The 72,089-nt window shown below is 32.1% G+C and overlaps 1 long non-coding RNA gene across 1 annotated transcript; it reads left to right on the forward strand.

The window, feature by feature from the left end:
- The first annotated feature begins 33,909 nt into the window (after positions 1-33,909).
- LOC123663479 lies at positions 33,910-52,783 on the forward strand. Its single transcript, XR_006744668.1, has 3 exons — positions 33,910-33,993; positions 52,190-52,193; positions 52,772-52,783. It is a non-coding gene; the product is annotated as an uncharacterized LOC123663479 (long non-coding RNA).
- The last annotated feature ends 19,306 nt before the right edge of the window (positions 52,784-72,089 follow it).

A 72,089-nucleotide genomic window follows, 5' to 3' on the forward strand; every position in this document is an offset into this window, starting at 1 on the left:
TCAATCATTTCGATTTTGAATATTAAGATAAATATTTACATATGTAAATAAACGAGTAAATTAAATAAATTGATCTGATTGAAATGAAACAAGCTTGTCGTATAAATTGTGTAATGGTGTTATATGATGGTAATATACATTTTAAGGAAAAAGTATATTTTATTCTTTCTTAATGCTATGCTGTGCTTAGTACTTTTTAGTTTCTGTTATTTGAGATTCAAAAAGTGATACAATCATACATCGACTACAACTGACATTGAGAAGTATCCAGAAAACAATACAACCACATATTCCAAAGAACAACTAGACAGTATCAAATAGTCTTCATCGGCAGAAATTCTATATAAATGATAATGAGTAAGCTATCATAACTTTTTCAATTATTTCACAACACTTACAAACTACAATTCTAGGACTACGATCTACTGTAGTATATATTTAAACCGAGGTAGGGCACGGCAGGAAATTTCCTGTTCAAAATATGGAGCAACCCAAATGGGGGAGTACATTGACCTTGACATTGACATAAAAAAAACCTTACAGAAGATCACAGCTAAATAATATGGTTTTCAGGCAGTGTTGTGTTCCTGTTGTTGAGTAAGGTGACCAGAGCTCCGGGAGGAATTGGGGGTAGGGTCGGTATTGTTCCGACCGATAATGATTATGTGCATAAAATGATCAAGTTTTGGTTATTACATATCCTACATTTTGTATAAGTTCTATTTAAACGTTATGATTGTTTGAGCTGTAATTGACAAAATAATTTGAATTAATTTTGAGTCAAGTTATTATAAATAATGTGTTTATTTCCCTTTAATTGAATTAATATGTCTTGTCTATCTCAATGATTGGTATTTCAGATCGAATGATAATATTAAGTAGATTTTTAAGAAGAAATAATGAAAATCTCAATTTTAGTTTTTCAATGACATATAAACGTGTATTTTAAAATTAAATGGTAGTATTTGTACATTAATAGTTTCTGTGAGGACTCTACTTACTATCTTTAGGCGTAAATAAAAAAAAAAAGTTTGTGGTAAAAAAAATACACAACATCGAACTATTTAGGAAATATCACTCTTAAGAGGATGTAATAGAATATAAAAAAAGTTATGATGTCTATTCAGATTTCGAAGATTCATGTATAAAAGTATATTTTTAGCCTTTTGATTAAAAGCGATTGAGGTAGGGTACAACGGGAAATTTGCCCTATCGGGAAAGTACCTTTAAAAAAGATTACAACTTGATAATACCACTTTCAAGTAGTATTGTGTTCCTGTGCTGAGTAAGGTAGCAAGTGCATGAGCTGGCGAATGCTAGCGCAATCCCATCTCGCCTAACCCAGGCGGATGACTGGTCACACGTGGTGTTTTAATAAAAGTCTGACATAATCTTTCTGTTGCCCCTGCGCTGGAGGGGTATCCATGAATCCTCATGTGAGGAAGGGGTATCTATGAATCCTCAATCCTTACGTGGGGAATATCTATTCCATCTATGACGATTTTCCCCACGTAAAAAAAGTTGCGTTTGCGATGTTTTTAGTGTTGCAAGCGTCTATAAGCTACGGTAATCACTTACCATCAGGAGAGTCGTAAGTTTGTTTGCTGGCCTAGTTGATAAAAAAAATATTCATTATAATGATGGATCAAAGACGTTTGCTATAAAACTTCGTACTCATTAAGTACTTACAAACTTTATTCCAGTCTGACCGAAACGAATGATGGAAGCTATGAGTGGATTGTCTGTTATATAAATTGTTCGTTTATCGCCACAGTCGAGTAAAAAAGTTTTAAAAGGAATTGTTGTAATTTCTCACTCGATCCCATCAGTCAGAGGGATTGTCTTTGACGCGTGAACGATGGTTTCGAAGAAAACTAGACGACTAGATAATACTGTCTTAAAACGACTTTTGGTTCTTGCAGAACTCGAATGATTTATCACTTAGGCGTTTCTTTCTATTTCATAGAATGAGTTTAAATTATATAATTTACTTAACAACTTTTACAGTTGCAACCACTGAGCTGTAATGATTTGTGACATTTTCTTCAAAGATTATTGAAAAACAAATTTGAGAAGATTCCTTATTTTTTTTTGTGCCGTAATAAGTTAATTTTGCGTCGTAATTAAATTAGGGCTGAAGTGATAAATTAAAAACGTTTGTTTATATTTGCTTATGTTCCAGTTATAGGCAATAACGAGATTAGACCTTGAGGCTTAAATTATTTAATACTATTTTAGCAATGTATTTATATTTTTTGAGAACAATTAAATCCGATTTAACTGCTGATTTAAATGTTGTGATTTATATGAAAAAACAAATTAAGTATTAATGTAGTTGCATGTAGTTGCCGATACTATTAATATATTCCAATATTTTTTAACGTCTTCTTTATATTCGGAAGTCGTACTTTACATATTTTTTTTGGTATGTTATTCGTATTTAGATAAAAACATAAAGATAAACGCCTCATTTTTAACAACATACTAAGGTTTTTCATTGGGGTTGCGTATGAAAAATATTTTTCATCAATTACAACTCTCAGAATAATTATGTAGATAAGACCGCGGGAGACCGGATTTAAATATTTACTTAGTCCTCGATCATTAGCATATTTGTCACATTCAAAATAATATATCTACCCGCACTCAGATATTGTTCATTTTCATTATTACATCGGTGAATAGAATGTATTTTTATATGCAAAAATGTGGGATTTGTAAAATATGGAAGCCAACAATTTATAAAAGCGGATTGAGTGTTTTTGTATCGTTTGCATTTTGAATGAGTATTTGTGTTGTGGTCAACATGGAACACAAAGTAAAAACATTGGAAAAAACCCACGACCAATGTAAACAATGATTGCGTTGTGTTTGAAAAAGAACTAAGAAAGCTTTGAAAGAAATGACCGAATTACATTTAATTAGATCGTTTCTTTATGATCTTAGGTTATTTGGTAAATTTTTTACAGTAAAACAAAAAAAAATTGAATGAAGTCTAGAATGTTTTAAAATAGTGTCTTGAGTTGCGGTTTTAATGTACCTATAAAATAATAATAACAATATATTATGTAAAGGTCAATAATCAGCATCGCGAATATGATAAGCAAACTTTTGTTAATAATTTATGTTAATATCACGTAATTGTGATTGCATAAAAAAAAATAGACTTGAAGTAACAACGATAATACAATGTAGGTAGTCAAAAAAATAGTCAATCAAATAGACATTATTATGAAGTAACTTCTGTCCGCGACTTCGTCCGCGTGGACTCCGCTTTTATTGGTTTTAGCGTAATGATAACTAGCCTTCCTCAATAAGTAGGTTATCTAACACTGAAAGAATTTTTCAAATCAGAGCATTAGTTCTTGAGATTAACGCGTTCAAGCAAGCAAACAAATAAACAAACTCTTCAGCTTTATAATACTAATATAGATAATAGAGAGGCTGAAGTGAAGTGAAGTGATAGATAATTTAAAACGCGCCAGGGCTCGATCCTGTTTAAATGGGGCCATGCTGCTAGCGCTAACTTTCAATTAAAATAAGAATCATCAAAATCGGTACACGCCGTAAAAATGTATGGGTAGCACATATAAAAAAAAGTTCAATTGAGTAACCCTCTCGTTTTTTTAAGCCGTTTAAAAATATGTGATTATGAATGAAAAATATGTGGTTCTTCTTTAATCTTAAAACCAGAAATTATAAATGAATTTTAATAATTTTTATCATGAAATAACAATTCTTTAAATTGATTTAGCTGAAATTATTACCAGATCCACCTTATTTCCTTTATATATTTTACATGATAATAAATTAATAACTTCCTAACCTCGCATAACTATATTTTCTTTTTATAATGGAGGACAATCCTCCCGTGACCATGGTCGCTGTAACGTCGGGCAAAAAACTTAATAAGCCGCGATAAAATCCGAAAAATTTGTTTCTTTATAATGATTGAAATTCGCGTAAATATTAGAAAATCAAAATATTTTCTTTTGTTCGTTATTGTGCACGGTATACTATAATTATTTGTTATATATGTTTAGATATGTTTTGTAAATGTTTTAACAAAACACATGTATTTATTTAAATTATAAAATCAAAACTTTTCGTTACAAACGACATTATTCTGGGAAACTCATGTTTCAACGTAAAATATTTACACAGGCCTTTTGGCCAATTACCTTGCCTATTAAATACGGCGCTTGTTTAACAAGGTTAAATTGCTATGATATTGAACATTATTGTTGTATACTGTTAACATTAATTTACAGACCATGTAAAGGCTATATGAGACCAGAATAATTTAAACAGTTTAAGGCTTAAGAACTTTAGTTCAAGAGGGCGTTGAAGCCAAGATGTGAGCAGAGCTCATTTTAAATAACAAGAAAATATTCTCTTAATGTTAATGGTAGACCTAGAAGCTAGCAGCTAAAACGGTTAATGACATAATTTAGTCAAACGCAGTTAATGTAATCACTGTTTTGAGATATTTACCAGGCATATTATGCACGCTTATCGAATTCGAGCTGTGACTATATTCAAAGTATAAAATGAACATAAATGACTATTCGAATGTATATGTGTTTTTAAATGAGGAACTTAAATCCATAGAGTATGGTGGTGGTGAAATATAGTTTAAATTTTAATGATCTAATTCTAATATTTTATGAATATTGTAATTATATGGATCACAAAGCGATTTTTTTAATTTTACCGTCACTTGATCAGTGCATTCTAATAAAAAGGGTTTGATGCGTAATAATGACGCAGGAAAAGATAAACACGTGTCTCAATTTCAAGCGAACTGCAGAAAGTAAATCGAGCGAACAAATTCATAACTCATAAATACTCAGTTGTCGTTACATAAAATTGAGCGTTAAATATGTGTCAATTTTACTGGTAACCCATTTTATTTAGTATAAATTGATTCAATTCTTTTTGTGGAATGTAATTACCAAAAGCCGACATCGCTCGAACCAAAATACGGTCAAGTGTTCTTCGTCAATATTCACTACCATTAATTAAATTTTGGTATTTTATTTACCTTTGGTAAAACATTTCGAAGGTAAATTATACACTTGAGATCTATTGATTTCTCATCTTTGTTGAGAATATTTGTCAAATGGGTTGACGTAAATGCTTCTATTATTTGTAGCGTGATGATGATTTCCAATAGACAGGTAACCGAGCCACAAATATTTTATTTTTCAAATCGAAAAGGTTGTTTATTAAGCGATAAGTGGTAATGAAACAACCTTATTTATCTATTTTTTGACTAGCCCGTTTGCGCAGTTTACAGTGGCCCTTCTTTCTGCTCCGTGGATTGTAGTATCACCTAAGTCTGGATGTAATATATATATTTATTTATATGTATATTAATTAGCAGAAGATATAGTCATGTCAGTCTTTTTTTTGCTGGGAAACGCACCCCGCCGACGAGGCCGACGAGGTAAATAATAAAACATTTGCATAAGTGAAGAAAGATTGCACTGGCTTCAAATTAAAATTTTGTTAGGACTGCACTACACACAGTGGCATTCTGCGTATTTCATGAACGGGTCTATCCAATCGATGGTTTTCTATTATGCTGAATTTTTATGCTTCTTTAATACACTAAGTATTTATACACGGCCCTAGTAAATTCCATAAAATATCTTATGGCATATTAACATTTATAAAAAATTACACTGCACTCGGTCCATCCTTGATCATGGTGCTTGCAATGGTATCAAAATATCGACCGCAAAACAAACATGGTTTAGTCAAAACAATACTGTAAGAGAATAGAAGTAATAGTTCTAGAAGGTTTTTTACTATTTTCGGCACGTTCTGCTTCCTAAATAGCTCGCGAGAAATGAGGTTAGATTTATCTTAATTAATGTCACATACACAAGATATAGTCTTTAGTTGAGAGATTTTCTTACTTAGCAATTGTGTGTATATGTAAAAAAAATCGGCCTCTTACCTATACATAATGTGATACATGACCTAACCAATCATTTAATTAAGAGCTGTCAACGTGATTGCGAGTTCGACTCCAGCCCGAGAAAACATTTGTATTTGTACAAATATTTAATTATAGACATTACTACTTATAATGAAACGAATTTTTGGGATTTTATTAGTTTAGTAAGTTTTTTAGATGACCGACGTTTCGGATACTTTACAGCAACCATGGTCACGCGAGTTCCTCGTGAAAAAGTTGTTTCATTATTATGAGTGAAATTCGCGTAAACATTAGAAAACAATCGAGACTTTACTAGTTTTTTTTTTTTTTTTTTTTTTTATTAAGGTAGGATGCAGCAGGAAAATTTCGCTTAAAATTTGGAGATATAGTTTTTTAGCGCGACTGAGAAAGTATAGCAACCTTGTCAGAAGACCACGGCTAAGACACTGGTTTCAAGTAGTATTGTGTTCATGTGGTGAGTAGGTCGCCAGAGCTCCGGGAGCAGGTCAGGGATAGGGCCAGTAACGCGCTTGTAATGCTCCTGGTGATGCAGGCATTTATAACCTATGTTATCTATCTACCATTTGGCGGACCGTACGTTTGTTTGCTACCATCTATATCATACCTTTCACCGTTGCCAGTAACATTTTGACGTTTTTAAAGACATGTGGACCCATGACCCTGCCAGCCCATACAGTGAACCAAACAGTAATTTTCTTTGGATTTTATTGTTTCGATGAAAGCTTGAAATACACAGGCCGAAGACGGGAAGCAAGACAAAGTCAGGCCTGCTGTTACCAACCCACCTGCCCAGCGTGGTGACTAAGGGCAAACGCCATAGGAGTTCACGCCATTTTTGGCGCAAGTTTGGGGTGGCGTATGTCCAGCAGTGGACTGCGATAGTGAGATATATTACAAAAAAAAATGTAAGCCGATACGAAGTCCAATGGGTCAACCTGTAAATTATTATAGATTATAAACTGTACTTTCGTTAAAGTAGAGGTATAATAAAGATATATACGTTAGACACTGATAATGAGTGTTTACGTATAAGTGATGAAATATGTTCTCGCAAGAACACTTTTAGGACAAAACGTCTTACGTTCCACTCTCGCCATTTGTCACGTGAAGTAGAACATGTATTATTATTCGAGTCGAAAAACGTTTTGAACTGAGCTCGGTGACATGTTTTATATCAAAAAAGTTTTTAACTGTTTTATACTGGAAAAAGTTTTTATAGGAAAACAATATACATAGCCCATATGTAAGACTTAATAGTCTTTTTTGGCTTCCATATTAGAATGTCTATTGAGTCAGGTTATAGCTATTAAATAATTTATGAACAGTATTGTGCTTAGTACTGGGGTCAGTACGTCATGACGTGTGTTTATTTATTGTTATTATAGAACTATAGCGAAACCTTAATAGAAATTACAAACATTGAATCTTTTTGAAAATGAATACTGTAATTAAGAGTTCTTGTTTAATTCAATTACTTGCACCTACAGTCTCACTTTGCTTAAGCATGTGTGCCAATTAAGCATAAATTTTTCAAAGTTAAAAACAATTACCATTCTAGTATTTTTACTGTTTTAATTATGAATTGAAAATAAGATAGTAAATGAATTCTATTAATATAGTCTGGCTAACGAAAATGGATACTCGATTTTTTTTGCATACTTTATAAATGACAACACTGTAGGGTCTGTAGGGTTCCCACCAACGGGTATATATATTACCTCTTTAATCAGGGAATATCTAGCCGTAACCTACTAAGATTCAAATACAAATAATATTAAAACTAATGCAAATCCTTAATTAATCCAATAACTACGTCTGAAAACACAATTAGAATTTAGGACAATATAAATACTCGGTAACATAAATCTTGATATAAACATTGACAAATTTTGGCGATTTTAAGAGATTGGAAAGAATCGTAATCAGAGTATGGCAATACTTTAAAGAAAACAAATAAACAAGATGGCGCGTCTTTGAAGTTGCCAGAATGTGTTTTTTTTTTAATAATACCGCGTTTTTTCAGTATCTATTTTCATTAGCCAGACAGTAACTAAGACAAGTGTCTCTACTAAGGCATATTCAAGGCAATTAGGGTCCATATGTAAGGCTATCACAAATCACTTTCGACCTCACATCAAAAAACCTTATCCTTTTATATTAAAAGAGTATAACAAAAAGTGACATTAAGCGCTTAAATCTTAAAGGTAGAACAGATAAGCGTAGTGATTGATGTTGTATTGTGTCAGGACAATATCGATGCTGTGTTGTCGAATTTAACACATGTTTGGTGCAATGCGTTAAAGCGATTGAAGCTTAAAAGATTATCCCCTTTCGGATGATTCTGTGATGTGTGACAATGAGACAATGTTATTAGTATTTTAATGAGTTAACTTATAATTGAAATTGATGGGGCTTACGATTTATTTTATCTTCTTTTTTAATTATTTAAGCTTTAATTGATAATATATTTGTTTAATTGAGTGGGAAATATATTTTGTGGAGAAAATATACATAAAACTGGAGTGTGTTTACATAGAGAGTCGTAGTTTATATAGGATTACTTTCTTGTTAAAAAATTCATCAATCACTAAATATTTTAAATAATTTATTTTATATGAGAGCATCATAGCTAGTAGTATATAAAATAATTACCTTATCAGACAATTACAACATCAAATAGAACGAATATGTTTACGTGCTCCCTGGGTCACACTAAGATGACACATAAGATCAAATATGGAGTAAAAGGCTAAATACTTCACTTAAAGTAGCTGGCTTGAGGTAGAATAGAACCGGTAAAAATCAGTTTCCATTTTAATTTTACACAAAAACATGAGAAACTAATTTACTTTCATAAAAATTTTAAGTAATGGAAGTATCGGCGTGTCCAATATTAAGCGTTAAATATTCAAAAGGATTTTTATTCGAAAACTTATTAACATTTCATTTAAATGCATGAAGAGCATGTTTCTCAAATACCGTACGAGGTATAAAGACGACTTGGCGATTACGGTGAACAAATTACACCATACGTTTAATTAAAACCCATTTATGAATTCAACACGAAAATTACGCTCAACGTACGTTCAAATTATATTAACAAAATTATGACATTACTTTTATAATAAAATTAGTTATAAAATAGAATGAAAATGATGATATAGTTAGGTAATAGAAATTAAATTTCAAGCACGCGTTTATCTACACTATTATCATAAAGAGAAAAAATTTGTAAGTTTTTTAATTTTTGAATGTTTATAATGGATAAATTATTTATTTTCATTTTACCATTAAATTACTATTATTATGAATAGATTATATATGGAGACGAGAGTAACAACAATTTTAGAAAAATGGCCTGTAGTAGCTACTATTTTGTGCGATAAGTTAAGGGGATGATATCGAATCATTTGCTAAGGCGGTACAGTAAACTACTTTTTTTATCACCAACTTCATAGAAACATGACAAGTGAAATATATAAAATCTATCTAGGTCCAATAAAAAATATCGGGAGCGTGTCACAGCTAAATTTCAACGATGATGTATGTTACTCAAACTATAGCTCGTTCATCATTCCCTACTAAATTGACATCTTCGCATTTAAGGCTTACCGCTCACTGCTCTACCGTAAATATAATTCTTAATTTTATTATACTTTTTGTTAAAAACAACATTCTCAAAGCAATTATGTTTGCAGTTATAGTGTCTATTACAAAAACAATTGTTGCTGTTTCTTCTTTTTCTATCTTATAGTTGAGTTTTACCTCAATTAACTATCGGCATTTACAAATTAAAATTAATTTTATTTCGATTTTTAATTATCGTAACGTAAAGTTATGTTATTTCGGAATTTAATTTTTGTAGAAACGACTATAGCGCTCTTTTAAGCTTAAAACCTAACTGTATATAAAGTAGTCGTCGTAGTAGTAGTAGTTAAGTAATAGTTAGTACAGACAATTGTAGTCCACTGCAGGACATACGCCTCCCTAAATACGCTTTTTTCGAAATGCGTAATTAAATATAAATAAATAAATACAACATTCACACACGGTTGTCCGTTGTTAATGTCACAGATAGCAGTTGGGTGATATAGCTACATAAATATTACACCCAGAATCAGGGGAGGGGGGTCCGAATCTACAAACCCCGGAGTAGAAAGCAAACTGCGCCAACTGTAATAATAATTAACTATAATTATTCTAATATCAAATATACAAGAATATTTTAAATGTAAAATACACGTAACCGGCTCTAACTGTTCTTACCTATGCCTTATAAGGTTAAAGATCTTTATTTTCTTATTTAATACCAAACAGTCATTTGCATGAGAAATAACAACACTATATGACAGATTTAGTTACAGTCATATAGGCGGCAGACCTTTTTTTTTTTTTACCCAGAGGAAATCCCTAGCGGATGCCTACAGCCCGGGGGAGCTGGAGGGTATGTCCGAGTCGCACGGACTAAAACCTCTGGGGTGTTCCTTCGACACGCCTGGACGGAATCACAGGGACACAGTTGCACTTCCGCGATACCGCTAACGGTTGCCTTTCAAGCTCGACGCGATTCGTAACTCCTGAGAGGCTCCCTCGAACACTAAGGTCGCCTCCCTCCTCAGGACCGTGCAATGAGGACGATATATACCCCGATCTATCGCCCACTGGTCCGGCGTTACGGCGGCAAATTGGCCAAGTAGGCCCGGCGTCGCCGACCGCGCCTTCCGCGACGAATCAGGAGCGAGTTTGGATCTTGTTCTCGCTCCCGTTCTGCCGCTTCCTTCTGCAGCATAATGGAATTGCAGAAGGAGGAAACTGCTATCCATTTTTCCTCACTGTCGACCATAGCCATAGGCGGCAGACCTGTCTGTCTGTGATTTTTGTGAAATCGTACAACTAACGCGTGAATATATTTTAAAAGGAGAAAAGAGAAAAAAAATTACACAAAACGATGATAAAAGAAATTCGTAGTCAAACCATATCATTTTGTGATGTATTGTTTAAGTCTCCGTTTGAATCTCCGTTTTTTCCAGATTTTAATGTAAAACATATTATGCAATAGTATAGTAAATCTTCCTTCAGTACACAGTTGAGTTAAAATCTCTAATAAACGACATAACATTTGGAAAACCGTGGCTGCTTGTGACATATATTTCATACGACTGACGAATTGTACTTCGTTCTTGTAATTGTAAATTTATACGCCAACTAACTTTACAAATCTTACATGGAAATTTATCTTCTCATAATAATCTCACATAAATATGTATTTCTGAATAGATCAAGAGATCGGTGTTAAAAACATAAAAATAATTAGTTTAACTTACACACAAGATCGTCTGTTCACAAGGTTGGAAGTTTAATGCCTGTGTTATAGGTAATAACTAGCGGAAACATGTAGATTAAAATGTTCTTAAACTATAAATATATCAACAAACTTATAAAGCTGGTAAGAAAGAGAGATAAAAACTCCCCTAGAAAGAATGTAGCGTGGTGTAACAATAAATAAAAAATTGTTACTTAATGGAAAAAAAATCTGGAGAAATCTTGGGATCTTGATCTTGGGTACGTTGCAAACCGATAGCAAAGAATATTATTAACGATTCATAAACCTTGAAATCCTGAGCTTGTTTTTATTACTATGTTAAAAATGGCTCTAAAACCAATTTTTAGGCTTGTCTTCGATAAGATAAATGAAAGTACAAATCATTAATTTCGTGTAACGATTTTCAATGGTACTAAAGCACAGATGATTTCACCAATTTCACGTTGTATGGATTACACATAAAGGAGATTGATTAGTGCAGTCAGGCTTATAATTTTCATTACATTTTGTTGAACTACTTTTAAAGATAAGCTATAACCTAAAGTAACATAAATAATTACTTGGTAGATCAATTATTAATGCTTAATTACAATATGAAAAGTTTACTGCTTGTTTAATGCTATTAAAATATTGTAAAATTTGCGTCTTTTATTATGGCGTATCCCAAAATAAGATAATTTTCATTCAAAACTTAAATTTTCTGGGGTTTTAAAAGATATGACTGCGTAATTTTTGATGTAGACAAATTAATGAATTGTCATAATGCTATTTACTATATGACACAATGTTGAAATATTAGCACCGGCAGATTATCAACCATATTTGTCATCACCATATATGTACCCCATAAAATCATACGATAAAACTACGGATGTGTGAAATAATTACAAGTTGCTCAAGAATGTGTGCGTGCACTGATCCGTGTAATATGCTTGCTCGTTCTCGCCCTTGCTTCGTCGTTTGTTTTTGTTGTTATAAATGTGTGAACAAAGTGTTTGTTTTCAAATAATTCTATAAAAGATTTTATTAGAACTAGTGGTAGCTCAGTGGCCGAAATTCGACACTAATTAATTTAAATTATAAGTTTGAACATAAAACAAAAGAGTATATATGCGTGTGTGTGTGTGTGTGTCAAATACATGATATTGGTATTTAATGTTTTTTTATTGATTTAAATGTATTTTTTATGCAGACGGAGATGCAGGTTCGATCCGCGCTAGAACATTCGAATTTTGATATGATATTTAAAAAAAAATAAAATTTCCTAATGTCTCGGGTAACACAAAAATAAAATCGTACAAATTAATAATAGTGTTATCAGTAATCTGACAATCATATTTAATTTTTTTATGAATTATGCTTCATTAGCGATTACAGAGTCAGGCTTTTGTCCTCTTTATTTTTAGATTTTTACTCCATACCGCTTAATTAGTTTAATATTTTTAAAAACAGATATGCTCTCTGTGTTAATTTGCTTAGTTTGACAAACTTTTCATATGATCTAAACATATTTTCGAACTACCCCTCTTTCCCGTGGGTGACGTAACAGGCGACTAAGGGATAACAAAGTTCCACTACTGCCTTGGAACTTAAAAAACCGACTAGTGGCGGGATAACCATCCAAATAATATTTGTACTGACATAAATATCTGCTCCGAATTGGAATGGAACATGTGAACGTCGGTGTTAGGTGTAACTTTCCTATAGCTAAGCTTCAACTGTTATCATCATACATATAAAAGGATGATATTAAAAGAAAGAGAGGGATAATCTCAAATATATCACGTGTCAAACGATCGAAATTGCGTAATGGGATGAAAGGGGCTGAAAAGGGAAACCACGTCGATTCCCCTTTGTGTACCGACTTATATAATATTATAAGACATCATTTTTCGTTTCGAATGTTGATCATATGCTCTTTTTATATATGTTACATTCTTTATGTTATTTTAATGCAAATGAGTTAGAACATTAAGTTTTAATTCCGCTTTTGTGTATATATATATATATTTGTAATATTTTCTAAAGTTCACTGTACACATTCACACATAATATTATTTAACCTACCAGTTAGAAAGACTACGACATGTTAAATAGTGGGAATTAAAATCGTATCAAGTAAAAATATTATATACTATAGTATAGCACATTGTATTTGACCACAGTGTTCGCATTGAACGTTGTTATCTAAGGATTTTTTTTAAATAGATGATATTTTAATGAGCTGACATAACGTAGTAGTTAGGAAGATGATTCCTACAAAAGCGTTTCTCGTTGATATCTCGACCGCATCTCTGTTGTTAAATCGTATCAGAATAGTAGAAATCTATAATATATATAAAAGCGAAAGGTCACTCACTCATCACAAAATCTCCGAAACTATAACACCCACAAACTTAAAATTTCACAGGAAGGCTCCTTATAGGATGTAGACATCCGCTAAGAACGGATTTTACGAAACTCGACCCCTAAGGGGGTAAAACGGGGGGTGCAATTTTGTACGAAAGTCTTATGTTTTTGAAGTAAGAGACTTGAAATTTAAAATGTATGCTCTATAGATGATGAAAAGGTGTCCAAATAATGTATATTTAGAAATAAACTACCTTTTGGGGTTAAAACGGGGGATGGTAGGTTGACTCACTCATCACAAAATCTCCGAAAGTAGAACACCTACAAACTTGAAATTTGACAGGAAGGCTTCTTATAGGGTGTAGACATTTGTTAAGAACGGATTTTACGAAATTCAACCCTTAAGGGGGTAAAACGGGGGTTGAAAGTTTGTATGAAAAGCCTATGTTTTTGAAGTAAGAGACTTGAAATTTAAAATGTTCGCTCTTTAGATGGTGAGAAGGTGTCCAAATAATGTATCTTTAGAAAGCAACTCCCTTTTGTTGTTAAAACGGGGGATGGTAGATTGATTCACCCATCACGAAATCTCCGGAACTATAACAGCTACAAACTTGAAATTTAACAGGTAGGTTCCTTATAGGGCGTAGACATCTGTTAAGAACGAATTTTATGAAACTCGATTCTTAAAGGGGTAAAACGGGCGTTGGAAGTTTGTATGAAAGTCCTATGTTTTTGAAGTAAGAGACTTGAAATTTAAAATGTATGCTCTATAGATAAGGTAAAAGTGTCCAAATAATGTACCTTTAGAAATCAACTCTCTTTTGGGGTTAAAATGGGGGATGGTAGGTTGACTCATTCATCACGAAATCTCCGAAACTATAACAGCTACAAACTTGAAATTTTGCAGGTAGGTTCCTTATAGGACGTAGACATCTGCTAAGAACTGATTATACGAAACTCGACCCCTAAGGGGATAAAACGGAGGTTGGAAGTTTGTATGAAAGCCCTATGTTTTTGAAGTAAGAGACTTGAAATTTAAAATGTTCACTCTTTAGATGATGAGAAGGTGTCCAAATAATGTATCTTTAGAAATCAACTCTCTTTTGGAGTTAAAACGGGGGATGGTAGGTTGACTCACTCATCGCGAAACCTCCGAAACTATAACAGCTACAAAGTTGAAATTTAGTAGGTAGGTTTCTTATAAAGCGTAGACATCCGCTAAGAACTGATTTTACGAAAATCGACCCCTAAGGGGATACAAGGGGGATCGGAAGTTTGTATGAAAGTCTTTTGTTTTTGAAGTAAGAGACTTGAAATTTAAAATATACGCTCTATAGATGGCGAGGAGGTGTCCAAATAATGCATCGTAATCTATATGTATAAAAGAGATAGGTCAGTAACTCACTCATCACGAGAACTCAAAACCGCTGGATGGTCTATCCATCCAGGTTGGACAAAGATAAAATTTGGTAGGGAGGTAGATTATAGTTAGCAGACGTTCGCTAAGAACGGATTTTACGATATTCCACCGCTAAGGGGGTTTATTTGGTGTTGATAGTTTGTATGAAACATATACAGCCTGAAAATGAAACTAAAAATGTGGTGTCTAGAAAGGTTTTATAAAAATAACTATTAATTATACTAAATTGTGCCTTTTAAAAAGTTACTCAGTTTGATAAGCATTTCAAGTGACTGAAATAAAAAAATAATTTGCGTTAAACATCTTAATAGTAATGCATATCTTCATAACCACGTGGACTTAGTCGCGGGCAATAGTTAGTGTATTATAAAATAAAGTCCCCAAAAGTGTATGTGATCGATTCCTTCAAAATCTACTGAACGGATTTTCATGCGGTTTCACCATACGAGAGAGGGCTCCACCATTAGCAAGAGGAAAGTTTATGGAACGGCTAAGCCGATTTTGATGAGAGTTTCACTGGAAGTTTGCCGGAAAAACTTTGTGACACACTAATTTCAACGCGGGCGAAGCCGCGGGCACAGCTAGTAGTTATATATATTACATTGTATTTGACCAAAAACTTCATAATATTTATTATGATAGCTTTTTTAAATTATTTTTTATAAGATTAAAAGAATTGAATTATAATGAAATACCTTAACATTGACAATTAGTAGATAGTAGATAGAATAGTATTTTACAGAGAAATACATAACGGCTCTAATAATAGTTTTTATTTTATTTTTACTTTATTTATTTTTATTTTTACTTGTTAATTTTTTAATTTTGTATTGTTGCCTAACTCAATATGGACTTAAAATTAGTCTGAAATAAAGTATTATTATTATTAGTATTTAATATAGTTTATATAAATTCAATCGGTTATCCTAAACGCATTATAATTGTGCCATAATACCGTGATACAAATGACCTACAGTGAACTACCAGTCGTACAAAACAAAACAAGATTGGCATAGTAAAAAGGTGAAAACCAATGAGTAACCTAAACGGTTGAAACGTTTACTCATACTCGATCAATAAGAAGCGAAGTCATACCCTTGTTTAGCTGGATTTCTAATGTCAAATTGGTGTCATTTTATTGAAATATCTCATTTCATCTATATAAAAGAAAATCTCATGCTCCTGCAGTACTATTGACGTAAAAAAAATATAAAACTTGTAAACCTGAATGTATCTGAAATTATATGAGAATGTGTCAATCCGCATTACAACGTAACCACAGAACAGCGTAACCAGTCATCCTGTAATACTTTTCCTTAATAGAAGAAGACAATCTACAAGTCAGCTAATAGACAGATCTAGTGATTTTACGAAACCAGTCAGTAGCTCAATCGTCCCAATGGATTTTGTCATATATATTTGAGATGTTATTTGACTTTATCATATATTTAATTATGTAAACGGTGTGCTAGCGTGCCCGCAGTGTGCGAGGACTTTTACACAAAAAATTGGCTACATAAGCCACACGCGAGCACACCAAAGACAAAACCGGAGTTGAATGCAGTCGCCGTGGCCGTAATCGGCCGGGAGTAGTATATATATATACTCCATACACATACAGACATACCAGGAAATATGAATATTTGTCGTGATTACATTAATATAATATTGTGTGATTCATGTTTTGTAGTTCTAATATGTTACGTATTAGGACGTGTTATTTGTAATTATTTTATTGGCTAGAAGTAGCGAGAGGTGACAAATCTCACTCAGCTCCGTAGTATTCGCGTTTAGAAAAGTTAATCCATCTCTTATTCATTTTCTTAATTTGAATAATAATTAATTAACATAATTAATTATAATAAATACTAGTCTAAATAATAAGTTAGGTATAAAATTTTGTTTATTTATAATAGTTATTTTTTAACTGTGTTAGTACATTCTGCTCAATATCCAGAGCCCGACTGGCGTACTACCTCGACCTTACAGAAGATAACAGCTGAATAATACTGCTCTCCAGGGGTATTGTATTCCTGTGGTGAGTAAGGTGATCACAACTCCTGGAAGGATTGGGGGTAAAACTCGGCAACGCACTTGCAACGCTTCTGGTGTTGCAGTTCTCTATAAGCTACGGTGTATTATCGCTTACTATCAGGTGAGCGGTACCCTTGGATGCCGAGTGGAGCCGGAGTATATGACTACATCATGGTAGTTAAATTCACATTTTTAAATTACTTTAAAATGTTAGGAATGATGTTAAATTGCTAATAACATTGCAAATTTTCAAGGACTTAAAAATTTCTGATTTTATTACTTATTAATTTATTAAAGTATGAAACTTAAGTTACTTTTCAAATATTTGTTTTAGTTGATACAAAATGACAATGGTACCTGAGGTTTCACAAAGTAATATGATGTTAAAAATAGGTGGATATTTAAAAATGTAAGGAAAGACCGCACTCTGCATATATTATGAGCTACGAGAAGCTTAAGCAAGCTGCTCGAGTTCCGGTTTTATGCAAAAACTAGCTGTAAAGCGCTATAGAGATATATCTTTAAATATTATGATATTTCGACCTTTTAATATCAAATGGAACATAATTTTATTTTTTACCTAAATTGTTGTTTTACATATTTTATTTTATTCATGTTTGAAATAGTACAAAACAGCGTTATAGTGCTATTTACGGGTATATTACAACCTTTAACTTTCCTTAATAAAAAGATTTAAATAAATCAATTAATGTAACTCAACAGACACAGGCAGATACTTTTAGACGCCATAGTTTGAGTTTGGATGCTATGATTAGTTCAAACTGGTACAAAATTGAAAAAAAAAATTGACTTATGACAAAAATAATACAGGCAATATAATACCTAAAAATCACAGTTTGAAGACAAAAATTATATAGTTTTATACAATACCTATTGATTAAGAGGTGACCCTGAAACCTGAAAGGTTCAGAGCGAGCCTACAATACCTTCTGTTAGTGATATATGAAGCTGAGATAAATGGGGCCAGAGGGATAAACCAGCTTGATTGTAGTGCGAACGCTTCCAAGGTATCTTATACCCTAGCTTTTGTGTGATTTCTGCTCCTTTATATTACGTAAACGTATTTTAAATAACGACTAAACAATACGATACTAATACTCTTTATTGTATGCATGAAAATAAAATTTTACATTACATTTGGATTTCAAGTATCTGTTTAACAACAGATAATAAATGTGTAGCATTTTTTAGTTACTAAAGAATTAGAAAATAAAAAGAACAAAAAAGTAGAGACATTAAAAACATACACAATAAAAATTAGCCTTGTTACGCATCTGTGTAGTCATTAGCTAAAGTTTAAAATATTAAATAAAGTTTTAAACTAATTTTATGACACATACTATCTATATAACATAAAATATGTATATAACATGAAACTGTATATTTATAAATTGATCGTAACATTCTGATCTAAGATATTACCTGGTAGATTAAAAACACATGTAATATGATTAAGATTTGAAACAAATACTCAGCCTTTTTTTCTTTTAGAATTGTCTTCGCTGTCCAAAGTGAGTTAATATTACCGCTTTATATAATTGGCGCAGCCTGTAACATCCTATTTCTGGGCATAGACCACTTTCTGAATGTAGGAGAAAGGTTGGGGCTTAATCCACCACGCTGCTCCACTATGGGTTGACCACTAGATATATAAATTGCCATTGATTGTCTCCATGTAGATCAAAAAAGGATTACATTAATTTGATAACGCAATCTTTTGGGTCTACAGATAGGCGTCTATCATATCGGACCCTGTCTCTGTCAACACACCGATTTTCATTTAAAATGAAATTCGGTATGTTGTTGGTGGTGGGTAACGGCATTTTTGAAATTACGGCATCAGTACAGTTACGATAATAAAATACCGTAATTATCAACTTTAATAGCTAATCTAGTATCGCTATATTATTATAGAATTAAAAATTTCCTAAAAAAATCCTATAAAATGTTATTGAAAATAATGCAGTTACGTTAAATAAAATATATAAAAATAAAAATATAAGGTTGTTTTAGATGATTTTAATATATGCAAAAATCATTAAAAATCGTATAAAAATGGTTTTATTTATTTAATAGTTATATAAAAAATAACGCGATTAAGTTACAATAATAATATCCTGCCTTACTAATAAAATCACTTTTTATAAAACCGATATACAAGCTGCCAGTCTTAAATTAATAACTGTTTGCTTTTACTTGACTGAAGAATAATCAGTATTCTAAGCACGATGTCATTCACTGCGTATCTGACGAATTTGTAAATTCAAATGAGACATTCTACTCTAATATCTTGGTCTACATTTGATTAGAATCAGTCAGGACAATGTGAATATTCACATAGTTCTAAATTCCTGTAACAATTACGCTAAACGCTATTTGAGAAAAGTATTATGCTGTAATCTCCTGTTAAGATACTTCCTCGGCTGATCTGTCACAGTGAATAGGATATTTCCTACTATATCCTACCTCAATGAAACTCTCTATATTTCGGTAACGTTGTAGTCGTCATGGCCATGGGCGAATCAGTCAGCGTGATGATAGGCTTAAAGCTATATACAGCCTTATCTTCGTACTTACGTTAGGAGTACACGAAAGGCTCGACAAGCTCGTGCATAAAAATCTGATTAATCATTTTTGTAAGATATTTTAAAAATATGCTTACCGATAAACAATAAAAGTTATAAGTAAAGCGTTATAACGAATCTTTAATGAATCCGGCTTTCAATCTACAGAGCATCGATTCATGCCTTCCCTAGACTGCGTCATTAAGCATCTTATCTACTTGAATCGTAGTATCATCACATAACATTAGTATAATAAAGTGGTTAAGTACTTTTGATGCCGTATTCTGAAGTGATTCGTATTAAAACTTTATAACATTATCATTTCTCTGAAACACAAATCAAGTTTAGGGGCGCTAAATTATACTTATGTTCCACAATTATAAAAATGAGTTAATATATTCAGGTAAAGGGTCCTTAGGGATTGTTTTTCACAAATTAAATTAATTAACGTCTCACACTCAACGGCCCTCAGTAGGATTTTCTTCTGTGTCGGGGGTCCGAAAACACGTACAATACACAAGCACAAACGCCCAGACCACGGTTAACGTCTATGTGGCCAATACAAGCGTTGGCACTGTGCCGGGATCGAACCCGCAACCGCCAGCGCAACAAGCACAAACCAGTAATTTGACCATTGCGGTAACGCGTCATCATATAATATTATTAATATATACTACTGTACTATATGCATATTAGTACTATTAGTAGCAGCGATTCCATGTTTTAATTTAAAAATTCAATTGTGTCGAATGTTTTATTACAAAATGTTGCAAGAACTTGTAAACACACAAAACACCTAAATTCTATTACGTAGGCTACAAAGTACGTACGTAGTAGTATAAGTACTCTCATACATAATTATTTTCGGCGCCAGTAATTTAAGATGTTTCAATTTCTTTTACATTTCATTGAATTGAATTAAACTGAGGTAGGACACAGCAGGAAATTTCCTGCTCAAAATATGGAGCAACCCGACTGTTGTAGTACCTCGATCTGACAGAAGATCACAGTTAAATGGCACTGTTTTCAAGCAGTGTTGTGTTCCTGTTGGTGAGTAAGGTGACCAGAGTTCCTGGGGGAAACTGGGGATGGGGACGGCAACGCACTTGCGATACTTCTGGTTTTGCAGATGTCTATAAGGTACGGTAATCGTTTACCATCAGGTGAGCTTGTTAGTCGATCAAGTTACATAAAAAAGGAGTACTACAGAAAAAGAAAAAAAGAAAATTAATTTTATGTTGCCTCAAATAGATCATTCTATTACCGTCGTAAAGTCGTCGTATGTCTATTGCTTGTGGTACTGTTTTAATATTTGGATTTGTTAATTATTTTTAGTACATACAATGAAGTATGTTTAATTCATTCATTTAAGTTAAATTCTACAAACTTACATAAGAATCAAGATGTAAAAACCCTAATTTATATTTATGGAAATGGGTATTTGAATGTTGATTCCATTCTATTTTTAATAATTTAACCACAAGAAAAATGATATGTCAAAGGAACAATTTTTTTATTAGTATATTTTTATATCAAGAATCTAAATATAGACAATGAAAGCTGTTTATGAGTCCTATATATAGTAATAAAAAATTCTCAAAATATCCAAATTTATTTTTTCAACAAACAGGACAGCCGTGGGTGGAAGTTTGTTTGTATTTGCACTTGTTTGTATTTATGACTACGTAATTTTACGCACCTGTTGATGATAAGTACGTGTAACATTATTTTGAGAGTCTACTAATTAACTTAGTTCTAAATTAGTTGATTACTTGATGGATTCAGCTTGTAGCATCCCAATGCTGGGTATAGGCCTCTCTCTAATAATTATTATACAAAAGTTTCTATAGTTTTTAAAATGTAATATGGCTATTAAATACTGAGTATTATTTTAAATCACTTTTTTCTATATAAAATAAGTTAGTTCAATAAGTTTCTAAAAAAAATCCAGAAACGAAATCGGTCGACAGTCTAAATGTTATATCCCTATCATAACCAGAAACGAATCTCATATTTCCAGCATAGCTCGTCTCCTCATTAGAGTCGGAAACAAGAAATCAGAACGGGAGTTATTACATATTGACCGGGTTAATTCGCTTAAATATGTAACAAATATTTTACATAAAATATAAAATTACATTAAATTTATACCTCCAATTATCATTATGGTTTTTATTTTGAGACTTATTGCAAAGTCATACTATTGCAATTGTTGATCATCATCACATGTCACACAGTTATGAAACTCATACAGTTTGTATTGTAGTTAGTAATTGTGTTTTTTAATTTTAATAATAGATATTTATTGCGTAGTAAATTTTTATTAATTTATTTTACGAGTTACTAATATTCGTAGCATTTATTTAAATTTCAAATGTCTAATATTTGCCGCTTGACGTATGCCCCTAAAATAAAATTTACATGATATGAATATTAATAATCTGAAAACTAGATATGATAGTTTAATTTTTGTATACGTAGCATAGAGCCTTATTAAAAGTGTGTCAAGAGGCTACAGGCGGCTGTCTGGCGTGTGTATAAATTGATACGTCCTTTCATTGGGAACTTAAGAACGTATAGTCAGGTAGAAAACATTTGTACGATAGTAGCTATAATAATTTTGAAGTTACTTTCACATTTAACGTTTATTATAATTATTTAGCATTTTTCCGGAACAACCAAGTTGTTATAATTTTCATTTTTTGTGGACCATGACGTGAAAATGCAAAGTTTTGGATATGATAAGCAATCTGTATTAGTTCGGTTTTGATACGCAATCGTATTTATTCTGAAATGTTAATCTTTAAAATAAAATATGGTCCAATTTAAAAGGTAGAACAATTCTCTTTATTATTTTTAAGAATTTGTACTTAATTTTAATTAAAAACTAGTAATTAAGTAGCGTATATTTTACTCTATACAAATTGACGATAAGCCATTACAAATTAATTTAAGTCTTTTAATGGGTCGCGATCAACAATGCTAATTAAAGTAATATTTGTTATATAAGAATATTATCTTTCGTCAAGCGCTTTAAATGCTCTTTAGGAGGATGCTTGTTATGTTTTGTGATAATTTTGGATCTTTACATCAATGCAACTTCATTTTGTTGAATATTTTACTCGTTGTTTGTGAAAGTATTTTAATAAAACTTGCTTGGTGACACGTGTTCATAATTATTCATTTTGAATTCGAAATAGTGTGCTTTTCCTTGCCAAATATTTTGAGCATGTCGTTTCTCATTTATTCATAACGAAATATGGTGGTATCCATATAATTCAACTAACCTGTAAAATTTATCTCTTTATTTAACCCAGTAGACTCTGTCAGACGAAACATCGTATTCACATGAATACAATTTCATAACTGTACGTCAAGCCGCTCAGAGCAGAGTGATAGATTCAACTGCGACATACCTTCCGTATATACGTAGAGGCCATCTAGAAAGACACACACACATATACACGCGCACGCACGTACGCACATGCACCCACAGACACACACGCATACACACACACACACACACACACACACAGAGAGAGAGAGAGAGAGAGAGAGAGAGAGAGAGAGAGAGAAGGAGGCGGAGAGAAAATGAGTAATTTCATGAATCCAGTCAATATTTGGTACTACTTAAATGAAAATGTTAAGAGAAAGTAAAAAAAAATAAAATATGGAAAAAAGAAAAAAAGCATTATTGTAAATATTGTATTACAGGTAATTAAAATTAATAATTATTAGTACAATATAGAATAATCTATTTTTGAGAAGCTGAAGTCGAAGTAAAACATATTATCTATAAAGCGCGTTGCTGAGTTGGACGGATAAAAGGCTTAGCCATTGAGGCTTTTATCTCGACTACACTACTGGGCTGGTACAGAATGCGGTAACTTGTGTTCAAGTTTAAGAAACGTGTATTATTTTTTAGTATTATAATAGATCTTATTCTAGAAATTAAACTAGTCATTTAAAGTAATTAACTTAATTAAATTTGTTGATTATGCTTTGCACTCGTGCAGTTGTAAGAAGTTGGTAAGAGAGTTCTGTGGTTTGATACGTTAAAAAATTCGAAGATCTTTTTTGCATAAATTTTTACTTTAATATGTCGACCGTAACGTGCTCTATCTGCTTAATACCTGAGACCCTTCTACACAAATGTAGCATAGGTACATTACACTACAATACATATACATATACAAGCAAGCTAAGGTAAAAATTGGTGTAGTTATGTACCGTTGTGAAACTTATTTTAATTTTGTTTTAGTTTTAAAGTGCTCAGAATATACAAAATATTAGCTTGAAACTTGTGAACACATACAAGTTTTTTATTTACAAAATGAGTGTCTACCACTAATAAAAAAGATGCATGACATTTTGCGATAAGCTTTTATATAATTTAAATTGTGTAATGAAGTTATATGGTGAAAAGAATAACTGCGGAGTTTCTTGCAGATTCTTCTCTACAGAATCTACATTTCAAATCGGTGGCAGCTTTATCTTTGCAAAAATAAGAATTTATTTTTAAAGTTTTAATTTGTAAAATGACGATTCGAAAGTGCTATTTGAAAGGCCTATTTGAATAAATATTTTGATGGTAAAAGTTTTAAAGGAAAATTTTATTTGATTATTTTTAGCCAATTTAAAATTAAAGCTTGTTTTTTACAAAAGTTTTTTTTACTGTAGTTTATTTTATCGTCAAAAACGCTTTATAGAACTAATATATAAAAGCCAATTTAAATGATATTCTTGAAATATAACTATGGATAAAACCGTTAGTGGCGTCTATTCACAAATAACATAAAGAGTAATCAAACAAACATAAAAACTTCTTTTTATATAACAAAAGTATCTGTTAAATAAAAATAAACTTTTTACAAAATGTGGTTTCATGTAATTAGACAAAAAGCTTGGGTCAGGCTTTAGACAGCGGTTTCCCAATGAGTAGCTGATTTAACAGACTGGAGCTTCCAGTTTATCTAGGATTTAGGGTAGCCACTGATACTTGCAAGTAATTAACTTTCATACTTTTAGCTTCCAAACCTTATGTAATTATTATTTTGCAAAACAAATAAGTGAAGTAGCTATTTCTCATACAGTATAAATTTGCCCGGGAATTTATCTTCTAATCTTCTATATCAAGCCAATAGCATTTTAGAAGTGCTGTATTTTTGATACAAAATTTGGTGGAATTATTATATATAGAGCATGTATTTAGGAACTAAATATTAATATTAACGATATTATATTTAGTTTACATTTCAGTCTTTTTTAAGGTTGTTGTGTCATTTTCTGAACATCTCTGTTTCAGAACTGCGAATATTATATTCTTATCAAATAACAGCCGAGCAAAGTAATTTCTGTCTTTTGTGAAACTTTTAAATATTAACGTAATCTCATTGACAAATTATGCTACTTCCAGAGAACCACTTCGTTATCGTGGATTGAAATCCTTACTGTCAGGCTTAAAATGATCAAAGTGAAAATAGATTAACCAAGAAAATTATTCATTGATAGGATTGGTGTGAAGTCTTGCCTAAAAAATCAGACTACTTACTATAATCATTTCACCTATGTCAATATATTTACTTACAGCCTCACTATGGTAAGTTATAGTGTAATTTAATATATACTATTATTAAAAAAAAATACTCTGGATATAACACTCGTTACAGACCACTAAGAAAAGAAAAATAATTGTAACAATATAATAAAAAAAAGGTGTAAACAATCGATCTTAACGCTAGAAGAACGATCGATTCCAAACAACCTTTGAACTTAAGACACGTCGTAGCAGAACCGGAACAGAAAGTGTACAAAGAGTTGACACCAGTATGATAAACTACTAAACATTCTCAATAGGCAGGCATTCTCGTAAATATATATATATATATATATATATATATATATATATATATATATATATATATATATATATACTAGCGGCCCGGTACGTGCTTCGCTACGTATAAAGTGAAATAATAATAAAAAATTTTTTACATCAAATTCATTTATTAATAATACAAAAAAATATTTTATTAATTGCTGGCTATTTTAGAACTTAATCCAAAACATTTGGATAAACAATATTTTCTGTTTTTTCATTTTGAGTATGACTAAACAAACGGCTGGGGGTACCAACTCTGGAACAGGCAACATAAAGTTGGCCATGTGAAAAACATGATTCCTATAATATAATATTATTAATATAATTATAATATTATTAATATAACTATAATATAATTCCTATAGTATAATATCTATTTGTACTGTAAAAACGTAAAGGATTAAATAGTAATAAATTGAAAAATTACTTCAAAGAAATAAGGAAATATGCTACATTTATTATTAAAATTGTGTTTTCCCGTCTTAAGAATACACTGAATGCTACTGAAATTGTAAACGGGATAACATCAAAATGTCTATCCAAATAATGTCAAAGTCAATAGCTAGTCATGAGATAAATGTTCTTTGAACATGGTTATTTATAATGTGACATATTTCAAAATAACCCTACGACATAATAAGTTTATCTAAATACGTAACATAAACCCTATCAATGACATGAGTGGGATAGCTGACGAGGGACGAAGGACGCCTGTAATATCTTCAGAAATATTTTGATAAAGTAACTTCATTAATTTTGATAATTTAATATGGAGAAGTTAATAAGTTAGCTACATAACTTATATGCAATATAAAGGAAACGGTGTTATTTTTGTCATTGTGATATAAAAGGTACAAATATTTTATGCGGTTATAAAATTTGGGGTAAGATAAAAAACGTCAGGATAGAATTATTATCTGAGATACCTATACAGTAAGGTATTAAATAAGTACACACGTATTATTCTGACATAATCTGGTCTATATATATATATATATATATATATATATATATATATATATATATGTCTTAAATTCTTGTAAATTTAAGACACATATCTATTATAGATAGAAAGCTCTTCGACTTATGTTTATTTATTTTTAACATACACACACGAACCTCTGTTCCTAAGGTAAGCAACTTAATGCTTGTGTTATAGGTAACAGCTGATATAACTAAATATACACTTTTTAATATACATAGAAATAATACATGTATAAATATAGAAATACAAATATTACACCCAGACTCAGGCGGGAATCGAAGCCGCAACCCGCGGAACAGAAAGCAAAATGCGCCAACGGGCTAGTCAATTTATTATTTTAAAACATACAACCTATCAAGAAATATGGAATCAAAAATTGTTATCGAAAAAATTAAATTAAAATTACAAAAATATTCTTTGGACACTAAGCACTAACTTTTATTCTTCTTGATTAAAAATTATTTCAATTTTTTATTGCCAAGGTCTGACTTTCAACTCACATTCCTCATTCATTTATCCTACATCACTCGAGGTTAGAACATTGGCTCTTACTCGTATATCCCGCTTCACGACTAGCCATCGCATTATTGGACGTCGTGAAGTTCTAGTTTCGAGGATAGAATGTCATGGCACTTTCTTGCAGCGTAGTTGGAATGGAGAATGGAGCACGACATAGTCTTACCACTTCAGACGCCGCTCTTTTTAAGGGCGAGCAAGGAGTTTAAGTTTTTGTCTGATAAGAAAGTCTAAGCTGTTGTAACTAGCATTGCGTATTTTTTTTGTATCATTTTAGGTTCAACATTATAAAAAATCAACATTATATAAAGTGGGATAAATTTTTATTTATATCGAATTAAACGAAAAAAATATATATGGCGTAAGCGATAAATTTGGAATTTTTATTATCATCATAAAAATGTTATTCTCCAGAATAGTCATACGTTTTTAATGTTGTCACATCTTAGTATAAAACTTTGAAATTGTATATTATGTTACGTGTATGAATACAAGCAATTCCTTTCTTTTTGTGTTTTGTGGATAGCCTAATTTTTGTAGCAGTTTTTTTTAAAACGTAACTTTTAATTATAACTAAACTTGAATTAATTCAGTTTTACTAAAAAATTTAAGAAATCTGATTGTGTACGTCGAAATTTGTCATCAGAGCACCACCGGCCCAAAAATTTCAATTTTTTCAATTTTTTTCAAACAAAAAAAAATACACAATAGTTGACCAACAATTCCACAAATTTACTTTTATATACATTCTATAAATATTTCCGTATTAGAATTCAATAAAAAAACTTTGTTAAGATCTCTATATCTGTACCTTTGTCTGTCATCTAATATCCTTAAAAAAAACAAGAATAATGTGTGGTGTGTAACTATTGTCCTGTATTCAGTCTTGAATAGGATAAAGGGGTACTATCTATTATGTTTAAGAACATAAGACGACTTTAAGCTAGCATGTTGTACAAGTACCACGATGAAAGATTATACATACACATAATTTTGTCACTTAGAAACATGTTGGCTCACTGACCCGTAAGTCTTTGCCAAGATACAATATCCATACTGTTGATGACATGTCATAATGTTCTCCATTTCAATATATTATTGTATTTTATAACAGCCTTTATTATATGCTGAAGATAGGTCTCTTACATACGATAAAAAGGAATAAAAAAAATCATTCATGTTTTTTTTAATTAGACTAAAAAAATCTTTCCTGGACCATATTTAAGCTAAGGACAATTTTGTTTGTGACAGTTCGATAATTCTGTGCCTGCCCAGTAAAACAAGTTCGACCGAGACCGACCGACTCCGACCGAGTCCTAACTTGGTCGGAGGTTGAAGGTTTGTACAAAAATCGGTCCATATGCTTTTCTAAGTCGTAAGTCATATGTTTTTGAAAACAGTGTAACTACTAAGTTCTGTAAGTTTTACAAACCTTCTGATACATATCTAAAACTTAAAACAAATAAATAATGTTATATCTAATATACATAAAATCATCTCAACTTCTGTGAATATATCAAATTCCGTGAAGTAATTTACATAAAGTAAAGTTATTTTCAGGATCGTTTTGGTATACTTTATAAACAGAATATTATTTCAGATACATATCGGATAACTTGCAGGATAACTTTGATATCGAGTTCTATAACTAGATGGATTCTAATGTTAGGCACTTTTGATATTTCTACAAACCCATTTCGTCTTTGAATAGTGAAATATTTTATTAATTTTATCTAATATATAAAATTCTCGTGTCGCGGTGTTTGTAGTTAAACTCCTCCGAAACGGCTTGACCGATTCTCATGAAATTTTGTGTGCATATTGGGTAGGTCTGAGAATCGAACAACATCTATTTTTCATCCCCCTACATTTTAAGGGTAGTCCACCCCAAATATTTTTTTTAATTTTTAGATAAATTATTTATTAATATGAACGATTTTATTTTTGTGTTACCCACACATTAGGAATTCTAAACATTTTTGATATGATATTCAAAAATGTTTCGTGTCGGAGACGCGGGTTCGAACCCCGCTGGAGCGGTCTATTTTTGATATGATATTTAAAAATGTTTAGAAATTATTTATTTTTTATTTTATTATGATTTGGCGTTGAAAAATACATACAACCCTAAATTTTCATACTTCTACCACCAACCCCTATTTTTAAATAGCATTTAGCGGCAAGACAATGTTTGCCGAGTCAGCTAGTATCTTTACAAATTTTTATAAAACGCATTACTGTTCTGGTTTAACATAAAATATTTATATCGACGCTCTTTATATATATTTTAAAAAAAAACGATATTTATGTCTTTTCTCATTTTTCCATATTAAAAAAAGTTATCATACCCCTTTACAACCGAAGAAAATAATTTACTCAGCTTTTTTTGAAATGCACAGGACTATTTCATGGGCGTCTAAGTATTATGTAAAAAATATAAAAAAAAATCCTGAAGTCTCTGGTTTCCTGAAAACTTACCCTCACGAGCGTGGGGCTTAGGAGATAGCTCGAGATGTGAGTTTTATCTAGTTTGTTTTATATTTTAATATTATCTAAATGAAAATTAAATTAATTAAACAGTCTTTATAATCATTTATTGACGATATTAATAATGAGTAATTTTTATACATTGGGTATAATGTTTTTGACAAAACAATCAACAATCTTATTAGAAAACTAAAATATTTCTTCCTTACTTAGGTTATTAATCTTTTTTGGTATAAAACTTATAAAAACTGGTTGTTAAAAAAAATCAACAATACTGGCCTTGTTGTTGTTCTAATCTAAGGCTACTTGTTATGTGGTTCAATTTAAATTTAATCAAGATCTGATTACTACTTTTTGAGTAATCTTTGATAATGCGTATTTGCTTGACAATTTTTTCATGTACCTACGTTGTATTAGTTGTCGATGTAATTGAAGTCTGTTTTTTTTTCGTCTGCGAGCAAACACAATAATTCATTATATCCTTTGTAAATCAAAAAGGAACCACTAAAAAGTTTTTTTTTTTTTTTGGTTCTGATATCAGGATAAAAAGCTTTGAACTAACTAAATTAAAGTTCAAGCAGTAGTACATTAATATTCTTCGAGCATAGGCTGAACATCTGTCATTCGTCTGATTACCCTAATTTCCAACCCTGTTGAAGTTTCAACGAGTTTTATAACAATATTAAGTTTTAATTACAAAATGAATATTTTATGATGGAAAATAGTCTTCCCTTTTGAATGTTTTTATTCAAATAAAAAAAATATATAATGTAACAGTACGTTTCATCTGGTCGTAGTTTTACGATCTGAGTGTAAAATTGATACCAGAAACGTTACAAATCGTAAGTACTAGAGATTCATAGTATTTTTAACGTCGTACTTCATACATTATTAAAATTTAGTGTATCCTACGAATGACAGTAAATGAAATTAAGACGGTTGATTATTTTAGATTGATTATTCCTGTTTCGTGAAGTACAGTTTTCATCGAGCGTTCGTCAAATAATTTAAAAAAAAATAACCATAAACTCTTATAAGGGAATTATTGATGTTGCATGTCTATTTAGGAATTCCTAATTTATACAAATGTGAATCAAAACTTCTCAGTTATAAGAGACTTTTTAGAGTTTTGAATGTATTATTTTCTTTTCAGTATGTACTTTACTTATTCTCGAACGGTCGTCACGTCCATTTACGTATGTACATGTAGAGACGTAATGAAAGTATGACGAAGAATGCTAATAGTTTAGGGTGCTCGGCTTGATATTTTACTGGTCAATTCAGTTGCTTGTATGCGAATTTATTTTTATCAGGTTCAAAGAAAATTGAAATAGTAAGAAATAAACGTTTAAATATTTTTCAGAATGGATTGAAAAAATTAACTTTTTTTTTAATAATAGAGAATTTAAATTAGAGGTAAGAAAATGTTGAAATTTATTAAATTTCAAAGTTTAAATGTTAAGTAAACTTTTGAGGTCATGGAATTGCTTGTTTACTTTTGTCTTAATAGCAGAATTTCCAAAGATTTTTAGCATATTAAACTGAAGCGTGCCTTTGCTTACTTTTGCATATAAAACAAAAATGAAATTAGACCAAATGGCCATGAATATTTGTCTTGTGGCTTAAAAATAAAATTTATAATATATATATATATATACGGTTCAGCCTGTAATATCCCACTACTAGGCATATGCCTCTTTCCCCATATAGGAGAAGGATCAGAGCTTATTCCACCACGCTGCTCCAATGCGGGTTGGCGGATATATTCCCTACTATGAGTAACGATCGCTATCAGGTGTACATGATAACAACCGGGACCGACGGCTTAATGTGCTCTCCGAGGCACGGTGGGGAGACCCACAAGGACTGCACAAACAGCCAGACCACGGCAAACACCTGTATGGCCAATACAAATGTTTGTCATGTGCGGGGATCGAACCCGCAACCGCCAGCGCAACCGACACAATCCATGGCTGTAACCGTTGCGCCAACGCGGCGCCAACGCGTCGGATATATATCGACGGGTCCTACGCATAAGGTCGTAATGCATAAAAACGTTTTTTACAGGAGAGCCATTTTTATTACCGTCACTGCTAAAGTTCGTTTGAGATACATCTTTGATCGGTGTTTCTAGTTTATATGATCAATAATTCGCTTAAAAATATAATGCCAAACTGTAAATGAAATAAAAAATAATATTTACACAAAAATAACTCATTTTAGTTACTTACGACTTTATACTTATTGCAGAAACGTCGTATCTTGTTGTTACGACCTTATGCTTTCGATCAGGTTGTTATTTACTTTGTGAATAAAGTCGTATGTTTGAGTTACGGCGTTATGCTCCGTGTAATCTCTTATAATATCTCTAAAAAATGGGTCGTAAGAAGCTACTTGGTGAACAAAAAACACAAATTTCAGCTAAAATCAACTTTTTGAAATAATTATTATCAGATTTACTTAATTCCCTAACGTTTTTTATATAAGAAATAAACAAAATCAAAACTGATCTATAAAAATATGGAGGATAATCATTAGTTTGATAATTAAATATAATTTATTATTAATAAATTTTTAAACTAGAATCAGTCTTTAGCTGCACTAACAATAAAAATAAGAGTGAATCAAATAAATCTATATTTTGTTATGATACTCCGAAATATCATCTTATTATACAACAGCTAATAATTATATTTGGAGTGGCGAGCATTAAAGGAGGCCTACGTCAAGCAGTTAACTTGTAAGGGCTGATGGATGGATAGAATGCTTATAATCAACTTAAAGAAACTTTAATAACGAAATAAGCAATAACCTCTGGTCAAAATAAATATAAGTAGTAAAAACATCTTACAATCAAATATATTTATTTATTTATGAGTAAACGAAAACTAATCAGATGAATGGCTACTGTTCTGTTCTGCACCAATGCAGTGTGATAACTGTTGATAAAAACTATGAAATTCTTGAAGTATTGTACGTCCTTGATAAAGACTGAATAAATCATTAAATTTTGCAAATATAAGGATAATAGATAATAGATCAGCGTAACATGGAACTAAAACTTATGTATTTAAAATAATTTCATTTTTTCTTCTCGATGATTCTCATATTATTTTCATCTTTAAAGTGATAGCGATAGTTCAAAATATAGGGTTCACTCGACACTATTTGAACTTCTCTAGTTTTACTCCAAGCTATTTTTTGGTTTATTGTATTTTTAGCCGAATTTCTACACATAATTTCAATTACATTATAACGGGGAGGGTTAACTTCCGGCCATCTTACTAAAGCTTTTAAGTTCAAGTTTTTAAGACTTGTGCTGGAGCTAGCCATACATTAATCCAAGTACTTTAGTCAGTGTTTTACTGTTCAGGCTATTAAGTTATGGAATAGTCTGCCCTTAGCCATAAGGGAGGCTAAATCGCTATTGACTTTTAAAAAACACGTTAAAAATTATTACACCGGCACACAAAAAAAATGAAGTGGAATGTGCATTTGACCGGACCTACTTACGGGTACGTATTTTGGTCCGCTGAATCCGAATTTGAGGTCAGTTTGACCTGTACACCCTCAGAATTTCGAGAAAACTTAAAAAAACCGTAAAAATGATGAATAAAACCGTAAAAATGTTTTTTTTCCCACCGGGTTAACATCATGTTACATCGACTACAAATCTTATGTGGAACCCACGCTGAATCCAAATTAGTAATTTGGAGACCAAAACATTCTTCATAAATTTGTTTGATCTTATCAGATAACGATCTTCGATTCCTTTCCAAATTGAATTCGCCACAAATGTAACAAAATGAATCAGGATTTTTATTACACAGATGAGAATTACTTCTTGTAATAGTATACTCTCCAGTAGCCAAGTTGCCCACTTCTAAAGAGCTGCAGTCGCTTGATGACGACGCCTGCGAGCCTGCTTTCTCACTCTGACCAGACGCCGATACTGGGGTTCCGACTCCCTGCATCGTAAAGTACTTATCACTTGTACCTGCCATGACGGCACACACGCCGTTTACCCAGGGACTCTGCCAGATGGTTCTGTTGTCCACCGTCACCACGTGGAGGTGCCCTGGTTACAGGCACAAGCAATTAAGCCTTCAAAAGTCAAAAACAAAAGTGAGAAATTATTTTTGGAATTTTCGAGGGTTTTCTGCGATTTTTTTCCATTTAAAGCAGCCCATGGTCTCAATAAAGTTTCGACACATATTCAGCGGATCGAAATACACAAAAATCACTCTTAGTTTAGTTCTAAAAAATTTTTTACATCATTAAAACTGTCGATTTTCATCATTTTTACGGTTTTTTTAAGTTTTATCGAAATTCTGAGGGTGTACAGGTCAAACTGACCTCAAATTCGGATTCAGCGGACCAAAATACGTACCCATAAGTAGGTCCGGTCAAATGCACATTCCACTTCATTTTTTTTGTGTGCCGGTGTTATCTTATTATTAACGAATTGCTTACATACTTTATTAGTTTATGATAGAATATAATTATATTATTATATTTTTATTCTTCTTTTTATTTATTTGTGTATTTTCTATAAGTATTAGAATGTAGAAATTTGTATGTAAGTTTATTATACATCTACACCACCTACCCAATTTTGATAATAAGTTTCCTTTTTAAGTCTGGGTTGTCTGGAAGAAATGGCTAATTAGCCATAAGTCCGCCCATTGTACTTCACTATCTGCTTTGTTTGTAATATATTTGTGGTGTACAACAAAGTATAAAATAAATAAATCAAACCATTGCGCAGGGTTATATATAAGCTTATTTTTGGCATTTTTCTCAATCAAAGCGTAAACGGAATTCGCTTCGATTTGTATATACTTACCCTCTAAAAACCTATGAAATATTGTTATTACCATTTACCATACGTTCTTGCTACATAAGTATATAAAGCTATAATTTCTGTTTTGACCGACACAACTGTTGGACTAAAACCTGAATTCCTTGGCACCATCAAATTTCAATAAACTTAGATAAACAGATTGCTACTTCACATGTCCCGATGTCCCGTGTTTGCCATTAATCTCAGGCCACATATAACTATAACCTGCACAACGAGCAAGATCAAAATCAGTAATATTATAAATTAACAAATTTCTTTATGATGAAATAAACATACATTGCCATGGGGACAGTTCTAAATCTTTTGATAATCAAAACACGCGATAACTATTCTTCCTTCACTCTCTATAGCTTCTTTTTTATCATTCTCTTTCATTTCTCTAGTCTTAGTCTGGTTTCTTGTGTATTTTCTTGTTTTTGTTTATCTTCTTCAGTCATTGTATTTTTATTTGTGTAGTATATATGGCATTCGTTAAAGATATACTTTTTCAGTTTATGAAATGAGGTATTAATAAAGTTTTGTTTTATTGTATTACGATACTATCTTAGCGTTGTCGCTTTCTTCGTTATATTTTCAGTAGCACACCACTCATTATATAAAGAAAACATTTTTGTGAATGTAAGGTCACTGTCTAGGTAAATTTAGTAGAATCTTTGTGCACATAATTGGATTCAATGGGCTAAAACGTTTTGACATACTTTAAAACTTCCTGTTTCATTTCAATGACAATAGTTTTGGTACCACCATGCCGATTAGGAGAAATAGACCCACCACCCAAGCACCATTTGGACTGTTCTCTCTCCTATGGAGAGTGTATTAAGAAACATTGTCTTGCAGATCAACACCTTATTAGGAACGTCAGAGTTGGACTCAATAAGAGGTAAGCAATACTTAATCGATTTCTTTCGTCTAGACACAGCATTTAACGTAGAAGGATACTTAGTATATCCTAGTTCGGTATGATTGAATCGTCAATCGTAATTAAAAGATTGACCGAACATCGTCTTGTACAAATCCCACTGGTGTTCAGCTTCAAGTGGCGTCGGTGATTTTGAAATCAAAAATCTCATTTTATACAAGCACAATCGTTATATTAATTATCCAATTGTAATTGAACTAAAATGTCATTAAAAATGGATTTATAAGCTTTATTGAAAAAGCAAAAAATCGTATCTTTATTTCCAAACAAAGCATAAAGTCTTATGACTGTGATACGACTTTGTGCGCTTAATTATCCTGAAATTATAACCAAGCATATGGTCGTAAGTATAAGTTACGACTTCTAGAATAAAACTGTAGCGCAGTATAAAGTCGTACCTGGCACATTGCTAGTGGTGGTCTACGGCGCATACAGTCGTAACATGGCCAAACCGATGTTATGCGCCGGACCGTATTATTTTTCGTCAAGCCCTATTAAACACTATCTATAACTAATATAGTTTATTCGTTTGATAATTTTATATAGATAATTAACTACATTTATTAATAAAAAAAGGAATATTCGATAAAACTTACCATTTCCAAGATTGTCACCAGTCGTTACTATTTTACTGCTTGGGTTATGCTTATTTAAGTCTAATTTTAAAAATTTTGACGAACGTATATATTACTCATTTCATTGGTTTATAATCGCATAAGTGTTAGTAATTAAAATTAATCAAAAACTACAAAGAAATTCGACTTACAAGCAATATTATTTTGAACATTAAAAATGGAGACTCCGATCATGTCATACGACGTCGGTACTATGCTCTTAATGACCCGGTCACTCTCCAATAGATCGAAGCATATCGTTGTAACTAGCAGCGCGACCTTATGCGCGGTAATGTTTAAATGTTAAGACTATTAGCGATTCAAAAACTTATAATTTATAGAAGACATTAATATTCTGACTTCAGGAATGTTAAATACAGTTTATTATTGTTCGAAAGACACAAAAATACAATTTTGCTCAAAAAACACGTTACGACCTTATGCGTAGGACCCGTCGATATATGTCTGTGTGTGTGTGTGTGTGTGTGTGTGTGTGTGTGTGTGTGTGTGTGTGTGTGTGTGTGTGTGTGTGTGTGTGTAACAACAATCAACACAATAACATATTACACGGCATATAGGACACAGCGTAGTGAAAGCGGTAGGGAAGTGTACAAAGAGAAGTGACAATTAGTGTCACCTCGAACAATATCCACTATCGAGTACAAATACTAAGATTGGAGATTTTAATTATAATAAATAAAATAATATTTATTTTCTAAAAGTCAAAAAAAGAATGACTGGCATATGGTGCTATGAAATATTATCAATTATTTATAAATACATTTTATTTAATTTTTTATTTTACTAATAATTAATTAATCAACATTTTTTATATTATTGATCGACCTATGTCTAAGATCAGCTATTTAAAAAGAGTCTTTTTAATACTTGTATTTTTTAATCTCAGAACGTTAGACAGTCGACCTAATTCAAATCCGATTGATTGCACAGAATATTGGCTGTCTTCGGTGACTCCGTTAACGAGGTCACATCCTGAACAGTTTGAATACATATTGAAAATAATATTTATATATACGACGCATGTACCGTTAGTATTCATTTTACTTGTCATCACGAAGGATGACACGTCATATCAAATATTTACGTATTACGTTATCCCCTTGGGAAATGTAAAAGTTCTTTTTTTAGCTCAAGTTAGCAGATTTTTGTTTCAAGTATAAATTTTCAACGTCAACTATTAGTTCACGCTTTCCTGTACATTTATATGTCTCGTAAAAATTTGTAATCATTCATAAAATACATTTTATTAATCGACTCGTTATAAGACCTTTTTTATAAACTTGTGGCGTAACCCGTAAAGCCGTCGATCACGCTTGTTATTATAGATACTCTGTAGAAGTCGTAATTCATGGTAGAGTAATTAGGTGGTGAATTAGGCTCTATACGATCTTCTAACTGGACAAAAGGCTTTTGTATTGAAGAATAGGTCAGATGTGGGACGTTTACAGGTGGATTCAGAACAGTTCATTTCATTTGTAATTATAATGTATGTGTTGTTTGTTACAATTTTCTTCTTCTTCTTCTTTATTTGATCCACCACTAAGATGGATGAGTGGTTATTTTTAATGCAGTCAATATGCAGTAATAATGCACAGATAATATGGGTATCAAATGAAAGGGCTTGCTGAGAAGAGATCGAAAAATAAAGTGACAGTACTTTAAATCAAATATGTATGGCTTACTATTTATTTTTAGTGCACTCCTACAACATGGGTATAAAACGAAAGGCCTTCTTTAGGGTAAAGTAGTAGGGTTAGTTGTAGGGGTCGAAAAATAAAGTGACGTTACTCTGAATCCAATAAGGCAGACTTGTAAAGATGGCGGATTGAGTTTTTTCTGCTTTCCTATAGTATCTGAGAATACCAGACTGAGACACCGGTCCGATCCGGGACCGATCTGATCGGGTCCGATCCGGGCGATAACTAAAAAGTAAAAAATGAATTAAAAGTAAAAAACTAAAAACACTGCAAGCGCGTTTCCGACCTTACCCCCAATTCCCTCAGGAGCTCTGGTCAGCTTACTCACGACAGGACCACAATACAAGAAAACAAATATAAATTGTGTAATTATTTCATATGTTGACAGTAAAAGTTTTAAAGAAAAAGTTTTTTAGCGTATTTAAATTAAAGCTTGTTTTTTTAAAAGTATTTTACTTTTAATTTATTTTGTTGTTATAGGAGGATTTTGGCGAGCTTCCGTAGTAAATTTAAGGGCTTTTTAAGTTCAATTGTCATTATATAAGACGTCTTGTTTTCATTAATTAAAGTACCTGGGTGACCGAGCTCAGCTCCGTATTTTTAGTAAATCGTGAAGGATTAGTAGTATAGATGAAGTCTTTTTTAACCGACTTCAAAAAAGGAGGAGGTTACTCAATTCATTCTTACTTCATTACTTTAATTCATTTCAATATATATATATATATATATATATATATATATATATATATATATATATATATATATATATATATATATATATATATATATTGTAATTCAATATATATAATATGAATGTTCGGGGATAACTTCGTCGTTTAGGAAAAGATTTTGATAATTCTTTTTTTGTTTGAAAGGAGATATCCCTGGTGTAGTACCATGATAAAGAATCCAGGATCTGATGATGGGATCCCAGAGAAATCGAGGGAAACTCTCAAAAATCCGCATAACTTTTTACTGGGTGTACCGTTTTTGATGATTTTTAACTTAATCGAAAGCCGATGTTTATCGTGTGATCATATTTCATCGAGATCTGATTACAACTTTTAGAGTGATCTTTGATAATGCGTATGTCTTGACTATTTTTTCGTGTAACCTACATTGTATTACTTTTCGATGAATACTATTTTTTTTTACCGACACTAATAAAAAATATAAATAAATATAAAAGAAAACAAAACTAAAAAATAATTAAAAAATAATAATGATAAAATATGAATAATATTTTTCGATTTTACCGACATAATAATAAAAAATAAGAACTGCCTATTTAAATAAAAAATAAAGATGCAATTAAAAAAAGAAGAAAAAATTATTGATCAGGGACATGGGGATTTTAACCATTATCTTCTCGGTTGATCCCGACCGGCCGATTTCCCACCGAACTATTGCAACTAAATTGATAGATGCGAAGTTTACCTTCGTATTCTAACGATATTTTTTCACTCCCCAAAAACAGGGATAAAACGAAATTTTGTAAAAATGAATACTAGCTAGGTGGATTTATCTCCCCCGAAACCTCCTATATACCTACTAAATTTTATGAAAATCCTTGGAGCCGTTTCCGAGATTCAGATTATATATATATATATATATATATATATATATATATATATATATATATATATATATATATATATATATATATATATATATATATATATATATACACAATATATATATATATATACAATATATATATATATATATATATATATACACAAGAATTGCTGGTTTAATAGTATTAGATAGATATTATGAAATATATAACATTTTTCTAACACGTGTTCAAAAATAGGTTTATTGCGCTGCTCTAGTAAAGTATTTATTCTATTTCTGCATTCAATACTCAGCTGTTTTTGGCAATTTTCTTTTTCTTAAATTTCTAAGTTTTGCACTATTTCCAACTTACGACGGCTAAGCACTTTGTCAAAGTACTTGGCCGTCTAAAACATTTCCAAAATTTGAAAAAAGAATCGTATCCCGCTTTTATAGTCTATCAAAGAAGTTTTAATACGGTCTTCAATTTTCGATTTTTATAATCCTGGGCATAAACAATAAATCTTCAACAATTAGCACCAATTAATGAGTAACATTGTTTGCATCGTTTATTCTCATTAAAAGATTATAAATTTAAAGCAAGCTAACACAATTACATTTCTTGCTACATTAATTAAATTGTTTATTTTATTTACATTTTAAATTTAAGTTTTGTTTTTAACAACTTCTTAGATGTGCCGTGTACGCGCCTAAACATCGGCGAATTGCGGGTTCGATGTCGGCTCGGGATGGATAAATATTTCTTTTGGTTTGGATGTCTGTCCTTGTGGGTCTTCAAATCTCACTGCGGAGAGCGCGTTAAGTTGTTGATTCCATTTTTTACCATATACACCTGACAACGAGCATTACTCATAGTAGGGAATATATTCGCAAACCCGCAGTGGAACAGCGTGGTGGATTAAGCTCCGCTCCTTCTCCTGCATGGAGGAAAATGCTTATGCCCAGCAGTGGGATGTTATAGGCAGACTCATGATCGTGAAATGTTTTGTTCTTACATTTATTAGTAGATTTAAACTAATTCCAATCTATAATATTATTTTTTATGTATGTTTTTTTTAATAATGCACCAGTGGCAACGAGTCGATGAGTATTGCATGATTCCATACGTATGTATCTTGCTCCTTATTACGTCTGCTGAACTTTTTTATACAAATAAAAAAAAAAACTAAACTCATAGTAAATTTTTTAAGCCTGCTTTTTAAAAGTATTTTAATTAGATCATCATTAAAACAAAACTTTGTGTCCGTCACCATTGTACGAAGTTAAATTTTTGTTGGCTTGTTATTTTTTAATTATGTCGAATTAAAAGTACATTTTAGTGCTGTGTAAGAATTAGTTTATTTTTCTGCTAGATCATGAAATGAGCTGGGAAAATGTTTATTATCTATTATACAACTCAATATTTTAATTATGTGTATCAAATTTAGTAAAACGTTTAAATAATTCAATAAAAATATCAAATTAATCAAATTTCTTTATTGTAATAGCAAATCGGTGTTTTACTTCAAAACTGTACAAAATCCATCGCTAGTCCGGGATGTACCTACGCACATTTATAATCTTCTATTTATTTTTGGTCTAGATGTTGGTATATCATATTTGGTATAAAATCATTACAGCCTATACAGTCCACTGCTGGACATAGGCCTCCACAAGTTTACGCCAAAAATAACGTGAACTCATGTGTTTTGCCCATAGTCACCACGCTGGGCAGGCGGGTTGGTGACCGCAGTACTGGTTTTGTCGCACCGAAGACGCTGCTGCCCGTCTTCGGCCTGTGTATTTCAAAGCCAGCAGTTGGGTGGTTATCCCGCCATCGGTCGGCTTCTTAAGTTCCAAGGTGGTTGTGGAACCTTGTTATCCCTTAGTCGCCTCTTACGACACCCACGGGAAGAGAGGGGGTGGCTAAATTCTTTAGTGCCGTAGCCACACAGCACTATATTTATAATTGGTATAAAATAATTATTCTTAATATGATATTACTGGCATTAAAAATAGGCAATATATACAAAAAAAAAAATACCTAAGCATACATTTTAACAATACATTACAAAAAATTGGTACATATATTTTGAGAAAATCTCCCTGTCATTGTTGAACTTATATTGACATAATTATGTGATGAATACATCTGCCGAGCTTATAACCTTCTGATGTTAACGTAACTAAAAAAAAGTCAAATGACAGTTGCTTAACAAACACAATCAAAATAACATCTAAAATATATATTATTTCATAAATATTAATGTAATCTTTATTATTATTAAGGCATTATGTTAGTTGCCAAATATACAGTCAATTGTTTGTAATTTAAACTTCCCAAGTGTATTTATTATTTTAATATGAGAATAAGCTTTTTTTTTACGCTTTTATCGTACTGGTTGTTTTGTTGATTTTCCTTTTCTTATTTGGACGTTTATTACTTTTTACGTTTATTTTTTTTTCAAACGGGTAGATTGTCGTAATTTGCCTTAATGATTATATTTCATTTTTGTTTGTTTTATAACTTTTTCTATGCTGTGTACTATCCTTAATATATATATATATATATATATATATATATATATATATATATAAAGCGGATAACTCGAAAATGGCTCGACTAAATCGGCTAATTTATTTTTTCGTATGTTCCTTTAAGGCTTACGGAATGTTTTTAATAAAACAAATAAAAAATAAAATTAATTTAAATTAAAAAAAATACAAATTGAATAATTCTTTGTGTTGGGTAGTTAATTTCCTGAAAAATTCAAAATCTTTGTGCGATTTTTCTTAAATTTACGCGAATGAAACCGCGGGGCTCAGCTAGTAAATAAATAAATCCACCAGACCCAGTTACAAATGATAAGGTCCAAAGACACGAATACAATAGTAGAAGTAATCGATTCCGTTGTGGATTGATATTGTGTGGTAAGGAAACAGACGGCAATTGGGAAACAAGATTCTAAAATAAAGAAAGATCTTAATGGAAAACACATTGGCAGACCTTTCACTTGATAATTTAATATTGTCTTGGTTTGAAACGAAACTCAATACCGACCTTTGGAGATTCTTTATTATGTTAAAATAATAACTACCAGTTATCGATGATAAATACAATGACGCTATAAATATTTTTATAATAAATTATGTTGCTCAAATAGAATTTTCTCAGCAGTTTCACTGGTGTATATATGTCAGGAAAAAAGGAAATCGTAGAATTTGTGGGAATATCAGGATGAAATTTCCTCATAAATATTTTTTTTTAACACAATACAACATTTACTAAATACTTCAATGGCATAAGTGTGCTTTAGTGAGACATTAAGTTAACAATGCATAATTTTTCTTAATTTTTTATGTGTTCTGATTATTAAGTAGAATTATTTTATTTGTTAACCAACTTAAAAATGAGGAGGTTCTCAATACAGTTCTTTTTGAGTTATACTTATTAATTGATTATTTTTTCGACCAATCACGTTGTATTACTTGTCGATGTAATTCGAAGTAGTTTGTTTTCAAACAAACATTTGAAGAAAGATTAATTAAATATCTGAAAATTAAAGATACTTTAACGATATAAATAATGAGGGAAAATTCGTGAATTTTTTGAAAGATAGTTACCTAATTAACGAACTTGACTAATGGACGACTCGACTGATGATACCGTCGATTGAATATAAGAATTTCGTTACCGCTGTATATTTATCTATAATCTTTTAGAAATATAGTGTTAAAAATTTGAAAAGTTTACGTTGAGCAAGACGGTATTTTTTTTTATAAATACTGATACTCATTTAAAATTTTTGTAAGATTGTCTGTTTTCTATTTCTTACGTACGTTCATTTGTACTTTATGTTTAGGATGATTATTAATAATAATATTGATATATTTTCTTAAATTAACACGGAAAATATGGATGCTAATTGCTTATTTACTAGCTTTCAATTTCTACAGGGATGGTATTTTTTTCCAATGAAAATAGGTCGGTAAACAAACGTACGGCTAATCTGATGGTAATCGATTATCGTAGCTTATAGACATCTGCAACACCAGAAGCATCGCAAGCACGTAGCGGACTCTATCCCCAAATTTCCCCAGGAGCTCTAGACACCTTACTCACCAACAAGAACACAGCTAAATAACACTGGTTGAAAGCAGTGTTATTTAGCTAAAGCCGGTGTTTATCATGTGGTCAAATCTAAATTTTATCGAAATCTGATTACAACTTTTGGAGTAATCTTTGATAATGCGTATTTACTTGACTATTTTTTCGTTTACTCCTCTCTTCGTTTTTGCCTCTTTCCAAATTTAGAGCACGATATTTCTTCCTGTACCCTACATCAACAACAACAATTCTATTTCATTTCAAAACAAGTAATGTAGTATTCGTAAAACAAGATTACTATATTCATACTATTTTCACGAAAGAAAATAATCATAGCTTTAAAAATAATATTACTTCAATTATAATCGAATTGTAAAGAAGCCCATTGGGTAGTATTTCCCGTTTTCCAATTTACTTTATCCGTTTGACAAATAAACCGGTCTTTTTCTTCGTAGGATAAGCAATGAGTCAGTGTTAAATCTTTTTGAATATTTTACTTCGCTTTTACCAAGTATAAGATTAGAATAGCTATAATTATAATTAATTAGTTACTCAGTCGATAATAATAATAACATGATAAGGCATGAAAAACGTATTCGCGACTTTTTTTAATACAGCTATCGTCAAATATGCGTACGGCTCACCTGATGGTAAGCGATTACCGTAGCTTACAGCAATGTGCTTGCAACACCAAAAGCATTGCAAGCGCATTGCTGCTGTAAAATTATATATATGACGGCTTTAATTTTGAAACAACGTCAACATGATTGACGGTCGGTAACTTTTTTATTTATTTAGTGCGATTTATTCGCACGGGTTTCGCTGGTAACTTGATATTAAACTTAAATCTTTTGTTTCAGGTAAAAATTGGCGATCACATTTTCTTATTAACGTAAGTAAATCTGCGCCGTGATTACTATGGGTGCATTCCACCACACCAGAGTTACCTTATATAGCGCATCACTATAGAATACGATAGCGTGGCATTTGATAACATTAATCAAGCAACATATTATTATTGGTTGATTATTGCTCACCGTGACCATATGGCACATTTTCATGTGGGGAAATCCCTTTACGTAATACATTACATGACATAAATCAATAAAAGGTTGTATAACAAAATGTGACTCAGCAGGTCAAGTTGGTACATATTAATTAATATATTTATTCTTTACTAGGTGACCCGGCGAACTTCGTATCGCCTAACACAAACTTTATCGTATGGTATTAAAGTTCAAATTGACTTTTAAGTATTATCACAAATCTTTTGTATGGGAGTATAGAAAAGTGTTGTTTTTAGACCTTTTCAGGAAATTTAAATTTTTTTTTTTTTAGAATTTTTCTCTCCCTAAGAACCATCCTCGTACTTCAAGGAACATTTTAAAAAAAGAATTAGCGAAATTGGTCCAACCGTTCTCGAGTTTTGCGCTTAGCAACACATTTTGCGATTCATTTTTATATATAAGAAAGATAGCCGCACAGACAAATATAAATTAGAATGTACAAAGATGCAGAACCAGATATACAAAGGTGATATTATCGCTAAAGAGCGATATCTTCCAGATAACTTTTGGGTATAGGACACGACACAGTAGCAGCAGTTAGAAGTATGCAAATATTAAGACGTAAAAGTGTTGTTTAATGTCCTAATTGTATATCTAATATATAAAATTCTCGTGTCGCGGTGTTTGTAGTTAAACTCCTCCGAAACGGCTTGAACAATTCTCATGAAATTTTGTGTGCACATTGAATAGGTCAGAGAATCGAACAACATCTATTTTTCATCCCCCTAAATGCTAATGGTAGTCCACCCCTATTTTTTTTTAATTTTTAGATAAATTATTATTTTTTTATGATACAACATTAAAAAATTACTCATTGTAGTTACTTATTGTAGGGAATATATCCGCCAACCCGCATTGGAGCAGCGTGGTGGATTAAGCTCTGATCCTTCTCCTAAATGATCTCAATCTGCTGTTTAATTGGTTTCAATCTAATTTACTTACCATAAATGTATCTAAAACCTGCTATTGCATATTTAAAGCTAAAAATAAAATTATACCAACCTTCAATAAACTAACATTAGACAGTCAACCTTTGAACGAAAAAAAACTCAGAAACGTACCTCGGCCTTAGAATCGACAAAAATTTAAATTGGAAAATACAGATAAATTATATAAAATCAAAGTTCTCATCTTTTTTGGGAGCAATAAGACATAGTATAGGATGTTTAACACGGGAAATTCGTTTTATGATCTACAATTCGTACGTAAAATCCCATTTTTCCTACCTTATTGAATTATGGGGAAGTGCACCCAAAACTAGACTTAAAGAATTGCAAGTACTTCAAAATAAAATAGTAAAGGTTCTCTTCAACTACGATTTCACTACTAGCACTGATATAATCTATAAGGAAACAAATATAATGAATATCTACCAATTGTATCATTTCAATACTCTTGTCTTGATTTATAAAATCCTTACTAAAAAAACTCACACTCAAATTAAATTTATTAGATACAATGAAATGCCAAGATACTCACTCAGACGACACAACAAGCTAGTCACACCTAAAACTAGAACCAATTATGGGAAAAGAGCAATAACATTTGAAGGAGCACAGCTATTCAATAACTTGCCAGATCATGTAAAGGTCGCAGACTCGATCACTGTTTTCAAACGGAGACTTAAAGAATACATCACACAAAACGATACGGTTTGACTACGGATTTCTTTTATCATTATTTTATCTTTAATTCTTTCTCTTTTCGCCTTTTGCAATTTTTTACACGCGTTGGTTGTACGATTTAAAAAATCACAGACCACTGCCACCTACGTACTGGACTGTAACTAAATCTGTCATATAATGTTATTTCTCATGCAAATGACTGTATGGTTTTAAATGAGAAAATAAAGATCTTTAACCTTAAATGGGGAAAGAGGCCTATGCCCAGTAGTGGGATATATTACAGGCTGAAGCGATAAAAAAATACATACAACCCTAAATTTTCAACCCTCTACGATCGATATTTGTTGATTATAAACTTTAATGTTTTTGGCAAGATTTTTATTTTTATTTTGTCATGACTTAGTATAAAATAATTTATATTACTCTTAATTTTCCTCCTCTCTAAGATCAACTTCTATTTTTCCATTGCAATTTTTTTTTATTATATTTAATAATTTCCTTTAATTATGTTTTTTTTTGTCTCACTTCAGTTTGATCTCCTTTTTTTTTACTCAGAGGAAATCCTCAACGGATGCCTACAGCCCGGGGGAGCTTGAGGGTATGTCCGAGTCGCACGGACTAAAACCTCTGGGGTGTTCATTCGACACGCCTGGGCGGAATCACAGGGACGCAGTTGCACTTCCGCGATACCGCTAGCGATTGCTTTACAAGCTCGACGCGATTCGTAACTCCTGAGAGGCTCCCTCGAACACTAAGGTCGCCTCCCTCCTCAGGACCGTGCAATGAGGACGATACATACCCCGATCTATCGCCCACTGGTCCGGCGTTACGGCGGCAGATTGGCCAGGTAGGCCCGGTGTCGCTGACCGCACCTTCCGCGACGAATCAGGAGCGAGTTTGGATCTTGTTCTCGATCCCGTTCTGCCGCTTCCTTCTGCAGTATAATGGAATTGCAGAAGGAGGAAACTGCTATCCATTTTTCCTCACTGCCGACCATAGTCCTAATTAAAGCCGATAGCGAGAGATCCAGCCCAACAACTGCCGATAAGGCGGCACGCTCTTCACTCCACGCTGGACAGTCCGCGCGTGTGTGCTCCGCCGTGTCCTCGGCGCCGACGTCGCAGTGATGACACTCCGACGTTGGCTCCCGCCCCAGCACTCGGCACAGGTAGCGACCGAAGCAGCCATGCCCAGTCAATACCTGTGCCAAGTGGAACGACACCGCACCGTGTCTCCTTTCAACCCATTCACGCAGGCAGAGCCGAATCGCCGCCACTAGCTCCCGACTCACCTCTGAATTCTCAAGGATGGCTGACCACTTCCGGAAGAGTTTGTCACGAGCAACTCTCCTCCATCGCACGACCTCTTGCGGAAGAGATGGTTCCTCTCTCAGGCGCGCTTCCGTCATGCGCTAGAAGACAGTTGCGAGGACTTCAGCTTCCAAGTCCCACGGAGATGCGGTGTAGGGCACGGTACGGTACGCTCGAGCGGCTCGCAGAGCGATAGCACGCTGCGGCCGTCGCAGCAATGGCACATTTCTGGCGCAGAATGCGTCCGCCCAAATCGGTGCACCATAAAGCGCCATCGAGCGCACAACTCCGACGTAAAGGCGTCTACATTTGTCGCCAGGCCTTTCGAGGTTTGGCAGGAGACGTCCGAGTGCCCCAGCAGTGGCCAGAAGCTTCGGAGCTAGCCACCGGAAGTGCTCGTCGAACTTCCATCGACTGTCGAGAACGATTCCCAGGTACTTCATCGTCGACCCAACGGTGATAGAAGTACCTCCGACTACTATAGACGTTCCGGATCACGGAAGGCTAGGACCTCTGTTTTCTCTTTCTCTCTTTTCAGTTTGATCTCCTGACTTCGCCGGTCGATAACTATCAATCGATCAGTTATCCCCGCTAGATGTCTACCATTGTCACCTCTCATCCAGCAAACATCACGGAGTAGGGGTGAGAATGAAGCCGATCTCCTGTCTTACTCACTATACCGTTTTCGGCCATTTTTTTTTTGTGGTTTTATTTGTGTATCGATCGTAGCAGTGACTGTTATACGTATTATTTTAATTTTTCTGTGCACTAAATAAAGCATACTTTCATTGTCTACAACGCTTTCGATTATAAGTAAATCCCCGCACACTTACAGTAAATAGTTTATTGGCAAAACAATGTTTACCGGGTCAGTTAGTATGTATAATACAAAATCTAAATTGCAAATTACGACAGTTATCACAACATTACGTGATAACTGTTGCTCAATAGCGATGTGTAATGCTGTACATATTTTACAAACAGCATTTAATTAGCCCCATTAACATAATAAAATATAAGAAATGTTACATATTGTTAATATAAGTACGTTATGTATCTCATCAAAAGTCAACACCTGCGAGTTAATCTCCGTTAAGTAAACCTGTTTAAAAGTAAGAAATCTCTTGTCTTTTATCAAAATTTAATGAAAGAGTTAATGTCTGTTAACTTGTTTAAGAGTAATAATATCGTGGAGCGTTTTTCGTGCTTCTCTCTAAAGCGTGTTGTGAAATGTCTTAATTAGTTTTGCATACGAATTTTCATTCTATGAAAGCTGAGTCTCTGCTTCCGAGGTTGGCGGATATAATATTACCTTGTAAGTCCTTAGCTTCACCTTTGACTGAGAATTAAGTACTTATTTTTACTTTCTTGGTAACGTCCTTTTTTTAAATAAAATATTGTTATTATTGTTATTAAAAAAAGTACTGAACTAAAATATATAAGCCTGTAAATCACTCATTCGATCTTCTAGACAAAACTTCGCCATACAGGAGAATGTATGAAGTTCAGCCCATTACGCTGCATGCAATTCCCTTGCTATGAGGAACGATATCGACTCTCATTTGTCTACGATAATTATCGGTCTAACCCTCTTGCGTGGTGGTACAAATACAAATATCTGCTCAGAACGAGAAGTGAATTTGGCAAACTACTTTACTAAGCAACTGCACTCATCCCACTTCACCAATACTGTTGTAAAAACAAATGTAAATAAGTTTTTTATTTGGATAATAATTGTGTTTGCAGGCTAACGAAGAACAACCGACTTCAATTATATCGACAGGTAATAACAACGTATGTAGACGAAAAAATAGTCAAGTAAATACGCATTATCGAAGATTACTCCAAAAGTTGTAATCAGATCTCGATGAAATTTAAATGTGACCACGTGATAAACATCGGTTTTCGATTAAATTAAAAATCAATAAAATCGGTACACCCAGTAAAAAGTTATGCGGATTTTTGATAGTTTCCCTCGATTTCTCTGAGATTTAATCATCAGATCCTGGTTTCTATATCATGGTACCAAACTAGGGCTATTTCCTTTCCAATAAAAAAAGAATGATCAAAATCGGTTCATAAACGACGGAGTTATCTCCGAACATACACAAATATATATATATATATACACGGTCGAATTGAATAACCTCCTCCTTTTTGGAAGTCGGTTAATAAAAAAGTACATTCGTACATCAATACGGGTGTATTAATTTTTAAAAATATATTCAGTAGCTTAAGCCGAATTTGGACCTTCAATCGTCTTTTAAAGATTTACGTGTTCTTTCACATAACCAGTATGGTTTAGAAGTACACTAATTGTGATTTCATTAAATACAATTCAGTATGTACTTTTACTTTAAGTACTTTAAAAAAAAATGGAAGATCTTGAAAGTTTTGTCTGTCGTCAGTTGAAAAAGTTCATATAAAATCGTATTGAATTTCTGTTTTTATCAATATCTAATCTAAGTTAGCAGACTTTTGCAACTTTATTTACTACTCTTGATCTATTTAATGAAACAAATAAGTTTTCTACATGCCCGACGTTTCGGATAACCATTGCAGTATTTGCCGTGAGCATTGCAGCATTTGTTGCAATGGTCACGGCAGGACTGAGGTGTTACACATCCTAACATTTTTTTTATCAATCTAGTGATGAAGATCGAGTTCTTCTGCATATCTTTATATTAATATATTTCAATCATATATGTATAACGCCTAATAATCGTAATATAGTAACACAAAAAAAAATAGTATAATGTAACAGTAAACGCGTCCATCATGTCTCATTCATGCTAGCTATTTTCCCAAACAGCAACATTTTTATATTTTAGCCTTTAGACTTATCCTCCTGGGGTTCAAAGTGATAATACTAGGACAAAATCAGTTTGCAGTGAAGGCCCAAGTATGAAAACAGAGACTTGGAGTAATGGCCCACTGTGATAATACTAGAACAAAATATTTACTGACACCTGGTATGTTTAAATTACGCGCCATGTCATGTTTTCGCTGTCGGTTAGTTTGTGGATATATTAGGCATTATGGCAGCACTCCATAAAGGGACCGGGAAGGGGTATCTTCGGTCTTCTGTCACCAAACGTCGTGGCAATGACGCGTGTAACGAAAAGAGGTTACTTTAACTTGTAAATATCTTTAGAATCTTTAGCTAATACTAACTGTATTTTTTATTGTTTTAGAGATAAAGAATTAAATAATGCGTAACAATTGTTAGTTTACCGTAATGACGACATTTTCGACATGTGTTTTTGATGATAATTTTTTTGTACTAGTACTAGTACGCCGGGCGGGTATAATATAAATTGCTTTTTTTAATGGTGTTGCATCTCGTTCATAATAATAAGGTTTGGCATTCGTGTGATATAGAAAAAAAGAACGGGATAATTATTTTTGTACCTAATAGTTTAATTTGTAATAGTATTAGGTCATCAGGCACATATATTTTCTTTTTTACAGCGCTAAAAGATTGTCAAGTATTATAGTTACAAATATTGTTAATAAAATTGAACATTTTTTATACGCATTATCAAAGATTACTCCTAAAGTTGTAATCAGATCTCGATGAAATTTAAACGATAAACATCGGCTTTCGATTAAATTAAAAATCACCAAAATCGGTACACCCAGTAAAAAGTTATGCGGCTTTTCGAGAGTTTCCTTCGATTTCTCTGGGATCCCATCATCAGAGCCTGGTTTCCTTATCATGGTACCAAACTAGAGATATCTCCTTTTCAATGAAACAAGAATTACAAAATCGGTTCATAAACGACGGAGTTATCCCCGAACATATATATATATATATACGGTCGAATTGCGTAACCTTCTCCTTTTTTGAAGTCAGTTAAAAAATAGACTAATTATGTTAAATAGCAGTATTGTTATTGTGCAATTTTTTTTATTTTTTGTTTAGATTCCTATTCGCTGTGGAGTTTTTGATATTTTTTTTTGCAAAAGAAGGCTAATAATGAAACATAAATGGTCTAAATAACATTGTTAAGTTAATTTAAATTTAATTTTTTTCTTTTTTAAATGTGATTATTGAGTTATTTTTGTGAAAGATAACTAATTATTACAACTTCTATGCAGCTAAAAGTTTATTTTGTTGATCTGTACTAGTTTTAAGTGTTTAAATACTAAGTTTACATAAGATTTTTAAGACTGTTCAGTTGGCTTTAAAGTTAATGTAACAACCCAATGTGATAAATAAAGAACAAAAGATTTTGGTATTTTTTCTTTTTGTCTGACAAGCTTAAATCAATACTATAATAGCCCTAAAATATGACACCTGTAAATAATGGGATTAACCAGATACAAACAATTTTTGGTCTGGGCGTTCAGTACTTTATTAATTAGTTCTAATATTAAGACATCCTCGGAAGTCCCCTCTATTAAACTGGGCCGCAGGAGGTTATATTTTGATGGATTTTGGTTCAATTCTGGCAAACTTTCTAATTTTGAACTGTTGTGTATTATTTATTATTTTTATGATGATTTATATTATTATTATTACGATATTATCTGTTGTGTTTGACATGTACGTTTTTTGTTGCTATATTCACATCAAATACACATACATACTTTTGCCCTGAGCGGGAATCAAACCCATAATCGTCGCTTTACATCGACGAATCTGTAACATCTGTAATTTTTATTGTTTTATTTTTTTGAACCATTGTACACTGTGATGACTTTCTATAAAATAAATAAATAGATAAAACTTACATAATGTCCCAGAGCCAAATAATACTTTTCTGAATTTGTGTTGTGTTCCTGTAGCAAGCACGATAAAGTTCCTCAGATGTACTGCGGTCAGCTATACGATTGCGCTGCTCCTGACGTTGAAGGTTCGTAGGTACTACTAACCAATACTTGTCAGGCATGTATATATTATTTATTAATCTTGAAGTACAAAAAATCACAAAAAAAATAATAAGTAAGAAAACGTTTTCAGACTTTAAATTTCAATATCGAATGTAGTACTAACTAGGAAGTCTTAATTTCATATTATTATGCATGCACAAAACATTATACTTTTAAATCCTGTCGGATAGACTCTTCAGATTGTTTGAATGGAAGAGCGCCTTTGAGACAAGAGCAATTGACGGAAACTATGTGGGTTGACAAACACTTTCTGCATTCGTTCCGTCAGAACTTTCGTCTGTAATGATATGAAAATAGTTCTTTAAAGTAGTGTTCTAGACGATTCGAAAACATACTTATACCAAATAGAGTAGTTTCTTTGTGTTTAACCTCACATTCAATTCTAAATACGGGAGATACATTCGAATTAGAGTTTGATCTGTTTGTTCTTGATCTTTCAATTTTAAAATATGAATAAAAAGCTGTAAATAGGCTTAATTTCTAAATAGTAAACACTTGCATTTTCATTTGGTTACTAAATTCATAGAAGCATCTGGCATTGTAAGTTTCACTGTCAGTCAGTCAGTTCAGACTATTGCAGTTTACTGCTGAACATAGGCCTCCCAAAGTTTCACTGTATTATGCACATATTTCTAAAAAATAATAATTTGAGTGAACTTGTGTGTGTTTTGTGTTTTTTACCTCTAAAATAGACCACGGTGTTTTGTAGTTAACTTTTTTTATAATATTTAATGTGTTCTTGTTTATAGTTTATTTTGAACAAAAATATCAATATATTAAAATAGTTATACTTAACTTGTTTTTTGAGGTCTTGAAAAATAAAAATACTGACGACACCTTGTTATAGCACTTCCTAACATTAATCAAATATATAAACAATGTGTAACCACTAGGTAATATAAAATATTAACGGTACTTATAAGACGGGTTCGTTTGCTCCGAAAACCAAAATAAAGTTTAAGTAGGTACTGAACAAAACAATACGACAGCCTACTCCCACTGTAACTGAGAAAACGTGTTTTCAGTTTTTATGCTCCAATAACTAAGGTTTCATTATTCACATTAATGATTTTAAAAAAATAAATTCACAGTATCTTTACTACGTACATTACATTGCTGTATATATATATCTGTTGTACATATAAGAAAAGAATCGAAAAAATACATTTATTGATTTGTAATGTTGTTTGTGTAAAATAAATAAATGAATTCATTAAATACTTTTATGAACAGTTTTTTCAGAAAAATAAATTACGAACCACTTTTATTGTAACAATTAGAAATGACCAATTGTATATGTATAGGTAGTACAATTTTTTTAATTGGTATTAAATTAAGGAATATTATTATTTTAATTTTTTTGAAATAATGTTTTTAATAGTATACATTTAAAAATAAAACAAGAATAATCACAAATAGATTTTAAGTACAAAGGCTGATATATCGCTAAAAGAGCCAACCCTTCCAGAAATCTGTTAGATACACGCTACAGAAAAGCGGTTCAGAATGCACAAACAATTGTTTGTGAAAATAAGAACTGACAATAATAAATGCATTAAATATGAGATAGTACAATACACATGCTACAAATAATACACACTTAAGTAATTGTATAAACTATAAAGTAAAAGTGAAAGGTGAAGCTTAACTTGTTATAATTGTGTTTGCAGGCAAACGAAAAAAAACCGACTTCAATTACAACGACAAGTAATACAACGTAGATCGACGAAAAAATAGTCAAGTAACTACGCGTTATCAACGATTATTCAAAAAGTAGTTATCAGATTTCGATAAAATTTAAATGATAAACATCAGCTTTTGATTAAATTAAATATTATCAAAATCGGTACACCCAGTAAAAAGTTATGCGGATTTTCGAGAGTTTCCCTCGATTTCTCTAGAATCCCATCATCAAACCCTGGTTTCCTTTCCAACAAAAAAAAAATTATCAAAATCGGTACATCCAGTAAAAAGTTATGTGGTATAATACAACGTAGGTCGACGAAAAAAGCGTCAAGTAAAAACGCTTTATTAGATATAACTCGAAAAGTAGTTGTTAGATCTCAAATAAATTTAAATGGGACCAGTTGACACACACCACCTTTCGATTAAAAAAAATTTGTCGAAATCGGTCCACCCGGTCAAAAGTTCTGATGTAATATACATAAAAAAAATAAAATAAAATAAAATACAGTCGAATTGAGAACCTCCTCCTTTTTTGGAAGTCGGTTAACAAGGTTAAAAGAGTTCCAAATTCGAAAGTGTTTAGTTGGGAAGGTCGCGCTGGAAAGCATTAGAGTAAAAAAAAAAAAAAACGGAGGAGTCTTACGAAAGCGAATTTGGAATCACTGATCACATTTACGGAGACCACAAATACTCGTAAAGGTGAATTCTAAAGTTGCTAAGGATTTACTAAATTGGTTCTCTTTAAGATTGAGATAGCCAGTGACTGTATATTCCAAACTCAGTAGAAGCATTGGGACAAATATAATTTTAGTGAACTAAAAATAATTTTTAACAAAAAAATAAAACCGACTTCAACAGGAAACTAAAAAGTGAAAAATAAATTTACTTAGTACAAAGTAATTCGTATTTTGATTTAGTTAATCAGAAATGATTAAATAAATATTTTATAATTTTGAAGTTGGTGCCAAAATTAGTTGGTGCAAATTTATTTTTCACTTTTTAGTTTCCTGTTGAAGTCGGTTTTATTTTTTGTTAAAAATTATTTTATTTTACAATTTTTAGTGATGGGTAGACCTAACAAGAATGCTTTTTCTCTTATGTCGGGGGTTCGGAAACATACATAATCCACAAGCACAAACACCCAGATCATGACAAACATCTATATGGCCAATACAAATGTCTGTCGTGCGCGGAGATTGAACCCACTAACGCCAGCGCAACAGCCGGTGCTGTGACCGCTGCGCTAACGCGTCGACATACTATGAGTAAAGTTCGCTATCAGGTGTACGTAATAACAACCGGGACTGACAGCCTAGCGTGTTCTCCGAGGCTAGGTTGGGAGAACCACAAGGATTAACAACCAAAAATAAATATTTATATAAACATAAATATCCACTCCGAGCTGGAATAGAACCCGCGACCGTCAGTATTTAGGCGCCGCCGACACGGCACATGCACCATTATATCAAAGCGGTCGACAAACAGCAAAAGGTAACTGCTGTAAATTGTTGAGAAATTCCCTCGAGTGTTTATGGGCTCCATCATCAAACCTGGTCCTGCGACACAGATGATCACACAGCAGGTAATTGCTATAAATCGTTGAAAAGTTCCCTCGACTATCTTTCGTCTCCATCATCAGACTTTAATGGCATTTGTAACTCATATAGGTGCAAAGTTCTCATCAATAGAAACGAATTAAGTTCAAACAGCAGGTAATTGCTATAAGTCGTTGAAGAGTTCCCTTTACTATCTTTCGTCTCCATCATCAGACTGAAATGGCACTTATAACTCATACATATGCAAAGTTCTCATCAATAGAAACGAATTAAGTTCAAACAACAGGTAATTGATATAAATCGTTAAAGAGCTCCCTCGACTATCTTTTGTCTCCATCATCAGACTTTAATGGCACTTATAACTCATACAGGTGCAAAGTTCTCATCAATAGAAACGAATTAAGTTCAAAAAGCAGGTAATTGCTATAAATTGTTGAAGAGTTCCCTCGACTATCTTTCTTCTCCATCATCAGATCGACTCCAGACTTTTATTAAATAGTAGTGTTTTATAGTACTTAATGAAAACATGATTAAATTTACTAGTCACCCTTACGATTTTTGAAAGTTTCCTTCGATTTCTCTGGGATCCCATCATCAGATCCTGGTTTCCTTATCATGGTACCAAACTATGAATATCTCCTTTCCAACAAAAAAAGAATCATCAAAATCGGTTCATAAACGAAGAAGTTATCTCCGAACATACATAAAAAAAAATATATATATATATACGGTCGAATTGAGTAACCTCCTCCTTTTTTTGAAGTCGGTTAAAAAAAAGGAAATATTCAAACAGTTGATATGAAACGATAGTTGCGAATAATGTTCAGGTCATTTAACCTAATTGAGGTACACGAGACAAAGACATCAAACATTTTTTTAAAATTTTTTTACTTCAAACTAACTATTTAAGTGATTGTTACATTTTAGTATTGATAAAACTGAGATTAATTATACTCAGTATGCAAAATATGAAATGTTCAAATTATCATCGATGATGAGTAGTATGATGAGTTGACATAAATAACACAACGTCGATGAATGTTATTATATACGAACTGACAATTTATAACATGGCTAGCCCGTTGGCACAGTTTGTAGTGACCCTGCTTTCTGCTCCGGGGGTTGTGGGTTCGATTCCCACCCCGAATCTGGGTGTAATATATATATTTATTGATATATTTATATATGTACTATTTATAAGTATGTTTATCGAAAAAAAAAATACTTAGCTATACCAGTCGTCTGTTACCTATAACACAAGCATTAAGTTGCTTACTTTAGGAACCGTGTGTGTATTGTGTAGATATTTATTTATTTGTTTATAAGATAAACTCTGTAATAAACTTGAAAGCTTATTATCAGTAACTAATTCTTTACAATTCAAAAACATTATGTAATCTTTCATCACTTTGATTGAGATGAAAATAAATCACGTTGAAAACAGCCTTAGACGCATTTAAGTTGAATGAAATTATTTCATGTGTAAGACAAGTAAACACACGATATTAATTTTCAGACATTAATACATAATTCATACCAACGTTATTTTAATAAACATCTCATAAATAATTCACAATATGTTAACTGATTTAAAATTAATCACAATTTCGTCTCGACCTAGTTGGTAGAGATGCAAATTGATAATCTGATTGAGGTTTCGAGTTTGAACACAAAAGTTGGCAGAATTTTTATTTTTACTGCAATCAGGTAGTTTTTCGAATCGACCATTTCTGTGTGACCAGATAATAATACTCTAAATATTATGATTGATGGAGTAGAAAGATACTGTTAAAATATTATGTTAAAGCAGCATAACGAACAATTCATCGAACAAAACAACGTGTCGAGGACTTAGAAAACACCGAACACAGATGCCACAAGACAACGACAAACATATGTATGGCCTCTACAAATACTTGTCATGTCCAGGGATTGAGTTCGCGACTGCTAGTGTATCAGTCAGTTACTAGACCATTGCAACAACTCGTCGTTAGAATGTTTTATTTTTTATATTATCGAGCAAAAGTACCTCAACAAGCACGCGCACTACCTGTTTTAGTTTGTTTTTCTATCTATCTAAAATATTGGACCTTGCACTATCCCACAGCACCTCGAGCAAAACCCTCGTGACTAAAATGTTATGTTTGATTATGAAATTTTTAAACTGTACTCCATTGTGTTGTTATGTATTGGAGCATCGGTCGTCTTCATGATTTTTTAGCGTTTGACTGATGAACTTGCTTATCATCATAGCCTACACAAGTGTTGGTGTTTCTTATTACCGTTACCGTCACGTGTATCTCAGGATGCACGTGAACGTTCTCGGTCTTTATCTCGACGATGACTATATCACTATAACTTTACCCCTAATTTTTGTGAATGTTTCTGACGTGAGACCCTTTACCGGTTCTAAATAATTGATCCATAAGAAATTTCTTCTTTTACTACGTGTAGACGAAGTATAAGATATTTTGTTTGGTTTGCTTATCCGATTAATTTTGGTAATTCTGTTTCTATTCATGCTGAAGTAGTGGATTGTGCATTGCCTACCTAGAATACCAATACCTGTTGTCTAATTGAACTTAAAAACCCGAGTGTGTTTTACTTTGAATGCCTTAAGATATCTATGTTTTAAAACAATGGTTTTTATCCCTTTAATTTTTTTTCTATGATAGACAACTTTGATTATTTAAGTAAATATTTACCATTTTGTAAACAAGGTTTTATTTTCATTGAGCATTTAACAAGTAGTTCGGATAAATCACATGGGTTTAAGTTACCTTCATCCACCATTACACAAAGCATCCACTGGTTGATATTGTTAGGTTTTATGCAAAATCTCTGTCATAAAAATATTAAAAATAGAACGCGTATTTCAATATGAACTTACAGAAATTTTACCTCACTATTACGTCTTTCCAATATTTTTTCGTTACGATTTAAAACTATTTAGGAAATTTGGCGCATCGTGTGTGTGGTAGTATTACTGAACAAACCAGGAATCTATTTCGAAGTGCGACAACATGGGATGTACGCTTTGTGCGGTACTTGCAAATATTTGCCTCTGCCAGTTATTGACCCCGCAAGCGAATACGGCGGCAAAATTCGCGCGTCACTACATCAAACTGATCCACTTTGTGTAACGGTTGCTATTTGATTTTGGCAATTTTGGCACAATCAGACAGGAGTAATGTTTTTTATGGTATATGATTTCTATATATTTTAGTATTTCAGTTTTCCAAGACTACAATAATTTCTAAAGAGAGTTACTTGCTATATTATACTTACTGTCACATACATTTTTACTATTTATTAATTAAATAGATTGCCATACTATTTAAGGAAAGTGATTTTAAATAAGTAACAGCTTATCTCACTGTTGAATGAAGGCTTTTTCTCTTATCAAAGAGAAAGAGAAAGATTGGAGCTTTGTAAAGTTTTGGATTGGCGGATTTATAATCCTTAGAGTTTGAGTTAAGTAAAAACACAGATTATGTATTATATTTAAAAGAGTAATTGTGAAATTTCTTGTCTATTCTTCTTTGTAGAATCTACATTCCGAATCAGTGGCAAATCACTTTTTAACCGAGTTCTAAAGAAGGAGGAAGCTCTCAATTTGACTATATTTTTAACCGACTTCCAAAAAAGGAGGAGGTTCTCAATTCGACTGTATTTTTTTTATGTATGTTACTTCAGAACTTTTGACTGAATGGACATATTTCGACAATATTTTTTAGTCGAAAAGTGGTGTGTGACATTTGGTCCCATTTAAATTTATTTGAGATCTAACAACTACTTTTCGAGTTATATCTAATAATGCGTTTTTACTTGACGCTTTTTTGTCAACCTACGCTGTATTGTACCGCATAACTTCCTACTGGATGTACCGATTTTGATAATTCTTTTTTTGTTGGAAAGTAAATATCCTTAGTTTGGTACCATGATAAGGAAACCAGGATCTAATGATGGAATCCCAGAGAAATCAAGGGAAACTCTCGAAAATCCGCAATAACTTTTTACTGGGTGTACCGATTTTGATAATTTTTAATTTAATCGAATGTTGATGTTTATCATGTAGTCACATTTAAATTTTATCGAGATCTGATTACTACTTTTTGAGTAATTTTTGATAACGCGTAGTTACTTGACTATTTTTTCGTCGATCTACGTTGTATTACTCGTCAATGTAATTGAAGTCAGTTTTTTTTTTCGTTTGCGAGCAAACACAATTATTTTAAATGTATGTTACCTCAGAACTTTTGAGTGAGTGGACCGATTTCAATTTTTCTTTTTTAATCTAAAGTTAATGCGTGTCATGTAGCGCCATTTTAATTAAATTGAGATCGAAGTTGTACTTTTTGAGTTATATCTAATAATGCGTATTTGCTTGACTATTTTTTCGTCGACCTACGTTATATTATACCGCATAACTTTTCACTGGATATACCGATTTTGATGATTCTTATTTTAATCGAAAGCTGTTGCTAATTTTGTAGTTGATAGACCCGTATTTACTTTTTTTTGTCTACCTACTTTGCTTGTCGACGTAATTGAAGTTGGTTCTTTTTTCGTTTACGAGCAAACAATTGTAAAAATAATAATCACTTTTAAAATTTTAATTTGTAAAATGACGATTCGAAAGTGCTTTTGAAGCCTATTTGAATAATGTTTTTATTTTTGTTTACGCTAGTTTGTTTCATTAAAGTTTTACTCATTAATGAGGTTTATTTAATTTAGCTGGAAAGTTCGAGAAACTACTACTCTGTAAACAACTTTCAAATACTTTAATTTCTTAGAAAACACGTTATTTGACTTTTCATTGGAGACATATAATTAAAGCTTATAAGATAAGTTTAGCTTTAAAGATAATTACAGTCAACTCAATGCTGGTGTTATAGGTAACTGCTGACTGTTATAGCTAAAAAAAATTAAAATAAAACTTCTTTACGTGCGCTTGAGTTGGGGATTAAACTGGTGAATGCGTGACGACATCGTCACAAAAAGTATGACCGGGTGAAGCGAACGAAAGATATATATACAAATGGATAGAGATAAAGATGTTTTACTTCAGTCGTGTGCTCTAAAGCACACTTGTTTTTTTTTTGTAAATTTACATAGAAATAATACATATAGAAATACAAATATCACACTCAGTCAGAAATTGAATCCACAACCCGCGGAACTGACAGCACGGCCACTGCAAACTGCGTCAACGGGCTAGTCAAAATCAAGTGTAATCCATACAAGGATAAATTATTGTAGAAGGTTTTATTGACATAGCACTGACTATAGATCTAGTAAAGTAGCTAGTGCATTTCATTTATTCCCAATATCAACAAACAATCTCTACAGCTTTCGTAAAATAAAATAAAAAATACTTCACCACATTAGTAATCTAAGTGAATACGATTTTTCTATCGCGTAATTTTACAAAACAAATTTATTCTACACACGCATATTCAACGTGTGTATAAGGTAGAATTCACGTGGCAATGATGTTTATATTTAGGGGGAGCGCACGCTGAGAAAGAGGTGATAGATGTTTATCTTCTTCTACATATTGTTACGTGAATCAAAAACTTTGTACCCCTTTTTACGAAAATTTCGCGTACGGAGGAGTATCAAATTTCGCACAATTATAGTTTATATAGAGGAATGTAGAATGCTAATATTTTTTTAACTATCCATAATAAATAATGTACAGTCAGACACACGAATTATAAAAGCGACAGCTGAATGTTGCAAAAAAGCAAAGTTTAATTTAAAATTAAATTTATTATTACTAAATTATAATTACGTGACAATTGTCCGATGTGAGAAATCAAGGTTGACTTAAAATTAAAGAAGCATCGTTCACTCGGGGCTTCGGGTTGTGTTACATTCTTCGTGTTGGGTCGTTTTCACACGGTGCCCAGGTGCGATTCCCAGGTGGGAAAGTTTCGCAATAAGCTCCGGCTAACGATTTGAGTCGTGGGAATTTTTTGGAGCCAACTCCGGTCAGCAAATCCTGGCCTAGAGCGTTTCGTAACACACGCATATATATTCTTTTGTTTATTAGAACCTTAATAATTTTCAAACTTATAATTTAAATTAACTATGGTCGAATTTCGACCTTTGGATGACCACTAGTTATAATAAGTTCTCATAAGTTACGTTGACGTTCAGCAAATCTCAAGATGATAATGGTTCATTACATATACACTTAAATATAAACAGAAAAGTGCTAGTACTTAAAACTCAAGCAAAACGTATCAAAGGAAATGTGTAGCTTTGTTAGAAATGCTTCGTCCTGACGAATAACCGCTTCATTAAAAAGCACATTTAATTAACCACGAAGGTGACGCCATATTAGGAAAAGTCCTCACCGCAAAACCTGATACAAAACAATGTAAGATCTTGTCATCAGTTGTATGTGTTAACAACCACGGCTTTACATACTCTTTGAGGCATGGTAAAGAGCCGCTTAGGTCACAAAACATTGGCTAAGCAAAAGACTTAAAACACTATTCGAGTTAAACCGTTTTCGAAGTATTTCTATTAAGTTTTAATATAAATGTTAAGGTATGATGTCAGCTGACACGTACGTTTCATATGACAAATGACATAAAGTATTGTTCCTTTTTCCCTTCAGCCTGTAATATTCCACTGCTTATATATGTAGAATAGTCTTGGTCAGTGGACTCGCGTCGATTTTTAGAGATTCTAAGGCTAGTTATTAAGTTTTCTAAAGTTGCAGTGAAGTACCGATGCATGTTTAAAAAAAATGGAATTACAAAAGCACGGGCATTACAAGGTTGTGGATATATCACTTACGTAAAAAAAATTACCAACTGCTGGGCATAGGCCTTTTTTCCTGTGTAGGAGAAGGATCAGAGCTTAATCCATCAAGCTTTTCCCATGCGGGTTGGCGGATATGTTCATTTTTACTACGATTCACTATAAATAACTATTGCTGGTTTCAATATACGCCTAGCTTTATATTGACATATCACTACAAATGTGATTTTCTAATGAACACGTAAATGAATGTATTAAATCTAGCACTTGACATACGATTCCATTTTCAACCCTCCGAAATATATTGATCACGCTTGAATTGTGAAGCAATGTAGGTGATAAAGCTAATAAGAGAATATACATTTGCCAAAAAGTTTGCTATTAATTGTCTCTCTTAGGTACAGTGGGAATACCCATAAGACATACACTCAGACCGGAAACGACACCTGATAGCTATCGTTACTCATCGAATTAGGCTCTGATCCTTCTCCTACATGGGAAAGGATACCTATGCCTAGGAAATGATACCTAGCAGTGCGATATTACAGGCTGAAGCGAAAATCAAAAATCGCTTGATATTCGTATCAGTAGAGTAAATTCTGGTATACTTACTCTTACAGCTAAAAAGCGCTGTAAAGAGTCATTCAAGCGTCACTGAGCATCAGCATCACTTGTTACAATCGATTTCGTTCGTCAATTTTTTTATACTGCAGTCATTAGCATAGCAGTCGTAGCATATCATATTACTAACTATTATATAAATAGTTTATATTAAATATAAACTATTTATATAATAGTCGTTTCCGGTAAATATTAAAATGTGAAATTGCAATGAATAAATTAACTATTATAGATACTAATTTTCAAATAAGTTTCTTAATTATTATAAAAGGTATCACGTTTTTCCATTTTATAAGCCTCTATTGTAAAGTTCACTTTTATGAGTTAGCTTAGTATAAATTGCTGTTGTCGATTTATAATATTAGTAGGGAAATCCCTACTATTTTTTTCCCTACTACTATTTTTCATTTACAAGGGTAATTTCGAAATGTATGCAACTATTCGATGAATAAGATTCAATTCTATATGCTACAACAAATGTGTGGTATCAACGTAATAGAGTAGTGCCGATGTAACTAGAAGCTGTGCCTTGTATTTGTTAGCATAGTCTAGTTACTGAGAACGTAGAACTTCTCTTCACTAAGATTGGTTACGGTTTAATGGACAAACTATTGGCTTAGTGATATTGTTATACGGAGATTGGTATATTGTCTTGTTTACGGTTTGTGGGATACTTGGACATTGTTACGTTTATGGCTAATTTCTGTAATCTATTTCTAAATTTGTTTATGAGATATCAACTGTATACAAGTTGTATCAAAATCAATGGTAAGCAAAATCTTAATATACATTATTATTTTATTATATTCATTATCATTACATTTTTTAAATATTATTATTGCTTTTATAATAATGAAACAATTTTTTCTCGGGAGGGAGGAAACGTCAGGCACATAAAAACCTTAACAAACCGCGATAGAGTCCAAAATTGTTTAATTATAATGGGGGGAATTCGCGTAAACATTAGTTAACAGTATTATTTTATATTCAAACTGCTCGGTATGAAGCATTTTTGTTTTTATTACGTTCTAAACTACTGTAATATAATGTTAAAGAAGGAACTCAAATCTAAAATAATTTAATGATTTTAGCGTATCGCACACTGCTTCTTTGTCTTATTTTATAAAGGACTGTACTGCATGGCCTTTTTTATTCCTATTTCAAAAAGTTAAAATTAGCTTTATGTTTATCTATTAAAGAATGGTGGATTTGTATCTATTTCAGACATTTTTTCAAGATATGTCATTTTAATTTACCTTCGAACACGAAATATATGTAATAAATGTAGCATTTGGAAGTAAAAACGTGTTGAAAGGAGATTGAATATATTTAATACAAGAGGCGCTTAAGAGCTTAGTGTGCTTATCACTGGGCCAATTGGACTTATCAATTATTTGATAAGATGATTACATAAATTAAACTAATAAAACAAGTTTTTAACACGGGAAATAAGAGTACTATTAATTAAATTAGTTTTCTTATGTAATGACTCAAATTTCTGTTTCCACATTATCTTTATTTGACCTCATCTACCTCCGACTAGGGCTAACTCGAACCCGTGTAACATACCCTAGATTATTTTTTGACGAGGAGCGAATATTTCACACATATGAACATAGCAGCTTAAAAAAGAAGACATATTCGCTCTATCTATAAGGTAAGGGAACAGTTGTTAACCTCCTTTACTAAATTTATATAAAATTAAATTAAATATATATTCTTGAAAAACTATAGTACTCTGGAAAAAAGATCAATACGTTTGGACAATATAGTTGGACAGTATAATAAATCTGATAAAGTTATCTACGATTTAGCACCACTTGCGTCCGTATTGGAAAACTTGAGGGCTACTCTAAGGCCAAAGTTGCAAATTAAGCAGATGGTGCACGAAATACCGAAACATCTGCCTATAGACGGATTATTAAAACTTTCTGTGACAATCATGATTAACGGAAATATTTACTGAACCAAAAAGGTAGCCAAATATTCACCATTCCGATTCATATTGACTATCGATGCAAGCAATTAAGATTTTCCGGATGGATTTTGAATCTAATCAAATTCAATCTTTTTGGGTTGTCGACCATATGGATTCGATCACATTTGTTGCAGCGCATTAGTTATAACGTGATATTTATTTATTTATTTTATTGCCTATACATATATAATATTACAAAATAGAATAGTGGGAAAGCTTACAAAGGCAAAAAAATCAAATAAAACCAATAAATCCTGAGTTTAGCGAGTTCAAAGACACAAAATCTACTAATAAATACCTACACACATACGTACATAAATTACACATTATTAGACTACACGGTACATTTACCAGAATCGGTCGATTACTAATTCTTTCTTTCTTTACTCTTAACAGCGATTACTTTAATCGCCAGAGATTTGTTGTCGTCCATTTAGGATAGTTTTTCCTACCTTGAATAGATTTAGTGGGATTTGAACACAGGACAATCGCTAAGGGTCACGATATTGGATCGTACTTAGTTATTTAATAGAATCCTATACGTGGCCTTGGCTGACTCTGTTATCGATTATGGTGTTAGTAGTTACGATAGATCCTGCAGATCAAACTTGGAAAATATTTACAATTTACAGTTAAGATTATTAAAAATAATTGTACCTAAACGCATACTTGATAATTATAAGAACAACTATAATCAGCTCTTTCGTCATTCTAATATCATGAATATATATGATAAAGTTAAATTTTCTATTCTAACCCAAATTAATAATACAACCTTGTTAAATGAAAAACTAAAACCTATAGGCTTACATCAACTTGATTCAAACCTTAAATATCACTTACAAAAAACTAACAATAAGTATGGAAAGAGAACTGACGACTATTTAATACTTGAACACATGTTAACGAACTGATCAGAGAACTGCAAGAAATGTATAAGAGTACCACAAAAAACGAATCGCGTTTTAAAAAATATTTTTTACAAAAACAAACGGAATTAACTGAGTGACTCTCTGTACCCATATAAACCCGCGAGGTTTTCCTGGTACTTAAATTTTAAAGTATAATGTATTTGTTATGTATTGGCCAATAATTTGAAAAAAAAATAATAGAAAAAAAATAGTGTCACAAATTATGATATAATTGAAAAATGAAGACAAACAATATTGAAGTATTGATTTTTTTTAACGATTTAAAAAGAAGAAGGTTCTAGATTTGGCCGTATTTTTTGTGTGTTAAACTGTGTGTACTGTTAGTACTACTACATACTGTGTGAACTGTTTTGAGGATTCTTTTTCTAATCGAAAGCTGGCGCTTATCGTGTACCTGATGTGTGAGATCTAACGAGTACTTTTTGAGTTATCCCTTATAAGGTGTGTTGTCACAAGAAGACACCCTCTGGACGAATGTCTTTATGGAGCTCCCGTAATTAGAATCTAAGTTTCAAGGCCAGATTACCTGGACCCCTCCGCTAGGTGGCGCTGTAAAGATACCATTAGTATCGATTGTTATCGTTATCCGGTGTCTACGGTAGCAACAGGAACTTATATCTTTATATACGAGTCACTATTGGGAGTCCAGACACTGTTACTAAGCAAATATGTGGTAAGGTATCGAGTCCTATTGGAGTTGCTATATCGCTTCGAATTACAGTAGACTTAACATGATGTATCACGTAATATGATAGGGCCTGCGGACAAAATATCACACTACTACTAATCAGAGTGAAGTCAAAAACGTCGATCACTCTAACAAGGAACAGAATTTTATATACACAAAAAAGATCAGATTAGATAGATATTTTATTCCTAATTATAAACTTTTTTAACCGACTTCCAAAAAAGGAGGAGATTCTCAATTCGACTGTTTTTTTTTTTTATGTATGTTACATCAGAACTTTTGACTGGGTGGAACGATTTCGACAAATTTTCCTTTAATCGAAAGGTAGTGTGTGCCAATTGGTTCCATTTAAATTTATTTGAGATCTAACAACTACTTTTCGAGCTATATCTAATAATGCGTTTTTACTTGACGCTTTTTTCGTCGACCTACGTTGTATTATACCGCATAACTTTCTACTGGATGTACCGATTTTGATAATTCGTTTTTTGTTGGAAAGGAGATATCCTTAGTTTAGTAGCATGATAAGGAAACCAGGATTTGATGATGGGATCACAGAGAAATTGATGGAAATTCTTGAAAATCCGTAATAACTTTTTACTGGGTGTACCGATTTTGATAATTCTTTTTTTGTTGGAAAGAAAATATCCTTAGTTTAGTACCATGATAAGAAAACCAGGATCTGATAATGAGATTCCAGAGAAATCGAGGGAAACTCTTGAAAATCCGCAATAACTTTTTACTAGGTGTACCGATTTTAATAATTTTTAATTTAATCGAAAGCCGATGTTTGCCATGTGGTCACATATAAATTTCATTGAGATCTGATAACTACTTTTTGAGTAATCTTTGATAACGCGCAGTTACTTGAGTATTTTTTCGTCGATCTACGTTGTATTAGTCGTCGATGTAACTGAAGTCGGTTTTTTTTTCGTTTGCGAGCAAACACAATTATTGTTTTAATATTTGCGCCCTGCTTATTATATGTGTTAGTTGTTAGTGGAAACTTGACTGGTTTATGCACTATCTTGTTGCTGTTTTTCTTTGCTTTGTGTTATATTGTTCTGTTTGTTTGCCAAATAAAAATAACTACAATAAAATAAAATCACGAAACCCGAGTAATCTAATAATGCAAAGTTAATTTGCGTCTGATTTTGATGTCTGGCGCGATGATCTCTCAACAGAGCGTCTATACAGTGTATATTTCGTAACTTTGTTACGTGTTGCGGTTACTTGTCTTTGTTTATCTGTCGCTTCGTCAGGTAATTGCAGGTAAACCTCACGAAATGGAATTTGTAAAAGGCGACACATATTTTTAGCATATTATGAAGGCTTAAGAATGTCCATACTGATATAGCCATTGCTCGCTCAATTTTCAGCTAACTAAATGTCAAAATTAAAAGTATCAAGTCTAAGCAATTATTATTACACAGTCGCGGTTTATATTATTCACTATTTTATTGATTAGTTTTAATTTTTGCTCGTCGTAATTTATTGTTTAATAGTATATTAAGAAATAATTAAAAATATATAAATTTTCATCGCTAATCAGTCAGTTTTTAAAATTATTATTGTTATTATTATTATTGTTCTATATTTATAACTAGACGAAGTTATAAAACCAAATGTTAGGTACATGCAGCTAATCTGTAAAAATAATAAAAAAGAATCGTATAAAACTTGAAAACGGCTTCAAAAATTCAGCTTTAATATTAAGCTATTGCATAGCTTCTATCGCGGGCCTTGAGCGCGGGGACCGAATCCAGAAATTCCGTAACGAAAAAAACCTCACGCTCCCCACTCCGACGGGCACGGAGGTGTGGCTTGAAGGCCGTGCATCGTCTAACGTCGTTTCAGTTCGGCAGTCTTCGACACGGCGTTGTGTGCGTGCGTTAAGTCGCAAACTTATGTTTCTTATTTCAGTTATCATAAACCTATAGTTTCAATGATAAATATTCCTGAATAACCAACAGCTACTGTAAGATAATAAAACCCACATGTATTGTAAAATAATAAAAATATTTTAAACAATATTAACTTTTTATTTATTTAATAAAAGAAAAAAAAATGTTTTCTTATCGGTCACCACGTTCAAAAAGTGTAACTTGAATTAATATCAAAGAAAAAGAAATACTGCATAAATAAAATAAATAAATAATTATAATTGCATAAGTTGATACAAAATGCTATGCAATAGCTTTACCGCGGCAGTCCCCGAGTGCCACACGTTATTTTTATTTTTTTAATAACTTTTCAAATACTTTCGTTAAGAAATTGCTTATAAAATTATAAAGTTTCAGGAAACTTCACTATAATTTAAACTTTAAGCTTTGAGAGTTCTAAAGACAAGACAACGTCAGTGGGGTCGAATGGTATTCACAAAATTTTAAACAGTATTTTAAGTATACTTACTATTTTTTTTGCAAACCGAAGTATGTCTTTTTTATTCATATAATTATATTATTGTGGAAATCGGTCCATTAAAAATCTCAGCGTAAAGTACTCCTAAGACTGTCGGATGATGAAGTTTTAAGTCTTGCCTCCCACGCCTTACTTTTATTATTTACAAAGTATATTAAATATGTAGCCTGTAATCTGTTTTATTTCGTACGTTTTCAACTATATAAAATTAGATTTAAAGCTATAAATGAATGTTTTCTAACTTTGTTATCAAAATATAATTTCTCAGTCTGAAAAGCCAGGGGTGACGAAATATTAATATGCCTCAGAACAAATTTAAATAACATTGTCTCCATAATACAGACGAAAAGGAAAACAAAACCACTAGATTCCTAAAATTAATTTGCGTTATTTCAATATGTTTATTATATCCTAAATCGGAATGAGATTCAGTTTTTTTTTTTTCAATTGAATTAGTATTATAAAAGTATTTATTATAAATTTTATTTTAACTGATACACCCGCAGAGAAATCTTATTACGCCATTTTAGTGTGATTTATAAAAAATAGTAGTACTCTTGTCAATTACGACTGTTATAAAAATATAATCTGCTACAGTTCGAGCACTACGACACAATTGCTGTAGTTGGTGTAGTACAATGTGCTGCGCTGTTACAGTGTAGCACAAACGTATGTATATAAAACGTAGCTGTTCCGTAGATATTTTAAATCGATATACATGCACACAAATAATACATAAATAAATAAATAAATACATTATACTCAGACTCAGGGCAGGAATCGAGCTCACAGCACCGGGAGCAAAAAGCAGAGAAACTACAAAATGCGCTAACGGCCTAATCAATGAATGCTAATTACTGTACTCTAAAATATCAAACTGTTATAGTAAAGCATGATGATGATAATTGAACACTTAAATTAACATACATAATACCTGTTATCATGAATTTAAACGCATTAAGGCACAGAATATAGTTAGTTGTACCGTTAATACCTTCAACTATAATAATTACAGTGTAATCGTTAGTGTGTTAGATATTATGTTTCATTACCTTGGAAACCTTTTAACCCGTATAGTAATTAATTTCTGCGAAAACGGTCAATGGTAGTACTGATGTCAACATATAATATACTCCTAATCCTGGGCATTCACCGTCTTTAATTTATTTTGGTAGAGAAATTTTTTAATTAATGTTCATGCTTAAGCCTCAATTTATACTGTATTAAAATTCTTAACGAGAGCATAATTGTTTGTTTTTCTCTATGTTTAAACACGTGAATTAAGGCCGTCAGTTTGTCTCTATTTTATATTTTTGGTTCTATGAGAGTTTAAGTAGTTTAATAAAATAATACAATGGAACAAAATTACCTATTTGACACATCATTACATAGTGTAAAACAAAGTCGCTTCCCGCTGTATGTGTGCTTAGATCTTTAAAACTACGCAACGGATTTTGATGAGGTTTTCTTTAGTAAATAGAGTGATTCCAGAGGAAGGTTTATATGTATAATACATTCATAATATAGTAGAGGAACACTGATAATTTTTGCAACCGTGCGAAGCCGGGTTGGGTCGCTAGTTAATAAATAAACGCCTCACACTCAACCGCCTCCTCTAAGAGTTACTGTGTTGGGGGTCCAGAAATACACACATTACACGCAGACTACGTTAGACATCTGTACGGTCATGTAACCACCAGCGCTACAACCATAAGCCAGTAATGTGACCACAGCGCTAACGCGTCATCAAAATAGCTTTAACAGAATGAGATAGTAAAACACGTTACGAGTCTATGAAATTTTATTAACAAAGCTTCAACTCAACGCGTACATATTGAAATGTATTCCTGTGCTAATTTTGGAAAACATACAATAAAAAACTAAAATCCAAACCAGGCCACACCAACATGACTATACAAATAATAAAATTGTAACCGTCGTCTGTATTTGTACATGCATATGTAGGAATAACGAATTATAGCTTAGGATAACAAAGAGGCGAACATTTTTTATATACTACAATCATAATATAAAACAATGTCAAACAAATAAGACACGTTATATAACTTATTTTTTCGTAGTAGTTCTTGTTTTCATATTAGAAAAAGCCTTGACAACATTAAGTGTTTCAAAACTATCAAATTTCTTCACTCCAAGTGCGAACTTTTTCCTCAATATAATAAGGAAGTGTTCTATTGTGATTTTGATCAATGTCACGGGCGCCATATAGCCTGTAAGTATGCCACGTCAAATCGATTGCTCCGTAAGCCGATTATCCAACAAATAACGATGAATTTAAAGATAAAAGACAAATCTTGTTATGATTTGATTCACTTACCGATTTACGAGAATTTATACGGTGATTTTTTCGTAAAAAATCAAATATCAGAGCTTCATTTTTCTATATTATTTGAATGTTCATACCAATTCTGAGATATTTTTTTTTTAAATAATGATTGGTTGTTTGATTGATTTATTCGATTGTCTTTTTCTCCACATAGGTCTAAACTTAATCCACCATATTTGTTACACATTTATCTTTTATTACATATTTTATTGTCTTATCGTTAATTTTATTTACGCATTAAAAGAAAAATATCGCACCTTTAATAAAACAAAGATGTAACTCAAAATTTGTGGATTTGGAGATTTTACAAGAAAACCCGTCTTCGTCGCATAAAGAATAGGTAGACTTCGACTCCGGCGTTTTAACTATAAGATACAGAGAGATACGCGACTGTTGCTCTCTTTTCTATGAACTGGAACTGACAAGTCAGTTCTTATAAAGTGGCGTGATTCAGAGATGCACCGGCAGTGAGCGGAGATTAAAGTGCTGCCGTTTTGAGTAACATCAAATAATTCGATATTAGATTAAAAGGGATTTAAAATAAAAAGATGATTTTTGTTATACTTCATTCTCTCAGAAAACACATTTGATAATGATGTGTAACATTTGGATTTACTTCGGTTTTGTTTTAAAAACTGACAAATTTTACAAAATTAACGCCTAACACTTCGGTTTTATATTGAAATATATGCCTTAGTTGTTGGAGTAATTGGTTAAGTATCACTTTATTGTAATAAATAAGGCTATTTATAAAAGTCACTTTTGTTTACTTCTTTTTATTATTTAGAATGACGAAAGATAAGTAAAAACTTTCAACATTAATTCCCTTTTCGTGTAAAAGTTAAGAATAACTTGTA

The sequence above is a fragment of the Melitaea cinxia genome, chromosome 20 (assembly GCF_905220565.1).
Source record: "Melitaea cinxia chromosome 20, ilMelCinx1.1, whole genome shotgun sequence".
NCBI lineage: Eukaryota > Metazoa > Arthropoda > Insecta > Lepidoptera > Nymphalidae > Melitaea > Melitaea cinxia.